Consider the following 72,089-nt stretch of genomic DNA (forward strand, 5'->3'; position numbering starts at 1 on the left):
CAGAGCATGTATCTAGTCCTGGGGTGCGATGGGCCCCTTCTGGCCTCGGGCACCTCCTCCCTAACTAAGAATGTGGTTTCTCTGAGCAAATGGATTTTGCTAAGCGGAGGCATTCCTGCCAGTTTCCCAAGGGTTCCCATAATGTGCTGTGTACGCCTAAAGTCTCCAGTCCATCGAGCATTTTATTATTCTCCTTGGATGTATTGCTTTCTGGTTAGCTCTCAAGAGACAGTTTATTATCTTCTTAACAAGCCTTAATTATTTACAAGCAATCCTGGAGGCTTCAAGCTGTCGGTTCACACCCCGCCCACTTAGGGAGGTTAAATGACCTTTCCCATTTCCATCTGGGACCACTTGCCGACTTGGCATCCCCTCTCTGGGCTCCTTTTGTTCTTAATTTAATATTTTTTTTGACATTTTCTAGCAATGTGTAAGGTAAGTTCTTCAACCAAGTTTCTCTGGTTGCAAATCCTACCCACCTTTTAAACTTAAGTTCTCTAGAACTCATTCAGTTTGCTGTCCAAGAGCACTTATTTGAGCATCTCCTAAGTGTTAGGCAGTTTTCTGAGCCCTGAGGATATGAAAAGGAAGGAAAAACAGTGTGGTAGAGGAGAAGGATGTGACAATATGGAATGCTGGCATAGTTCTTGCTTATGTGCCAGGATGAAGGTCATGCATGCTAAATATGTTTTCATCCAACCCTCACAGCAACGCTGGAGTTAGATAATATTATTATCCTCATTTTATAGTCGAGGAAACTGAGGCACAGAGAAGTTAATTAAGTTGTGCAAGGTTACACAGCTAGGAAAACTAAGAATGAGGATGACAGCCTGGGCAGTTTGGCTCCAGCGTTTGTGCTCTTGGCCACTCTGCCATATGTAATAAACTCTCATGAGAGAGTGCTAGGATGAAGGTACTCGTGGGTGGTACCCATGGCACAAAGGACAGAGTCATCTACTCTGCTTGAGAGCCTTTGGGCATTTTCTCTAGGACAATGTATGTGGTTAAAATTTCTTCCTCAGCAAACCCCTATTGTGCTGTGAGATTTTGATTCCTTCCTTGCAGGTGAGAGCACCTGCTCCTCCAATTTGTATACCCTTGGGAAGGTTAACACATCGCTGGATGTGTTATCAGATGTTATCAGATGGATGGTCTTCATGAATATCAGAAGAAATCAGCCTTGAGAAAAAAAGGAGAGTGGGGAGGGAGCGGGAAAGAAAGAATACCTCTGGAGCACGAGGGACACAGCTCTCGGCAGCAACAGGATGGGAGAGCTGCAACTACTGGGGAGAGGGTGGGTTCCGGCAACTGGAAAGAAGATACCCAATGTAGATCTGTACAAACAAGTAGAAAGGGAGGGTGTTGGAAGACTCTAGGAGCAAACTTCTGCACTTCCTAGTTTTCTGATGGTGGATTAGATGTCCCACCTGGTACTTTTGTCTCATCCACTGAGCGGGATGCAGATTCCACAGAACAGAAAAACGAGGGCCACAGAGCTAATAAACAATAAGCCTATAGAAAGAGGTGAAAGGAACTGGGTTTATTACAGTTTATTACAGAACTGTGGGTGAGAAAGTTGGTGATTGCAAACGTCAGAATCCTCTGAGTTCGTGATGGGAAATTATTGAGAAGTTAAGCCAGATGTCTTTGCTGCCAGTGATGTCAGAAAAAGAGGATACTAACTGAATCAGTGAGAAGGATTTGATTAGCTGTGGAGGATTTCCAGTGATGGCTGTTGGCGTGAAGGTCTTAAACACAGGATAAATTCTCATCTAGGATTATGGAAAATGTAAGTGTGTCTCAGGGCACCAGATCAGCCTTTAAAGATCCTTCTCAGGTTTACAAATAGCATTTAAATAGTGCTCTATACTTGTTCAAGATTTTTTCCTTTTCTTTATGAGTTCTTTCTCATCCGTTCATTTCAATCTCTTCCCTCACAAATTAACATAAAATGACTTTTACTCGCTTTTGTAGTGGTCTCTAAAATTGATCTATTCTTTAGTTATAATCATTAGTAATTATTATTCCTTTACGATAGTTCACCCATGGTGGTGGTAGGTGGTTATCTCTCGTGATTAACTTCTAACTAAGGTTGTGCCTCAACAAAAGACTATGGGATGAGAAGTGGAAGTTATTCGATATGAATATATATAGAGAGAATATATTGAACACACATATACATAATGTAGTCTGTCATATGTTGAGCACTGATTATGGGTCAGGAGTCATTCTAAACAAAGTACACATTTCATGTTATTTAATCTCCAAACAACCCATTTTTCAAGTGAGGACCCTGGCACAGAGAGCTTACGTAAACTGCTCAAGGTTATACATTTAGTAGATAAAGGAACCGGAATTCCAATGGACGCATTCTAGCTCTGGAGCCTGTGCATTTAAACTCAATGCTATGCTACTTCCTGAAATGGCCATAGAGAAGTTGTGGACATTAAATATGGACTGGTACAGGAGTGGCCCAAGATGGCTGCATAGAAAGACGCTGAGCTCACCTCCTCCCACAGACACACCGAATCTATACCTACATATAGAGCAATTCCTCCTGAGGAAAATCTGAGGGCTGATTAAACAGCTACTGCGCATAGAAGGACAACATAGAAATGGGTAGGAAAGACAGAGATGTATCCATGGGAACCCAATCCCCAACACAGCAACCTGCAGTAAGGAGGGATACTGCTGACGGGCCTGAGTATGAAATTGCCCACCCTGGGAAACAGCATAAAAATCAGCAGTTTAAAGGGTATCCAGACTATATAAGAAGGAAATCCATTTACTAGAGCTTCTGCCTAATGGGCGTCACTCACGCTGTAGTCATAGGTCCACCCAGATTCAAGGGACGGACCTCTTGATGGAGGAGAGTCAAAGTCACATGGCAAGAAGAATGTATGTGATGAGAGACACTGATGTGGCCACACTCTTTTTCTCGTCTTTTTTCTGATAAACTTATACAGAATAAATTCCCCTGGGAGAACCCTCTCTCTCTTTACCTTGACTTAATCTTATTCATCAATTTTCTTACCATATTTAAGCGCTCCATAAATATTTGCTAAATAAATGAATAAATCATCATCACAACAAAAAAGACGGTGGGAAATATTTATTGAGAGCGTTCTATGTGCCAGGCATTAAGCAAAGCATTTATACACATTATCTTGTTTAATTCTCCCAAGAGCTCTGAGAATACTAGTGTCCCTTTTTATGGATGAGAACTGAGGCTGACAAAAGTTTACACAGTGTGTAAGAGGTGGGGCTGAGGCGCAGAGCCAGGCTTTTACCCATCACACAACGCAATTAACTTTGTTGAGATGCCGTGGGATGGGGACAGGGTGAACCAAGGTACACGTGTTTGTCTTCACCCCGGGCCTGGTGGAGAACAGCTGGTGCGCCATGGCCGAGATCTCAGTTGCAGTGTGTCTAGCTGTGGCTGGAAGAGCGTCACTGGCCATTCCCTCAGAGATCCGGTGGAGAATGAGTATGAATGCCCATGTCAGTTACTTCCCACTTTTTTTCCAGTCTGGGTGACTGTCCACGCCATCTCTGTGGAAACCCCAAAGGATGTTCTTCGGGCTGCTCGGGGAAAGAGCGTTACCCTTCCATGCACCTACAAAACTTCCTCCCTCAACCGAGATGGGTTTATCCAATGGGACAAGCTTCTAAGGAGTCATACGGTAAGGATCTTTAAAAAGTTGGGAGCGTCATGAGTACCACCTGACCATGACCTCTTGGAGGCTAAGCACTACAAAGCCATTCAATAAATGTTAGGCAGAATAAACCTAGTTAGCGCCCAGGCTGGGATGGGTGGGGAGGGAGCAGTGAATGTTGGACCCAGGGAGGGCCATATTATGCCACCTCTAGTGTGAAAGAGTCACCTTCCCCAAAACATCTTTCTGTTGGTCAGTCTCAAATGACCTAAACTGTATCATTCCTTTTGATTAGCATAGCGCTCTCCCTTGAGGCCAAATTTTATTATAGTTTTTTCCTGTTTGGGTTCTTTTGGGGACTATGGGAAGATTTTATTTTCTATTTTGGAATAGATAGTAATCCCATGGCTCAAAAATTAAAACATCCTGAAAGTGTACATGCAGAAGTCTCATTCCTATCCCTGCCCCTCTTGTCCTATCTACCCAGTTTCCACACCCTAATCCTTCTATCTCTCCGTCCTCCCCAGCAAGGCTAATTTTCACTGGTACTGGTTCTTTGGGGCCAGCATTTAATCTGATTGATTGGTATCACTGCTACAATCATTCAGTATTGTGAATATCACTTTTGGCTAAGATTTAGCTTCTTGTGTATCCTTCCAATGATTCTTTACGCCAATTCAAGAAAATGTAAATGTATAGATTCACACGCATGAAAATACATCTACTTTTGACCCTAGAATCCCAGTCCCCTATTCCCCGCACCAAAGGCAACCACTATTACCAGATTTGGGGATGGACTTCTATAGATGCTCCACATGTATACCATGCACACACAAACATAGACATATATTTACATATACGTATATGAATATGTATGTTTATATAAACTACATGCATACTGTCCTCCACTTGGCTTTTCTTCCTCTTAATATACCTTGGAACTCTTTCCATATGTCAGTACATTTATATCTATCTCATTCTTTTAAAAATATTTTCATTAAGTATCATATTTTATGAATGCTCTATACGTACCAATGATGGACATTTGGTTTGTTTCCTATATTTTGCTGCTACAAATAATGCTGCAATAAACATCCTTATATATATGCCTCTAGGTATATTTTAAATATTATTGTCATTATTTATAAATATATATTTATATATAAGATAATTTATTAAAAATGAACTTCTGGGTCAAAGGCTATGTGAATTTAAAATTTGGATAAATAATGTCAAATTGCTTTCATTGGATGTCAGACCAACCTTCATGTTCACCAACAACAGCGTAGGCACCTATTTCTCTAACAGAGTGGTCTCAAACTATTGGATATTCGCCAACTTGATGAGTGAAAAAGTATCTCATTATTGATTAAATCCACATTTCTTTAACTATAAGAAGGGGAACATCTATTCATAATATATATATATATATTTTTTGGACCACGTGTGCAGCATGTGGGATCTTAGTTCCCCCCAGTGGGATGGAACCCATGCCCCATGCAGTGGAAGCATGGAGTCTTAGCCACTGGACTGCCAGGGAGGTCCCTATTCGTAAGTTTGAAAGTGAGTTCTACTTTTAAAATGCACACATGCCTGGCATTAGATCCCCAACTACTCAGAGTGAAAGCATTTAGCTTTTTCCCTGACAGAAAAGAAACCAGGACACCAAAGTCCTAGAGCAGCAGGGCCGATGAGAAAGGAGAGCAAATCTTGGCCTGAGGCACCTTATTGTCTGTTGCCCAAGGCACCCTGATGGGACAGAGCACATGTCCTATCTGTTTCCAGAACCCCAGGAAAAAACCTAGAGAGGGCAGCCGCTGCCTTTAGCTTGTAGAATCTGAAGACACGTTCTTTCACCGTCACATATATTCAGCAAACAAGACGTTAGGTCTCTGGTAGGCACGCTTCTGAGTGCTGAGATAAACACTAAAGATCTTTTGTTGACTGATGGATCCCTTACTTTCTAAAGGATTTGAGGCAATCCCCTTGAGAGCAAGCAAGGCTGCAGAGCAAGGGATTTAACCTGTGCCCTCAAGGAGATTATTGTGACAGGTCCTAGCAAGGGTTGGGGGGGTGACTTGGGGGAGATCCCAGGAGGGGGAAGCCTTAGGATCGCTGTGATTGGGAGGAGGGTTGGGGCATGAAGAGTCCTTGGCAGAGCCAGTAGGTCAGAAAAGAACTGAGCTGGGAAAGACCAGCATCCACAGACGGGTCCACAGCCCAAGACAGGTCCTCATCTCCCACCTTGTTGCTCCTCCCCTTTCAGCCAAGCTTCCTGAGTTATCCGCCCCTACCAGGGCTGTTGTATGTGGTTGGGCAGATTATGCACTTGGGGACCCAGCCCAGGGCGCCTGACCGCCATTAGCTTGGCAAAGGTGTGTCTGTCCAACAACTAGAGCACCTTTTCCTGATTTGCGTAAAGAGCATGCCCAGGCGTCAGACCTGACACTATGTCTCCACACTCTCTTCCCTACCCGGCATGGTCAGCCTTCCTCCCCTAATGCTCCACCGAAATCACCAGCAGCTTCTCTTTTGTTAAATTCAGCGTGCTGATTCAGTCCTCGTCTTATTTCATTTCTCCCTAGCTTTTCCAGCTATCAACCACTTTTCCTATCTGGGAATCTCCCTCCCTTGGCTTTCTGGTAGCCTCGTCTTGACTTTTGCTCGTATCTCTCTGACCTCTCTCTGACCTTTCCAAATGAAGTAACTTGGGGACTTGCCATTTCTCTACTCATTTACCCGAGGTGGCTTCAGCAAGCCCATGGCTTGATGCTATCTGCTTTGCATATATTATCTACTTTAACTCTCACAAAAATCCTATGATACAAGTGTTATTATCATTATCTCCACTTTGTAGATGAAGAAATGGAGTCATAGAGAGGTCAGCATTTTGCTCAAGGTCATAGAACTAGTAAGTGGCAGAACCGGGATTTGACCTGAGGCAGTCTGGTTCAAAAGTAATGATCTTAGCTAGTACTATGTTCTGTTTGATAAATGATAAGTATATCAATGAATAAACAAATTCCAAAGGCGAGAGTCAAATAAATAAAGGGGGCTTGGAAGCCAAGGATGGCTACCTAGCACAATGCCTGCACGTAGTAGGTGTTCAATAAATATTGGTTGACTGAATGTCTGAGAACAGACAATGAACTAAAATGGAATGGGTAAGAGGTGCCAGAGGTTACAAGAGGTGAAAGCCTCACTTACTCACACGTGCTCCTCTGGTATGAACTGCCTACCTGCCCTGGGCTTTCAATATTTTCACTAAAAACATATAAATACATCATAAGAGGAATCCACAAATGGACACCACGTATAGAGCTCTTTGTTCTGCAGGGTTGGTGTGTCAGTACACCTGGGCCTGGGAATGGTGGATGAGGGTAGTCAGGGCAGGCTGGAGCATCATGCCAGGGCCTTAGGCTGAAGACCAAGTGGTATTTCTTCTTCCTCACAGGAAACGGTGCTCATCTGGACATTTTCGACCCAAACCTACATCTACGGTGAACTTTATCAGAACCGCGCCAATGTATCAGGCAACGTCCAGCAGTCAGATGCCTCCATCACCATTGACCGGTTGACCATGGATGACAACGGCACATACGAGTGCTCTGTCTCACTGCTGAAGGACCTGGGTGGTGTCTCCAAGTCACGCGTCCGCCTCTTGGTGCTGGGTGAGTGTCTCCTTCTCCCTCCTGGGGTGGTAGGAAGAGGGGCGGTGAGAGGAGCCGGGTACCCTGCCGGTAAGGTAAAGCCAGGGAGCAATGCCTGACCAGGAGCTAAGACTCCTCCCCTTGCCCCGTCTGTCTCAGGGGTTGGGGTGCTTCTCCTACCCCTGGAACCAAATACTCTTCTGTCTGGGCAGACAGCTTCCCAGGGCCAAGGTCAGGGCTGATTTGGAGTGGCCCCTGGGGGTCAGCCTTGGAGATTCTGTCCCTGCTCTGTCCACTGCTCTTTCCCTCACACCAGCTCCTCTCTTTCTCATGCCAAACTTACTAAACAGAAGAAAAGGGGAAATCCTAGATCCTACTGTAAAGACTCTCACTGCCCTGCTTTGATGCTGGGGGCCAAATAATGACTCTCTTACAGGTCAGGCATCTTTCCCAGCCCTAAATTCAGCTAATCAGTAGAAGCCCTTCACACCACCATCTCCCCACCCCTCGGCTCCAACACACCATTGATCAGGTTCTACTGCTTCTGAAATATGTCCCATGATAACATTCTTTCTACACAAATAGCTTATTATTGGAGTTTATAGCTTTGGAATAATTGAACAATCACCTACTCTTAGTATCTCCATTTTGCAGATGAGGCCAAGAGAAAGTAGATGCCTGACTCAACGTCAAACAGTTATTGGAAAAACTTTAGGGAGCACCCAGCCTGTGTCCACTCTAAGAAATGGCCCCCACCGTGGAGGTAGCAATACTTTAAACCAGAGCAATGGATCATGTTTCCTTCATTTTGTCCCCTTTACACTACATAGTGGGATTTTATTTTTAATTACATAAGGTGGCTGCCTGGGTTTTTGAATCATTGTAGTGAGTCAAACCATAAAGCCCTGAATAAAGAATAACCATCTCCTCCTTGCACCCTCCTACTAACAAGGTGGCCAAGGCTAGTACTTGTGTGTATTCTTCCACACTCTTTTCCATGTCCTTTCAACACACACACACACACACACACACACACACACTTTCTTTTTGTTTCTTTACTTTTCTTTAAAAAAAAGAGATCACATTATAAAGATTATTCTGTAACTTTTTCTTAATGTTTCATGAACATTTCTCCAGATCAATGTATACAAATCTACCTATTAATAGAATACATTCCCGTGCATGGATTTACTATGATTATTCCAGTGTCCCATACTAATGAGCATTCTCAGGCTGTTGCCATTTTTTTTTGTACCAACAATACTGACTCTCTCTCTCTCTCTCTCTCTCTCTATATATATATATATATACATATATATATGTGTATATATATGTGTGTGTGTATTCTTTCACTGTGTTATATTTGTTTCTATTGGATAGATTCTTAAAAGAAGGATTTCTATTGCTTAACATCATTAGGTATCAAGGAAATACAAATTTAAAAAAGTAGAATTTCTAGGTCAAGGACTATGCCTTCATTAAACGTTACTCCATACCGGCAAATTACTTTTCCCCAAAGCAGCTACTACTGCCATGAGCATTATGTGATCATGTCTGTTTTCCTATATTCTTACCAGGACTGAATATTATCAATCTTTTTCAGTTTTGTTAATTTGCTAGGTGAAAAAAAAGCCAGTTCAGTCCAAGTCAGTATTTTAATTTAACATCCAATAAGCTTCACACCTTTCCTTAACTTTGTGCTGACTCCCTAAATCTTGGGGACCAGCAGTGGAATAAGGGCTGGGTCTGTTTTCTTACTCTCCTTGGTCCACCTCCTCCCACCCCCACTTCTGGCTCCTCTCAGGTCATGGCCAAGGCAGGGAGTGTTAAAGGGAAAAAGGCAAGGCCATGTTCACCTAGCCAGGCCACTTACCATTTTCTCTTGGCTAACCCCAATCATAGCAGACATCCCACTACTGCTTCTTTTGTGGGGTGCATTAGTGGGTTCTTCAGTATCCCCCAGGGATCCACCTGACACAGGCAGTGTGTGCACCCACTGGCCAGACTCTCACATCCACCACCCTTTTCCACCCTCCCCTGCTTATGGCAACTCACTCCTGCTCTCTGCTGTCCACTCTGGGCTCGCATTGATCCAGCAAGCAGCTCTCTGGGACTGAGTCCCTTCAGTATGACAAGAATCAGCCTCCATCATTACCCTTCTAAACCCACCATCGCAGTCTGCTCCAGCCAGCTTCTCTGGGCAAGGGGTACGCACCATAGTCTGACCTCAGATGGGTCCTCAGACACCCAGGGACATCTATAAAGCCCTTCCATCTTCATGCTCCAGGAGTAGCACTGCAGGGACTTACTGATTTCTGTCCCTCAGCAAACCTCAGCCAGGAGTGAGGGATGCCAGCTCTCGACAGTAGACAACCTCATTCTCCATGCGGGATTCTATTGGTTCCTCCCTGGCTGGGCCTGAGTTGAGGGGAAATACCTCCTTCCTTTCACCTAAGAGAAGGGGGGAGATGCTCATGGATCCCTATTCCTGAGAATCCTCTTTAAAGAAATCTCCTCCCGGGCTTCCCTGGTGGCACAGTGGTTGAGAGTCCGCCTGCCGATGCAGGGGACACGGGTTCGTGCCCCGGTCCGGGAGGATCCCACATGCCGCGGAGCGGCTGGGCCCGTGAGCCATGGCCGCTGAGCCTGCGCGTCCGGAGCCTGTGCTCTGCAACGGGAGGCCACAACAGAGAGAGGCTTGCGTACCGCAAAAAAAAAAAAAAAAAAAAGAAAAAAAGAAATCTCCTCTCAGATGAATTTCTAGCCTTCTGGGTGAGGGTAACTGTTAATCATAGGATTTGCTCTTGGGAAGGTCACTGGGATGTTTCTCATGCCTCTCCTCAGTACTGAGGACACTTACCATTCAGAGCCTCAACCTGAAGGTTTTAGTGGAAATTCTGAGACACAGGAGAAGTCCCCTCTGTATCCTGCTGATGCTTTCTGTTATGAATTTAGGGTCTCTTGTCTTGCACAAGGTCTCCCACTACCACCTTTGAGGTCATAAAAATGAACTTAATGTTTTTTCTTATGTCTGTAAGTCTTATTTTTTATCCTTAGATTTTGTTTGGTCTGGAATTTATTTTTGAACATAGGATTCTAGGGGTCTTTGTTTTCTTCCAAATGGATAGCCAATTACATCAGCATCGTTTATTATATCAAAGAAACAACTATTTTCCCACTGGAATCCCAGCTTTGTCACATATTAAGTTCTTACACATACATGGCTGTTTTTTACTCCTTATTTTATTCATTTACCTTTTGATTATTCCTATGCCAAAATCATTTGCTTTTGACTACAGTACGTCTGTTGTCTGTAGTCAGTGTTGAGATACACAGACATACAGACGCACGGACACACAGACACATAACACATTTAGAGTTATCAGTATTTGTGTAGTTGGCTTTTAAGGTCTGGCGCTGGGTAATATCTTCTCTTACTAAACTTTTCCAAAAATTTTTGTCAGTTTTTACACTTTTATTCTTTCATATTAATTTTAAAATCACTTTGCTTAGTTAAAAAAAGTTGGTTGGAATTATATTCAATTTGCATTTTAATTTGCAAAGGAATGACATTTTAAGGATATTAAGGAAGATGGTATATCAGATTTTCTGACCTTCAAAATTGGTGAATCTCTAATGATAGAATTCCAGACTTTCTGTGGCCAAATGAGGATTAAGGTGTTTACTTAGTTGTATAGGAGGAGGGCAGGAAACTGCACCCATTCCATGTAACCAAATACCCAATCTCTCTGTGTCTTCCTGCTCTGAAAACCAGAGGGATCCCTCTTAAATGGAGGGAAAACTACCATCAACTTCCAATGACCTTTGCCTGTATAGAGTTGTTATAGATAACACAAATTCACAATCATAACAGTTATCATTTATTGAGGGCCTGCTATGTGCCAGGCATCTCACTAAGTGCTTTATGGATATGATCTCATTTAACCTTTGCAATACATCTGTGAAAGTGGGTATTAACACTCATATTTAATAGACGGGAACACTGAGACTTGAGAGGTTAAATGACCACTAGAAGGTGTCCAAGCTTTGATGGAAATTAAATCTAAAGCCCTTCACCGTCCCACCCTGTAAGTCTGCCATTCCCAACCAGCAGCCCTTCCAATTCTGGATGAGTCCCAAACTCTTCTAGGCTTACTTATCGGTATACTCTCTCTTTCACTCTATGGCAGATGTAGACTTGCCAATATGTTTTATCATGTCACAGCATTAACTTGTATTTTTCCCTTCTTGAGCCCATGCCAGTGAAAGAAGGTTGAAGGGGCAGAGCAATGCCAGCCCTGGATGTGCCCATTGCCTTCATTTGTCCGCAGGACATACCCATCTTGGAAACATCACTCATTGAAAACTGAGATTCTGTAATTGCTCTTCCACACTGAATGTCTCAGCTTAGGGTCTGGGACACTGAAGCCCTGCCACCCTGTGAGTGCATGGATGTTTATTTCAGGGTTTTCATGGGGAGCTCTGATGCTTTTAGAGCTTTAGGAACATCCTCCCCTAATCTCATGCACAAGGCTGACACCACCACATTTTATCATCTTATAGCATTTTTACAGCTGTGTTTTAGTTGCCCCAGACTAGGTGGAGTGCCATGATGTGTTTTTCTACCGGCTCCATTGAATCAGGGGATTCTACCTATTTGTGGAGGGCTCCTTATGTCAAAATATCTAATGCACAGAAGGTTGTTAGAAAAAGCCTGTTTCTGCTCTGCTGTCCTGTTCTTATTCCCCGGCTACAACAACCTTAGTCCAAACACAAATAAACAAATAGCTGTGTTTGGTGATCCCTTGCCTCTTTAAAAAACTAATTTAAAAAAAGAAGAAGAAACAAGAAAAGAAAGACATTCACCTATATCACTGGGTTTTATATTTCTCCATGTTTTCTTCCAGATCCTATCCACATGCTTATTTATGTACGTAACTGAATTTGTAGCTTAACGACTGGCACTTTTCTCTTTTCATTCCACATCACCTAACACTTCTTGCTATCTTAGCACTTACTGTTCTTTAAGCTTCATGCCACTCCAGCAAGCGGACGCAGAGTCCCTCTGTCCCTGGACTGGACACTCAGGCTGTTTCTAATTTAAGCTATTGTAATTAATGTTGCATCAAACCGTTTTGCGTGCATAGCGGTTAATTTTATTTGCATTAGCTCCTGGGGGAGATAATACCCAGCCAAGAAAATGAGCTATTTTCTCCTGTTTCTCTTCTGTATTCTGCACTGTCCCGTCACCCACCCCACTCCCATCCCTCCCCTTGCCCTGATTCACCCGCAGCTGAGTCCCTCACTTTGACCCACCTGGTCCTTCTCGGGCTAATTCTGTCTCCTTCTGGCTTCCCTTAAATAGCTCCTACTTTCTTCTGGCAGCAAGCTGGTTTCGGAGAAGGCAGCGGGAACCCACTCAGGTGCGAATATCCCGATTTCCCCTCCCCTCTCAGGGCCAGCTGCATTTTAAGAGAGGAATTAGTTAACTCGAAGGGCAAAGGCTACAAATTTAATCTGAAATTATGCAACTCGGTGAAAAGAATGTTTTGCTTTAAAAAAAGATAATTTGGTACTACATGTTAAGAAACCCAGTAAAAATCCTTTTTTTTTAAAGTTTTCTTTCCGAATGGCTTTGCTGCTGGGCTAATTTTAGGGAGAAGGGCTTTAATTATGTGGGTCCACCCACTCGTGCTGCGTGACCTCACAGTAAACTGGCGCGAACACGGAGCTTCCGGACCGAGGCGGGGCGCGCGCCCTCTTGGTCACCGCGGGGAAACCACCTGGCCCGGGTATCGGCGACCTGGCGCCGCCGGGCAGGATAGGTCGTCTCCCCGGCCTCTGGCGCCCCCTGACGTCTGCGGCGGGAGTCGCAGGCTTTGGAGAGGCCTGGGAACCCACAGGGTCCCCGATCCCTCCCTTCACTCCGCCGCCCTCTATAAGTATTCAGGTGGTATCTGCATTCGGTTTTGGGAGATAGGACGCACCAACTGAGAATCCGAGATCCACAAGAGTCCTCGCGGGTCTCACACCCCCCCGCAGCGGGTAGAAGGGCAGTCTGAACTAGATCTGTCTGATTCAAGGTCCTAGCTGTTCTTGACGGTGGGAACTGAGAAGGGGAGCTTCAGGGAGGGGTCTGAACTGAGCGAGGGCTGGGGGTGCCTAGGATGACGTGAGCCGGGAAGGCAGTTTGGGGGCCGAGATTAAGGGCCCTGGGAAAGGACCCTGATACATTCCTCCATAAGGTGGGTCTCTTAGGGGATGGTTGGTCCTTGTTTGCCATTATCTCTACTGCTGCCTCGGAGTGGATTAAGGGTTTGCTTTTAATAATTTTCCCTCAGCAAATGGTGGTATAAGAAAGCTAGTCTTGGGACTTCCCTGGTGGTCCAGCGGCTAAGACTCCGTGCTCCCGATGCAGAGGGCCAGGGTTTGATCCCTGGTCAGGGAACTAGATCCCACAGGCCACAACCGAGTTTGCATGCCGGCAACTAGCATGCCGCAACTGAGACCCCGTGCAGCCAAATAAATAAATAAATATTAAAAACAACACAAAACAAAAAAACCACTGCCTACTGGCAAAGGGCAGCTATTGGCATTAAAAAAAGAAAGCTAGTCTTCGGATATGTTCAGCATGGTTTTCTGTGTTTCTCTAGGTGCTCATTTGCCCCAGTCCCTTCTCTCTCCTTTTTGGCTTGTATTACAAAGAAACCCGGTTGTGGAAAGGCTTGGCTACCAGGCATGCACATTTAGCATGACTCTGAGTCAATGTGAGACTTTGAAGGTGGTATTATATTTGTGGCCAGCTCTCTTTTTGTGGAATAAAGGCTTAGCTTCCTGGTAAAAGCGTACCTGGAAACAAAGGTGACAGTTTTGATCGGTGGGGAGGGATATTCCTGTCCCTCTGGAGAGCTCAAGAGATAAAGCTTGGCTTAGCAACCCTGACCTGGTCCGGGTCTCCTCGGAAGTGATGCTCACTTTCTCTGTCCATCAGGTGCCTGCTTGCTGGGTCAGCAGGGAGGACGGGAGGGCAGCTTGTGAGAGTGGCCTGCGGGTAGCAGCCTCTCCCTTCCCAGGCTGCTTCAGTCCTGTGGGTCTGGGCCTGGATACCTGAGTCCTGTCCTTGAACCTGGGGCCTTTTAAGTTTAGGGACTGTCCGATTGGGGGTGGCAGTAGGAAATGCCTCTGATTTGCCCCATGCTCACCCCATGCCTGGCTGGCCCTCACTAAGATAGCAGGAGACGTGGGGCACACCCAGCCACCACCGCCAGTGTCAGAGAGGAAATATCATGGGCTGTGGCGCTAGAGGGGAGAGATGTGTCCTGGGTAGCTTCTCCTGGCAACTCTGGGCCAAACAGAGATTGGAATTCACCCGCCATGCCCAGTGACCATGCACATGTGCAGTCTAGATTGTAGAAAGGGCAGCGCTATTTACTGGGGCAAGCAAGCCATCCAAGGGGGCACATAAAGAAAGAAGCAGAGGGGACAAGCCTACCACTGGGGAATTCCAGTAATAGTCCTCTCTACCGGGTGTCGTCCTCTTCCCACCCTCAAGGACGTGACCTGAAGTCCCAGGCATACTCGATGCTTCTTTGCACAGGCTGCTCCCTTTGCCTGGAGTGCCCTCCCCTCTCTTTCTCTGCCCGCCCCCCTCCGCCAATCACGTCTACTATTGGCTTTGTGATTGGGTCAGTGTCCCTTGTTGTGCCTGTCCTGTCTCAGCATCCTTGCCTCCTGCCTGGTCCTTGTTTGATTACTTGTCTATTGCCCCCACTGGACTCCTTGAACATGAAAACAGTACTCACTATGTCATCCCCACGCCCAGCAATGACAGGCATACTGTAGGTGCCTGATAGGTTTTGTAGAACAAACCACTCTACACAGCGGTATGTTAACTAACAGTGCTGAGTGAAAGACCCTGGCTTAAGGTCTTCAGGAATTCTGGGAGATCAGGTTAGGCTTGTGAGTTGAGGGCGGTCAGTTGGTTTTGGTAACCTCCTTTCTTTCTTTTTTTGTTAATAAGTTTTATTTTATTTGTTTATGATTTTTGGCTGCGTTGGGTCTTCGTTGCTGTACGTAGGCTTTCTCTAGTTGCGGTGAGCGGGGGCTACTCTTCGTTGGGGTGCGTGGGCTTCTCATTGAGGTATCTTCTCTTGTTGTGGAGCCTGGGCTCCAGTAGTTGTGGCTCACAGTCTCTAGGGCGCAGGCTCAGTAGTTGTGGTGCACGGGCTTGGTTGCTCCGTGGCATATGGGATCTTCCCGGACCAGGGCTTGAACCTGAGTTCCCTGCATTGGCAGGCGGATTCTTAACCACCGCGCCACCAGGGCAGTCCCATAACCTTCTTTCTGTGGGCTTTCCTTTTCTTGTGTCTGCTCCTTCCGGCCCCTCCATCCCCTCAACCCTCATTCTTCACTCTGCACGTAACCCTGCTGCCACCAGGGGTCTCTCCTATCACCCAGTCACTTGTGGCAATTGCATTTTACCAGCAAAGCATGGGAAGACGGTAATGCTTAAGTGAAGGGAACATTCCTAAGAAGTTAGAATTGAAGGGCTTCAGAGAGAGAGGCTTTCATTGAAACCAAGGATAGGCAAACTACAGCCAAATCCAGGCTTCAGACTGTTTTATATGGCCTGTGAGCTAAGAATGGTCTCCACATTTCTCTGCCTGTAAACAAACAAGGCAGTATTTTCGTTTGTGTGTGTGTTTGGGGTGGGGGTGGGGTGGCTATCATCAAGCGCCAACTAATTCATGGCTTCTCTTTGGCCCCTCCCCTACACAGTGCCACCCTCCGAGCCAGACTGCAGCATTGAGGGAGAGACTGTGATTGGGAGCAACATCCAGCTGACCTGCCAATCCAAGGAGGGCTCCCCAGCCCCTCAGTACAGCTGGAAAAGTTATGATGTCCTGCACCAGGAGCGTCAAGTCGCACTAGGTAACGGGGTCAGCAAGGACGGCCAGCCACCCCCCCAACCCCGAAGGCTGCCCCTTTCCCTCCACCCTGCATTTGGCACTGCAATATCTTGGACCATCTCTCTAAGCAGCATTTTCTCTTAATAGCACCTACCTCATAAGTTGTTTTGAGAAATAATAACGTAGTAAATGTTAACTTGTTTTCTTTATTCCCCATAACTGAATTCTCTTGAGTAAGCAAGTATCAATAACCAGTCGGTGCAAAAGCACTAGGTAGGATTTTAGTGTTGGTTATGATTATGTCCTAAAGTATACATTTAAGGCCTCAAGTCTAATTCTATGGCTCCACTTAAGGGTGGGGAATTTCCTATTCCCATCCCCTAGCCAGGCAGGTCCATCTCAGACTCCCCTGGGGATCCCCATCCCCCAAACTCACCCCCATTTTATGGTCCCACCCAACTACAGGACCAGGTCTGCTGTAAGGATCCCACATTCCCAGGGAAGGAAATGGTAGGTCCTGCTATGGTTGTCAGGGGACTGGTTTTGTACAGGGCAGCTTGGTATTTGACCTTTTGGTCAGGAAACAAACTGAAAAAAAAAAAAAAGAAAGAAAGGGAAAAAAAAAAGAGCTGTATAAACATCCCACTGTCATTACCTTGGAGCCAAGTGATGTGGGAAAACCCCGGTGGAATCCCCGGGCCCCTGTGCACACTGGCTGCCTGGCCAGCTGCACTCACCGCTCCTGAAGATCGAGGAAGACAAGGCCTGGAAGGTCCCATTGGATTAACTTCTGGGAGGCCTTTCTGTCCAGTGTGGGTGGAAAGGAAGTGGGAGGCGGAGCGGTGGATGTAGACAACGGTTCTGAGGAGATGGGACAGGAGAGCGAGCCTTGCTGGGTGAATGCACAGACAGGGGCTCCGGTCAAACCAGGGTGAACGTCACCACTCTACTGTTCATTTGTTTGGGGGCAAAACAAGAACTTCTTAAAAGTAAAAAAGGAATTAGTAGAACCCACTCCATTCAATGTAAAGTAGAAGATGTATTGTGGATTTCAACAAGCTTCTGGTTTTGTTTACGTATTTCTGGTTGGCAAGTTTTATTGAATGTGTCAAAACCACGTGGCAGCTCTCCTCTGGCCTGTGAACAGCCCAGGGACTCCAGCAATGGTCGCAGAAGGTCAGCCATGGACACTGGTTGGTCTGACCTTCCAGCAAAGTGTGTACAGGTGGGCCCAAAGCTGAGGGTTGCAAGGTGGTAAATGCTGCAATAGTTTGTATCCAGTGGTGCTGGAACCCAGAGTATGCATAAAGGGGTCAAAGAGGGTTTCTTCAAGGTGGGGGCACTTGAGGTGGCAGGAGATCATGTTGGTTAGGAGCACGGCGTGGGCTTGAATCCTGGCTCTGCCACTTGTTAGCTGTGTGACCTTGGCAAGTTACTTAGCCTCTCTGTGCCTTCCTTTGTACATCTATAAAAGGGGCATGAAACTAGTATTTACTTCATAGGGATGTTGTGAAGATTAAATAAAAGTACATATAAAGTACTGAGACCAGGGCCTGGTAGAATTATTAGCTGTTATCTGGACTGGGTCCTCAAGGATGAGTAGGCCAAGCTTGGAGAACAGTACAGGAACCACACATGTGGGAATGATGGGAGGTACTGCCGTAAGAAAAGCGGCGAAGAGAGATCGCGCAGGGCCTGTGCATCAGGCTAGGGAGGCTGGCCTCTGCCCTGTAGGAAACGGGCACCCCGCTCACAGCTCTCCTGCCTCCATCAGGAAAGACTCCTCTGCTTGTTAGAAACCAAAGCTTAGTTTTTCAGTGATCCAAAAGAGGAGAAACCTGAGGGCATGAAAGTAGGTTAAAGGGAGATGCACTTAGTTACTTTGGAAAACATTTATCTTGCCTCTAGATAAGATTTACTCAGAGTCAGAACTGGGACCTGGGAGTGACCCAGAAAAGCATGGTTAATGGTAATAACAACACAAGCTTGCATCTGGATGGTGCTGTGAGGTGGGCATGGTTCTCAAAGCCTTTGGCTCCACCTACCTCACGGGGCCCTAGAGCATCTGTTGTGTCTTCTTCTTCTGTGGGTCAGTCCAAACCCCTTTCTGACCTTTAAGACATTTTAAAAGTCCACAGTGGGCAATTTGGGGAGCAGAGTTCCTCAACCCTCCTACATCTAAAGACAGAATTCTCAACATTAGAGATTGCTTCCTTTGACTTGGATCAGTGGAGGCAAGCCAGCAGAAAAAAGAACAGGGAATCTGGAATCAGCACACAAGGATTTGAGTCCCGAATTCTCCACTTTGTAGCTTAAGTCACTCACAACCTCTCTGACCCTTAATATCTTCATGTGAAAACCTGGGACTATCATTATACTGCCTTCCCGAAAGGCTATGAAAAGAGTAAGAGGAGATCACATATGTGATAGCTCTGAACTGTCCCAGTCAGCTGAGATTCATGTACTGAAGGAGTAGTAATCTGGATGTCAAGGAAGGAGGGTGGAGGGCAGGAAAGTTAAGTCTTGTCAATTTGACATCAGTGTCTCTGGCAGACCAGGGCTTCTCTGGAGGTAAACTTCTCCCCAGCTGGAGCAGAAGGAATGTGGGAGCCCTATTGTCCTGTGCATTTCCCGTCTTGACCACAAGGTGTCGCCACCGCAGCGGAAACATTCATTGTAGCCAGATTTCAGGAACTATTGGGTCCTTTCCAAAAAGAAAAGGGGCTTGAGAGCCCCAGATCAGAATCAAAGCAGGTCTTGTGGCAATGGGTGTGCAGTGGTTAATCCAAAAGTAGCTTCTAATGTCCATTGTTTGTTTTGAGAAACTGGGGCAGGATAGTGCTGACTCTGGCCTAGGATGACATATGTTCCAACACCCTAAACAAGGCCAGGAGCTCCAAGCTGGGCTCTGATAATTGGGAAGGTCCTGGAGGAGTCTGAGGTCTTCTGCCTTCTATCTGTCTGCAGTGTGCTGTGTACATTTAACACATAGACTGAGTTTCACGTGCTAAAATAGTGGGACTCTGATAAGAGCTATACACCCCTGAAACATTGCCCAGGGTCATAGAACATTTCCCAGAATGCTCTTGTGTTCCTTCAAGATGCCTCTTAAAAATATAAAAATCCAATTGGTTTAGAAAATGAGACCATTAATATCGAAACCCCCTGTTGGAGATGCCCAGTGCTCATTAGCACATCAGAAGCTCTAACTCAATGATTTCTAAACTTGCTTTGGTCGTAGACCACTTTCTCGGTAACGTATATTAACATCACATGTAAGCAGTATTCCAGAAAAATGCACCAAGGTATGGAATTCTAGGATAGAACGAGTAGCATTTTATAGAAAATGAGTATCCAGAGAATAGCATGCTGGGTTTCAAGGGAAGAATCTGAAGAAAGTGTATGTGAAGAAGATTGGAAGAAAATAACTTCAAATCAAAGGGCTGTTATTTACAGCTGGTGATATTACAGATGATTTTTATTTTATTCTCTGCTCTTCATAGAAGCTTTCCCTGACCCTTCAAGTGAGATTAAGATCAAATTGCACTTCCATTTTGAACTCTATAAAACACCCTGTAATCACCATTGTTTCATGTCTGTCTTCTTTTATATACTGGAAACGCCAAGAGGACAGGGATGCTCATCATCTTGTTTTGAGCTGATGTGATGAGAATATAAACATTGGACTGAATTGAAGTAATAGTTTTATGTCATAAATTCTTGTATAATATGTATATATTTTTGTAATGAGTGTAATGTAATACATGTATAAATTCTTGTAATGAGCATCCAGTACTTTTATAATTTTTTTCTTTCCTTTTTAAAAATTTTTATTTTCTATTATAGTTGATTTACAATATTGTGTTAGTTTCAGGTGTACAGCAAAGTGATTCAGTTTTACATATACATATATCTATTCTTTTTCAGATTCTTTTCCCATTTAGGTTATTATAGAATATTGAGTAGAGTTCCCTGTGCTATACAGTAGGTCCTTGTTGATTATCATTTTTATGTATAGTAGTGTGTATATGTTAATCCCAAACTCCTAATTTATCCCTCCCCCCGCCTCCGACCTTTCCCCTTTGGTAACCATAAGTTTTTCTGTCTGTGAGTCTGTTTCTGTTTTGTAAATAAGTTCATTTGTATCATTTTTTTAGATTCCACTTATAAGTGATATCACGTACTATTTGTCTTTGTCTGACTTACTTCACCTAGTATGATAATCTCTAGGTTCATCCATGTTACTACGAATGGCATTATTTCATTCTTTTTTATGGCTGAGCAATATTCCATTGTATATATGTACTACATCTTCTTTATCCATTCATCTGTTGATGGACATTTAGGTTGCTTCCATGTATTGGCTGTTGTAAATAGTGCTGCAGTGGACACTGGGGTGCATGTAAATTTTCAAAGTATGGTTTTCTTCAGATATATGCCCAGGAGTGGTATTGCTGGATCATATGGTAGCTCTATTTTCAGTTTTTTAAGGAACCGCCACACTGTTCTCCCTAGTAGCTGTACCAATTTACATCCCCACAAACAGTGTAGGAGGGTTCCCTTTTCTCCACATCCTCTCCAGCATTTATGGTTTGTAGATTTTTTGATGACGGCCATTCTGACTGGAGTGAGGTGATACCTCATTGTAGCTATGATTTGCATTTCTTTGATAATTAGTGACATGGAGCATCTTTTCATGTGCTTTTTGGCCATCTGTATGTCTTCTTTGGAGAAATGTCTATTTAGATCTTCTGCCAATTTTTTTGATTGGGTTGTTTGTTTTTTTACATAGAGCTGCACGAGCTGTTTGTATATTTTGGAGATTAATCCATCGGTTGCTTCTTTTGCAAATATTTTCTCCCACTCTGTGGGTTGTCTCTTCATTTTGTTTATGGTTCTCTTTGCTGTGCAAAATCTTTTAAGTTTAATTAGGTCCCATTTGTTTATTTTTGGTTTTATTTTCATTACTCTAGGAAGTGGATCCAAAAAGATATTTCTGTGATCTATGTCGAACACAGTTCTGCCTATATTTTCCTCTAAGAGTTTTACAGTGTCCAGTCTTACATTGAGGTCTTTAATCCATTCTGGGTTTATTTTTGTGTATGGTGTTAGAGAATGTTATGATTTCATTCTTTTACATGTGGCTGTCCAGTTTTCCCAGAACCACTTATTGAAGAGATTGTCTTTTCTCCATTGTATATTCTTGCCTCCTTTGTCATAGATTAATTGACCATAGATGAGTGGGTTTATTTCTGGGCTTTGTGTCCTGTTCCATCGATCTAAAAGTCTGTCTTTGTGCCAGTACCATACTATTTTGATTACTGTAGCTTTGTAGTCTAAAGTCAGGGAGCCTGATTCCTCCAGCTCTGTTTTTTATTCTGAGGATTGCTTTGGCTATTTGGGGTCTTTTGTGTTTCCATACAAACTTTAAGATTTTTTGTGCTAGATCTGCAAAAAATGCTATTGGTAATTTGATAGGCTTTACATTGAATCTGTAGATTGCCTTGGGGAGTATAGTTATTTTGACAATACTGATTCTTCCAGTCCAGGAACATGGTATATCTTTCCATCTGTTTGTGTCATCTTCAATTTTTTTATCAGTGTCTTATTGTTTTCAGAATGCAGGTCTTTTGCCTCCTGAGGTAGGTTTATTCCTAGGTATTTTATTCTTTTTGATGCAATGGTAAATGGTACTGCTCCTTAATTTCTCTTTTTGATCTTTCATTGTTAGTGTATAGGAATGCAAGAGATTCCTCTGTGTTAATTTTGTATCCTGCAACTTTTGAATTCATTGGTGAGCTCTAGTAATTTTCTGGTAGCATCTTTAGGATTTTCTTTCTTTCTTTTTTAGCAGCATCTCAAAATTCAAAAGGTTTATTACTCATCTATTAATTCTATTACATTTATTTATTCAGTTTTATTGTTTTAAAATATATCAAAATAAATAGAGAAATTTATACCTATCTTATCTATATATGGAAGAACAGCTGGTACCCAAGGTGGCACCAACAATCCTAGCAGCTCTTACTTTACATATCCGGAGTAGTCAGCAATTTCCATTTCTTTTTCCGTCTCAATGAAAAATTACAGTTTCCCTAAAGAGGTGTATTTGGCAGCATTCTCACGCTCTTGTTGAGCCCGCCTCTTCACGGCCTCCTGCTCTGGCCTCTGCTCTTGTTCAATGGGCTTTTTTTTTTTTTTTTAACATCTTTATTGGGGTATAATTGCTTTACAATGGTGTGTTAGTTTTCTGCTTTATAACAAAGTGAATCAGTTATACATATGCATATGTTCCCATATCTCTTCCCTCTTGCGTCTCCCTCCCTCCCACCCTCCCTATCCCACCCCTCTAGGTGGTCACAAACCACGGAGCTGATCTCCCTGTGCTATGCGTCTGCTTCCCCCTAGTTATCTATTTTACATTTGGTAGTGTATATATGTCCATGCCACGCTCTCACTTTGTCACAGCTTACCCTTCTGCCTCTCCATATCCTCAAGTCCATTTTCTAGTAGGTCTGTGTCTTTATTCCCATCTTACCCATAGGTCCTTCATGACCCTTTTTTTTTTCTTAGATTCCATATATATGTGTTAGCATACAGTATTTGTTTTTCTCTTTCTGACTTACTTCACTCTGTATGACAGACCCTAGGTCCACCCACCTCACTACAAATAACTCAATTTCCTTTCTTTTTATGGCTGAGTAATACTCCATTGTATATATGTGCCACATCTTCTTTATCCATTCATCTGATGATGGGCACTTAGGTTGCTTCCATCTCCGGGCTATTGTAAATAGAGCTGCAATGAACATTTTGGTACATGACTCTTTTTGAATTATGGTTTTCTCAGGGTATATGCCCAGTAGTGGGATTGCTGGGTTGTATGGTATTTCTATTTGTAGTTTTTTAAGGAACCTGCATACTGTTCTCCATAGTGGCTGTATCAATTTACATTCCCACCAGCAGTACAAGAGTGTTCCCTTTTCTCCACACCCTCTCCAGCATTTATTGTTTCTAGATTTTTTTTTTTTTTTTGTGGTACACGGGCCTCTCACTACTGTGGCCTCTCCCGCTGCGGAGCACAGGCTCCAGATGCACAGGCTCAGCGGTCATGGCTCACGGGCCCAGCTGCTCCACGGCATGTGGGATCTTCCTGGACTGGGGCATGAACCCGTGTCCCCTGCATCGGCAGGCGGACTCTCAACCACTGCGCCACCAGGGAAGCCCTCATTGTAGTTTTGATTTGCATTTCTCTAATGATTAATGATGTTGAGCATTCTTTCATGTGTTTGTGGGCAATCTGTATATCTTCTTTGGAGAAATGTCTGTTTAGGTCTTCTGCCCATTTCTGGATTGGGTTGTTTGTTTTTTTGTTGTTATTGAGCTGCCTGAGCTGCTTTTTTGGAGATTAATCCTTTGTCAGTTGCTTCATTTGCAAATATTTTCTCCCATTCTGAGGGTTGTCTTTTGGTCTTGTTTATGGTTTCCTTTTCTGTGCAAAAGCTTTGACGTTTCATTAGGTCCCATTTGTTTATTTTTGTTTTTATTTCCATTTCTCTGGGAGGTGGGTCAAAAAGGATCTTGCTGTCATTTATATCATAGAGTGTTCTGCCTATGTTTTCCTCTAAGAGTTTGATAGTTTCTGGCCTTACATTTAGATCTTTAATCCATTTTGAGCTTATTTTTGTGTATGGTGTTAGGGAGTGATCTAATCTCATACTTTTACATGTACCTGTCCAGTTTTCCCAGCACCATTTATTGAAGAGGCTGTCTTTTCTCCACTGTATATTCTTGCCTCCTTTATCAAAGATAAGGTGTCCATATGTGCGTGGGTTTATCTCTGGGCTTTCTATCCTGTTCCATTGATCTATCTTTCTGTTTTTGTGCCAGTACCATACTGTCTTGATTACTGTAGCTTTGTAGTATAGTCTGAAGTCAGGGAGCCTGATTCCTCCAGCTCCATTTTTCGTTCTCAAGATTGCTTTGGCTATTCGTGGTCTTTTGTGTTTCCATACAAATTGTGAAATTTTTTGTTCTAGTTCTGTGAAAAATGCCAGTGGTAGTTTGATAGAGATTGCATTGAATCTGTAGATTGCTTTGGGTACTAGAGTCATTTTCACAGTGTTGATTCTTCCAATCCAAGAACGTGGTATATCTCTCCATCTATTTGTATCATCTTTAATTTCTTCATCAGTGTCTTATAATTTTCTGCATACAGGTCTTTTGTCTCCTTAGGTAGGTTTATTCCTAGATATTTTATTCTTTTTGTTGCAATGGTAAATGGGAGTGATTTCTTAATTTCATTTTCAGATTTTTCATCATCAGTGTGTAGGAATGCCAGAGATTTCTGTGCATTAATTTTGTATCCTGCTACTTTACCAAATTCATTGATTAGCTCTAGTAGTTTTCTGGTAGCATCTTTAGGATTCTCTATGTATAGTATCATGTCATCTGCAAACAGTGACAGCTTTACTTCTTCTTTTCCAATTTGGATTCTTTTTCTTCTCTGATTACCGTGGCCTCCAAAACTATGTTGAATAAAAGTGGCAAGAGCAGACATCCGTGTCTTGTTCTTGATCTTAGAGGAAATGATTTCAGCTATTCACCATTGAGTATGATGTCAGCTGTGGGTTTATTATATATGGTCTTTATTATGTTGAGGTATGTTTCCTCTATGCCCACTTTCTGGAGTTTTTATCCTGAATAGGTGTTGAATATTGTCAAAAGCTTTTTCTGCATCTATTGGGATGATCATATAGTTTTTATTTTTCAATTTGTCAGTGTGGCGTATCACACTGACTGATTTGTGGATACTGAAAAATCCTTGCATCCCTGGGATAAATCCCACTTGATCATGGTGTATGATCCTTTTAATGTATTATTGGATTTGGTTTGCTAGTATTTTCTTTAGGATTTTTGCACCTATGATCATCAGTGATATTGGCCTGTAATTTTCTTTTTCTGTGGTATCTTTGACTGGTTTTGGTATCAGGGTGATGGTAACCTCATAGAATGAGTTTGGGAGTATTCCTTCCTCTGCCATTTTTTGGAGGAGTTTCGGAAGGATAGGTGTTAACTCTTCTCTAAATGTTTGGTAGAATTCACCTGTGAAGCCCTCTGGTACTGGAATTTTGTTTGTTGAGAGTGTTTTAATCATACTTTCAATTTCAGTCTTGTGATTGGTCTGTTCATATTTTCTATTTCTTTCTGGTTCAGTCTCGGGAGGTTGTGCTTTTCTAAGAATTTGTCCATTTCTTCCAGGTTGTTCATTTCTTCTAGGTTGTCCATTTTATTGGCATATAGCTGCTTGTAGTAATTTCTCATGATCCTTTGTATTTCTGCAGTGTCAGTTGTTACTTCTTTTTCATTTCTAATTTTATTGATTTGAGCCCTCTCCCTTTTTTTTCTTGATGAGTCTGGCTAAAGGTTTATCAATTTTTTAAAATCTTTTCAAAGAACCAGCTTTTAGTTTCACTGTTCTTTTCTATTGTTTTCTTCATCTCTATTTCATTTATTTCTGCTCTAATCTTTATGATTTCTTTCCTTCTACTAAGTTCAGGTTTTTTTCATTCTTCTTTCTCTAGTTGTTTTAGGTGTAAGGTTAGGTGGTTTATCTGAGATTTTTCTTGTTTCCTGAGGTAAGATTGTATTGCTATAAACTTCTCTCTTAGAACTGCTTCTGCTGTGTCCCATAGGTTTTGAAACATCATGTTTTTGTTTTCACTTGTCTCTAGGTATTTTTGATTTCCTCAGTGATCCATTGGCTGTTTAGTAGCATGTTGTTTAGCCTCCATGTGTTTTTGTTCTTTACAGTTTTTTTCTTGTAGTTGATTTCTAATCTCGTAGTGTTGTGGTCAGAAAAGATGCTTGATATGATTTCAATTTTCTTAAATTTACCGAGGCTGTCTTTGTGGCCCAGCATGTGATCTATCCTGGAGAATGTTCCATGTGCACTTGAGAAGAAGGTGTATTCTGTTGCTTTTGGATGGAATGCTCTATAAATATCAATTAAGCATATCTGGTCTAATGTGACATTTGAGGCCTGTGTTTCGTTATTGATTTTCTGTCTGGATGATCTGTCCATTGATGTAAGTATGATGTTAAAGTCCCCTACTATTATTGTGTTACTGTTGATTTCTCCTTTTATGGCTGTTAACATTTGCCTTATGTATTGAGGTGCTCCTATGTTGGGTGGATATATATTTACAATTGTTATAGCTCCTTCTTGGATTGATCCCTTGATCATTATGTAGTGTCCTTTGTCCCTTGTAACAGTCTTTATTTTAAAGTCTATGTTGTCTGATATGAGTATTGCTACTCCAGCTCTCTTTTGATTTCCATTTGCATGGAATATCTTTTTCCATCCCCTCACTTTCAGTCTGTATGTGTCTCTAGATCTGAAGTGTGTCTTTCGTAGACAGCACATATACGGGTCTTGTTTTTGTATCCATTCAGCCAGTCTATGTCTTTTGCTTGGAGCATTTAATCCATATATGTTGAAGGTATTTATTGATATGTATGTTCTCATTGCCATTTTGTTAATTGTTTTGGATTTGTTTTTGTAGGTCTTTTCTTCCTCCTTAGTCTTTTGTTCACTTCTCTTGTGATTTGATAACTCACTTTAGTGTTCTGTTTGGATTCCTTTTTCTTTTTTGTGTGTATATCTATTGTAGATTTTCAATAGATTGTGGTTATCAGGAGGTTATTTTTGTTTTTAAAGATTTTTTTTTTTGATGTGGACCATTTCTAAAGCCTTCATTGAATATGTCTCAACACTGTGTCTATTCTATGCCTTGGCCCTTTGGCCGTGAGGCATGTGCGATCCCAGTTCTCCCACTAGGGACCAAACCCACACCCCCTGCATTGGAAGGCAAAGTCCCAACCACGGGACCACCAGGGAAGTCCCTATCATGAGGTTTTGATATAGCAGACTATACATATACAAGATTGTTTTAAGTTGCTGGTCTTTTGATTTCAAATGTATTTCCAATATCCTGCATTTGTACTCTTCTCTTCTCATGATTAGTGATTTTGATATCATATTTGTGTATGGATGATTTCCTGCCTTTAATCTATGTTTACCTTTACTGGTGAGTTTTTCCATTTGTAATTTTCTTGTTTCTAGTTATGGTCTTTTCTTTTCTGCCCAGAGAAGTTCCTTTAGCTTTGTTGTAAACCTGGTTTGGTGGTGCTGAATTCTCTTAGCTTTTGCTTGTCTGCAAGGCTTTTGATTTCTCTGTCAAATCTGAACAAGAGCCTTGTTGGGTAGAGTATTCTAGTTTATAGGTGTTCCCTTTTTATCACTTTAAATATATTATGCCACTCCCTTCTGGCCTGCGGAGTTTTGGCTAAAAAATCAGCTGAAAACCTTATGGAGATTCCCTTGTATGTTACCTGTTGCTCTTCCCTTGTTGCTTTTAATATTTTCTCTTTGTCTTTAATTTTTGTCAGTTTGATTAATATGCGTCTTGACATGTTCCTTCTTGGGTTTATCCTGTATGGGACTCTCTGCACTTCCTGGACTTGGTTAACTGTTTCCTTTCCCATTTTAGGGTAGTTTTCAGCTATTATCTCTTCAAATAGTTTTTATGGCCCTTTCTCTCTCTCTTCTCCTTCTGGGACCCCTCTAATGCAAATGTTGGTGTTTCTAATGTTGTCCCAGAGGTCTCTTAAACTGTCCTCATTTCTTTTCATTCTTTTTTCTTTATTCTGTTCCATGGCAGAAATTTCCACCATTCTGTCTTCCAGCTCATTTATCTATTCTCTGCCTCAATTATTCTGTTATTAATCCCTTCTAGTGTGTTTTTCATTTCAGTTATTGCATTGTTCATGTCTGTTTGTTTGTTCTGTATATCTTCTAGCTCTTTGTTAATCATTTCTTGTATCTTCTTGGTCTATGCCTCCATTCTTTTTCTGAGATCTTGGATTGTCTTCACTCTCATTATTCTAAGTTCTTTTTCAGGTAGACCTCCTATTTCTACTTTACTTAGTTGTTCTTCTGGGGTTTTATCTTGTTCCTTCATCTGAAACATATTCCTTTGCCATTTCCATTCCCTAGGCTGCGTGGATGTAGTTCCTTTTGCTTCCAGTGTCTGCCCCCTGGTGGGTGAGGATGTTCTAGAGGTTTGTGCAGGCTTCCTGGTGGGAGGGACTGGTTCCTGCCCACTGGTGAGTGGAACTGTGTCTTGTCCCTCTGGTGAGCAAGGCTGTGTCAAGGGGTGTGTTTAGAGGTTGCTGTGGGCTCAGGAAGATTTTAGGAAGCCTGTGCGCTGATGGGTGGAGCTGTGTGCCTGCCCTGTTGGTTGTTTGGCCTGAGGCATCTCAGCACTGGAGCCTACATGCTGTTGGGTGGGGCTGGGTCTTGGTGGCAAAATGGCGACCTCCAGGAGAGCTCATACCAATGAGTACTCCCCAGTACCTCTGCCACCAGTGCTTGTCCCCACAGTGAGCCAGTTCCACCCCCACCTTCCCAGGAGACGCCCCCCCCCACCATCAAGACCAGCAGGTATGTCTGGTCCAGGCTTCTATGAAATCATTGCTTTTTCCCTGGGTCCCAGTTCACACGAGACCTGTGCACACCCTCCAAGAGTGGCATTTCTATCTCCCCCAGTCCTATGGAGTTCCTGCAATCAAACCCCACTGGCCTTCAAAGCCAAGTGCTCTGGGGCCTCCTCCTCCTGATGCCAGACCCCCAGGCTGGGAAGCATGATGTGGGGCTCAGAACTCACTCCTGTGGGAGAACCTCATCTTGTTGTGGCTTCTTCTTTGTCTCTGGTTGTAGAATATCTTTTTTGGTAAGTTCCAGTCTTTTTTGTTGATGGTTATTCAGCAGTTAGTTGTGATTTTGGTGTTTTTGTGAGAGAAGTTGAGCTCAAGTCTGTCTACTCTGCCATCTTGTCTCCAACCAGAAGCCCAATTTTGTTCATACTATAGATGTGGATATGTGGATAAGCACACCTTTGGGTGTGTCTTCTCAGACCAATTCCCATAAAATGTGAGTCTGTACTTGGCAGTTCCACAGGCTCAGCAGTGTAAGATAGGTTTGTTGGTCGCCCCATCAAATATGGAATTTTGTTCACAAAGTTTCTTGGTTAGGGAGCCCTCATCTTGAAAATAAATGATGTGTTTCTGTACGATGCTAGCCTTTAAAATCACACAGCCTGTTCCTGCAGGTGGTGCTGCAGGGCACCTGGATCCACATCCTCTTCTGTGGTGTGCTTTTGGTGACCACAACAGGGCACTTACTCATGAACTGTGTTTCTTCTTCATCTATGATCTGGAAGGTCCTGGAATGTTCTTCTCCTTATCACCCTCTCTGTTCTCTTTCCTATAATGTTTTTAAAGTAAGTTGTCAACTTCTCCAGGGAGTTCTAGACCTCAAATGGAATTTTTGTTACTGTTTTGTCATTTCTTAATTTTGTGACCTTGGGCAAGTCACTTGACTTTTCTAAGCCTCTCCAGTTACCACTATGATATTGGAGATAGAAATATTTGTTCCATCTACCATACAAGATTGTTGGAAGAATCAGAGGACATTGTATTTGAGGAAGCACATCCAGACAAGAAAAATCCACACCGAGATACAATCTTGCAACAGAGTGGAATTGGGCAGGGAAAGGATTGGACACCAGGCGAACTGGCAAGAGGTTAAGCTGGAGTGATTTCCAGGGCCAGATCTGTAATGTCACGTCCATATTAAGAAGCCTGGACTTGTTATTGAAGACGATGGGCTGCCTCTGAAATGTCTGAACAGGGCAGTGGCTGGATCCTATTTTCAGTTTAGAACAGCTCCTCTGGATGAAGTATAACCACCTGTTGATAGTGGGGTAGGCAGGCTCTGCAGCAAATTAGAGGACAAAGGTCTCTAACTCTTCTCTCCAAACAGCAGTTATGACAGAGCATCTTTGAGGACAGGACATAAAAATTTGTCTAAGCATAAAGCTCTCCATTTCAAGGTGAAGAAATCCATAGGATCATAGATTTAGCAGGAAGGTTTCTCAAGAAGACATCTGGACCATTGCCCTGAATTCAGGAGAATCAGGTGCTTTCCCTCCCACTTCCAGATGAGGCAGCTATGGCTCACAGAATTTAAATGGCTTACTTAAATGGTGGAAGAGGAAGAGGAAGAGTCTAGACCGACAGCCTGCCTCCTCCCTGCCTCACCACACACACACACACACACACACCCATACAAATACCACATACACTCACACACAGAAATCCAGAGGTCAGAGTTCTTGAAATTCTAAAGCCTTCTTTCACATGAGTCCAAGCTAAGGAATTCTGTTTCTGAAGATTATAAAAGTGGTTATAATTATGTGGTCTAATTAGAAAGCATTTCCACGCAATGTATAATGTATATTATGTTTCCTGAAGACTTACTATACATCAGCCATTTGGCTGTGGGTTTGTATTTGTTAGTACTTCATTTTATGTTCACAATTACTGTGTGATGCAGGCACTATTATTATTTTATTTATAAATAAAGAAACAGGTTCAATGAAGCTAAGTTCCTTGCCCAAAGTCAATAAGTGGCAGAACCAGGCTTCAAACCCAGGATGCCTGCCTGAATTCTAAGCACTTTAGAATTGTGCAGCCTGCCTGGTTTAATCTTCCTGCAGCCCTAGAGGTAGGTATTTTCTCCATATTACAGATGAGGCTTGGACACGTTCAGTGGCGGTGCTTGTATCTGCCTAGGATTTCCCTAGCCGTTTCGCTCTACTCCGGTGGCCCGTCTCCTCAGCCTGACTCTTCTTCCTTCTCAGTCACAGGACAGATCTTCTCTCTGAAGAACATCTCCACAGAAATGTCGGGCTACTACATCTGCACCTCCAGCAATGATGTAGGGATGGAGTCCTGCAACATCACTGTGGCTGTCAGACCTCGTAAGAGCAGTCTGGGGGGGAAGGGAGGACGAATGCCAGAGGTGACAGGCTGGTGGTCCAGAGTCAGCTGACAGGGACCAACATGGAGGTGAACTGGGCAGCCTCTTTGGGGGTCTCCCATTGGCAGGGTGGCTGAGGTGACGGCCAGATGATCCTGTCCCAGGCTCCCCTCATCTGGAGGCCAGTCTCCAGTTCCCTGGGTTCTTTGGAAATAGTGCCCTAGGCTGGCTTCTGGAGACCTGCTCGGTCCTGCCTGCCCTTAGGGTCGCTCAGGGGGCAAGGGGGAAGTGCCCAGACTGGGCTGCCACAGAGTCAGGACCCCATCCTTTTGGGGTGGGATACCCTGATGATCTTGGGGATGAACTAGAGTAGGAGCTGGCATGACTGACACCCGAGGACTTTTTTGGAGCCCGTTGGCTCCAAATCTGTTGGCCATCTGTCCTTGTCAACGCTTCCATCCTGAAGAGTGTCCCCCTTGTCTGGTCACATTCCCACGAGGCTGTGACTTTCATGGAACGCTACCAGAAGCAGGCAGCGCGGCCACCTGGGCTGGGAGGATGACTGGGGCCGCTCAGAGCCTGGGAGGGACCACCTCCCGCCTCCCAGACGCCTGCTGCTGTGGTTCCTCACCCCCGGCGTGCTCACCACCCGGAGCCTCAGCTCGTGTTGGGGGCTCGCGTTGGGGACTGGGGTTGGGGTTCAGGACGTGCGGCTCTGTTTCTCGCAGCCTCCATGAATGTGGCCCTGTATGCGGGCATCGCGGGGGGCGTGGCCGCGGCACTCATCGTCATCGGCATCATCGTCTACTGCTGCTGCTGCCGGGAGACTGGCAAGGCTGAGGATGCGGACGTCACGCGGCCGTGAGTGTCGGGGGTGGGCAGCCCGTTGGCAAGGGTCTCAGCACATTGGGAAGATGCACCCCAGCTCTTCACAGCCTCTTCCACTCATAACACCCCAGGGGGCAGCTGGTAACAGTAAAAAATAACTTTTATCAGCCCCGTTTTATAGCTGAGAAAAGAGTAAATGATTCACCCAAATCCTAAAGTGGCACTGCAGTCCGGAACTTGACTCCAAGGCCTGTAGTTCTCCAGTCTCTGATCTCAGGGTGGGGCTTCCGGTGGGTGCCCAGGGCAGGGGTAGGGGGGTGCAGAGGCTCTGTAAGAGGCCGCTCCCTGCTCCCCTCGCAGAGCCAGCCTGTTCCCATAATGCCCTCAGCTCAAGTCCGTGCCACCCTGCTTCCACTCTGAGCCCAGCCCTTCAGCCCAGCGTCCCTTTGCCGCTGGACGGGTGGGGATGGGGATCTGATGGCTGTCCCGTGGGGAGCACTGAGCCCAGCTCCCTCAGGTCTGAGTGAGTGAGGGCAAACCCTTCCCCTCTGTCCTCACGGCCTGCAGGAATCGGGCGGGCTACCAGGAGCCACCAGAGCAGCTGACAGAGCTTTCCAGAAGACAGGAAGAGGAGGGCGAGGCTGACTACAGGAATGAAGACCAGAGGGGCCCCAGCCGAGAGTCCCTTGACCAGGCTGGCCGATGACCAGGGCCTGCTGCAGGAGGGGGTCAGGGGGAGCATTAGGGGGTCATCCCCCTGCCTCCATGCCTCCCCTGTCCTTTCCAAGCCCCACTTTTCTGACCCTTGGTCCCAGTCATTGATGGGATGCTTCTTCCCCCATGTCGGCTGCTGGAGGACTTGGCTTGGCCTGGCCAAGGAGATCTCACTTGTGACAGCTTGTCAAGGGTGCTCACCTTCGAAGCTGCCCTCCCATTGCTGCGCCCGGCTCAGGGCCCCACCCTCACCCTGGACTAGGCAGCGGCCTCCACCTCCCCATGGCGCTCCTGTCCCGCTCCGTGGGGGTGACGCCAGCCTCCGGGGGGCCAGAGTTGCCCTCTCCACCTGAGCGCCTAGCACCCAGGGGAACGACTCCTGGCAGAGGTTTTGTGCACAATACATTTTTGTTGAATGAATGAAAGAATAAACGAGTATGTAAAGGAGTCCCTTCATTTGTGCAACTTTGGCGCTTTGGACCCACGTTGGCCTCAAGCTCCCTTTCCAGCCGCATCTCCCGCAACTTTCCTGAACATTCCAGATGCTCCCTGCGAGGGCCACCCCAGCTCCCACTGCACACTCCTTCATGGGGCTTTGCTTTCTCTGTTTGGCTGGGAATGCCTATGCAGCTCCCATCTCTGCCTATCAAATCCTACCTGTCCCTCCAGGCCCATCTCAGATTCCAGCAAATTCTATAACCCCATCCTAATCTCCCACACAGATGGAGACAATCTTGTTACTTTGTCCCACGCCCATCATGGGCCACATGACACAGTTGTCTGAGCATGTCTCTCCCCCTGTGTTACAGTGTGAGCTCCAGGGGGCAGGACATGGGCCTCACTCCCTCTGCTTTCCCCGGAGTCCTTGCAGCCGGCAGCCCTCCTAGCACTCCTAGCGGGTGCTCAATCCAGTTTAATTGGGGAAACTGCTTTGGTAGGTTGGGCCTTCCGCTCTCTGGTCTCCCTGATGGGATTGTGGACACAAATGACTCCCACCCAAACCCACTTGCTAGTTTCATGATTTAAGTGGGAGATAATTTAAATGAACACACACCCATGTGAGCACACACAGAGGAGCTAGTTTGCAGCTGGTCCTGGCTTCTCAGATCATAGTGATTCCTCTCAAGACCAGAGTAACTGACGTGTCCACCTCTGTTTCCTGATACCAAACCCCTGCCCTGACATTGCCCGTTCCTGACTTGGCTGGGCTGCCGCCTCTGCTTTGCTGGCTGGGCTGTCCTGCTGCCCCTTCCACAGCCTCTCCCCTGTTGGTCGATTATTTCTTCTGCTCCTAAGAGCTCAGGCAGTGTCCTGGCTGCTTGGGTCTTGTGACCCAGTGGCTGGTCTTACCCAAATGCAATTTACTAGTAAGTAAACACTGTCATTTTTTCCTGGATGATTATAAAAACAATTCTGTAAATCTGTTGTCCATCTGTGATTTTTTAAAATATATTTTTTATATATTTTGTTAAATTCTTTGCTTCAGTAAAAAATGCCATCAGTAGTAATAAAACTGTCAGTGGAGATTCTTATTTCTTTTTTAAGGTGGGTTTTATTTTTTATTTTTTTTAACATCTTTATTGGAGTATAATTGCTTTACAATGGTGTGTTAGTTTCTGCTTTATACCAAAGTGAATCAGTTATATATATACATATGTCCCCATATCTCTTCCCTCTTGCATCTCCCTCCCTCCCACCCTCCCTAACCCCCCCCCCCAGGTGGTCACAAAGCACCGAGCTGATCTCCCTGTGCTATGCGGCTGCTTCCCACTAGCTATCTATTTTACGTTTGGTAGTGTATATATGTCCATGCCACTCTCTCACTTTGTCCCAGCTTACCCTCCCCCCTCCCTGTGTCCTCAAGTCCATTAAGGTGGGTTTTATTCATACCAAGGTAGAGCTTATGTCTCGTGGGCTTATGTCGACCAACCGTGGGCCTCTTGGGCTTCCTAGGAGAGGTGAGGTGAGGTGACAGAGTCGAGCGAGAGGAATAGAGGGTCAGATTCTGTGGGTCCCATCGACTGTGGCCACTATAGGGTCAGGCAGTGTCGCTAGTGGTTGCCGGGGGCGAGACAGAGCCTGTCTGTTTGTGGAAGAACATTCCGAGTGCCTGGGAGTCAGGCATATGCTTCAAGGAAGATGCTGGGGAGGCCCCTGCCAGTTACACCCCAAATAGCGCCCCTCCTGAGAGAGGGGAGGAAGCAGCGCCACCTCCATCCCGCTCCAGCTGTCAGAGACCTGGTGACTCCTCCCCAAGCAGCTTGCCCCACAGTCAGCGCTCAGCTCTGCCACCCTCTCCTGCCATATGTTCAAGGTCCTCTCCTCCATGTTCTTCCCGTGGTGCCCTGTGCTCCCCCCATCCCAGCACCTGTCCCACGGTACTGTCATAACCACAGTCTGTGTCTGCCTAAGCCTGTGAGATTCATGAGAATAGGAACTGAATCTTACTCATGGCGTGGCACGTTGACACAAAACTTGATACCTGTTTGTTGAGTGAATAGTTTCGTATCCTGCCCAAGGCCATCTCCTCGTCCTCTAGATACTTTGGGTGCCTTCCAGCCCTCCTGGTGCAAGGTTCTACACACATATTCTTGAGGTAGCTGTGGAAGGGAGGCACCCACCTCCCCCCATCCCAGCCTGGCTCACCTCTCTGCCTCTGGAAGGGCTCTGAAGGTTCACCCACCTTAGCTCCAGGCTTAGGCAAGAAAATGAGGGAAATCGGGACCAACTGCATTCATTCAGCTACAAATATTTTGTGAGCACCTACTATGTGCCAAGCACAGTGCTGGCTGCTGGGGATATAAAGGTCACTATGACGTCACTACTCGGAAGGAGCTACATTCCAATGGAGGTGACAGACGGGAACATGATCATGTGAAATGGAGAAGATGCCACAAGAACGCAGTGGCAGGAGGCTGGATTAACTCAGCCGGAGGGGTTCAGGAAAGCTTCAAAGAGGAGGTGATGTGTGGGCTGCATCTTGAAGGAAAACGAGGAGTTTCACAAGTGGAATGGGGGTGGCGCTGACCCTTCTGTCCTCCATTTCAGGTCTCTCTTACTTGGGTCCAAATCACATTATCAGTTGGTGACACTACACTCTCCTGCTGAATTTATTTCAATCTAGAAGCTCAATGAGAATCAGATTATTGTAGGTTCTCTTACAGTCAATATTAGCCCAATAGTACAGCCTCCTTCCCAATACAGGGTTTCCAGCTGACAGTTCAAAGTCTTAACGGTGTTTGAGAAGAGAGTCCAAGGCTGCCATTGTCTGAGGGAAGATTGTTTGCTAGACACTTGTTAAGCACTTGAGACAGTTTTTCATGCAATCCTCACTTGTACTTTCAAATATTAAGGCATATGGCAAGGTCAGGCATGCATATCATTACCCAAAGAAGGACTCTAGCTGCCCAGAGAGTTCCCTGCCAGGCAATATGTACCTTGGTAAATTAGCCGCAGTTCAGGGTCTTGTTCTTAAGTTGCTTTTGTGCACTCTGACAGGGCATTGGCTTTCAAAGGCAGAGTCACATTAACCAGACTCACAGAGCCTGATGTACAATACTAATAGCAAGCACTTAGATAGCAGGTGCTCTGAGCCAGCCACTTGTTTCAAGCACTTTCCATAGAACATCTCATAATCCTCACCACAACTCTATGAGATAAATCCTATTATTGTGCCCATGTTACAAATGAGGAAGCTGAGGTACAGTGAATTTTAGCATTTGGGATAAACACAGAGTGTCAATTTGCTATTTACAGTTGTCAAGTAGAATGGACTTCTGTCCACCTGACCCAGGCATTCTCACCCTATGGGCACCATGTCCTCAGTTGCTTACTGGGCATGGAATCATAACAAGGGAAGTTGGTTGTCTTCAAGGAGCCCTCCCCCACTGTAGCAGTGTGTACACCCAATCATGTCATCTGTGGGGACTCTGAAACCTTCTCTGGCCTTGACCCTATTCCTGGAGGTTCTGGTTTAGGACCCTGGGCATCTGCAGAGGTGATGCCTGGTCCCTACTGGAAAGTGCAGGTCCCAGGAAAGGCCTCTTCATGGACACTTGGCTATTGGCTATTGAGTTTGCTCACCGAGATTACCTCTCCTGTGGCCAGTTTCCAGAAAAGCTTGTCTACTGTCTCTATTTTATGGATGAGGAAACTGAGGCTCAGGGAGATAATGTCATCTGAGTTAACATAGCACGTCAGTATCAGAGTAAGGATTAGATTCAGTTCTGTCTGATTCTGAAGACCACACTCTTCCCATTGACCATATTTCCTCTTGACCCCATGTATATGTACAGGATGACTGAATGGGGAAAAAGTGGGAGTGGAGACGGAGTTAGGGGGTTTTGTTAGTTTGTTTTAAAATTGGCAGTTACCTACTATAATACAGGTATTTCAGATATAACGTTATATGTGCATTTCTAAAAAACCTTGCATTCTGCAAAATCACAAGCTAAAAATAATAGGGCTTAAAAGAAAATTAGTATTAGAAGCACACCAATAAAGCTTTGTAACCTGATCACTTTTATTTTGTTTATTTTTTAAAATTAATTATTTAATTAATTTTATTTATTTGGCTGCGCTGGGTCTTAGTTGCGGCATGAGGGATCTTCGTTGCTGCATGCGGGATCTTTAGTAGCGGCTTGCGGGATCTTTAGATGCAGCATGCAAACTCTTAGTTGTGGCATGTGGGATCTAGTTCCCTGACCAGGGATCAAACCTGGGCCCCCTGCGTTGAGAGCGCAGCATCTTAGCAACTGGACCACCCAGGAAGTCCCCTGATCACTTTTAAACATTAACAATCCTGGTGAAAATACAAGTGGTGTTAAGTCCATGCTGTTAGTATCAAGTTTCATAGTTATCAACCTCAAACCCTCAGGCCCCATGGGTATTCATTTCTGTAGAGACCTACTCATCAAAATTTAAAAATGATCCAGGCAGCCTCACCGTAGTGTTGCTGGTGGTGGTGGGGGGTCTCTCTATTAAAAATTTGATTTTTATCACATGTGTTGGTTTTAGGCTATGTGCATATCTTTGTACCTGAGTTTTCTTGTTAGTACAGTTGAACCTTGAACAACATGGGTTTGAATTGCACAGGTCCACTTGCAGTTTTCTTTCAATAAGTGTATTGGAAAAATTTTTGGAGATCTGCAACAATTTGAAAAACTCGCAGACAAACCGCATAGCCTAGAAATATCAAAAAAATTAAGAAAAAGATAGATATATCGTGAATGCATAAAGTATATGTAGGTACCAATCTATTTTATCATTCACTATCATAAAATATACACAAATATGTTATAAAAAAGATAACATTTATCAAAACTTATGCTCACAAACACAAACCATACATGGTGCCATACCCAGTAGAGGGAAATTTAAACAAGTGTAAAGATACAGTATTAAATCATAATGGCATAAAATTAACTATGGTACATACTGTACTAACGTATATAATCTCATAGCCACCTTCTGCTGCTATTGTGATGAGCGAGTGTCCACCATGCTGTGGGGTGCTAATCATGATGTGAGCAGTTTATCTCTCCAGGAAATTGCATGTCACAGCAAAAAGTGATCTCAAGGTTCTTGTGTATTTTCCATCGTGTTTAGTGCAATACCATAGACCTTGAATAACGCCACGGGACCCATACAAAGTGTCACTAGTGATGCTGGAAGTGCTCCCAAGAAGCAGAGAAAAGTCATGACATTACAAGAAAGTGTTAAATGGCTTGATAGGTACCATAGATTGAGGTCTGCAGCTGCAGTTGCCCACCATTTCAAGATAATAAATCCAGCATAAGGACCATTGTAGAAAAAGAAAAGGAAATTCGTGACGTCATTGTTGCAGCTACTCCAGCAGGCTCGAAAACTTGGCACTTTTTGCAAAACAACTTTTAATCTAGTATTGAAAGTGCAGCTTTTATGTGTGTTCAGGATTGCTATCAGAAAGGCAATACCTGTAGACTCTAATGTGATTCGAGAAAAAGTGAAGTCATTATATGATAACTTAAAGCAAAAGGAAAGTGAAGGATCTAAAGCTGGAGAATTTAATACCAGCAAAGGATGGTGTCTAATTTTAGAAAGAGGCGTGGCTTAAAAAATATCAAGATAAGAGGAGAAGCAGCTTCTGCTGACCAAGAGGCAGCAGACAAGTTCCCAGATGCCATTAAGAAAATCACTGAGGAGAGAGGAAATCTGCCTGAACAGGTTTTTAATGCAGATGGAAGTGCCCTGTTCTGGAAGAAAAATTCCACAAAGGACATTTATTAGAAGGAAGAAAAACAAGCACCAGGATTTAAAGCAGAAAGGGATAGGCTAACTCTACTATTTTGTGCAAATGTAGTGGGATTTATGATCAGGACTGCCCTTATCTATAAAGCTGCTAACCCCCCAGCCTTGACAGGAAAATATAAACACCAGCTGCCAGTCTCTTGGCTGTACAAGAAGAAGACCTGGACAATAAGGACCCTTTTTCTGGATTGGTTCCTTCAATGCTTTGTCCCTGAAATCATGAAGTTCCTTGCCAGTAAGGGACTGCCTTTTAAAGTTCTTTGGATATTGGACAATGCCCCTGGCCACCCAGAACCCATGATTTTAACACAAGGCATCGAAGTGCTCTATGGAAATGATTGCCAATGCTATGGAAGAGAACCCCAGTAGGGAGAACATCATGAAATTCTGGGAGGTCTACACCATTCAAGATGCCATTGTTGTTATAGAAAAAGCCATGAAAGCCATGGAGCCTGAAACAATAAATCCCTGCTGGAGAAGACTGTGTCCAGATGTTGCACGTGACTTCACAGGATTTACAACAGATTCTATCAAGGATGTCATGAAAAAACTGTGGATGTGGAAAAAAAAAAGTTGGGGAGTGAAGGTTTTCAAGATTAAGATCTTGGAGAAATTCAAAAGCTAACAGACTTCACACCAGAGGAATTCAAAGGATTGGCATACCATATAGAAACATTTTTAGAGAAATGAAAAAGCAAAAAAGTCAGACAGAAATTACAGTGTATTTCTATAAAGTTACACCAAATGTGCCTGTCACTCCAGCCTCCGCTTCTATCTCCTCCACCTCTTCTGCCTCTGTCCCCTCAGCCCACTCAATGTGAAGACGATGAGGAGACCTTTATGATGACCCACTTCCCCTTGATGAATAGTAAATAATCATCATGCCCTACTGTTAATAGATTTATCTGTTGTGTTTGTGTGTGTGTCTTCGTGTGAAAATCTAAAAACTGCACAGCAAGAACTGTATGAGAAGTTTTTGTGTCATCATCGTCATCATTGCTTAAGGATTCATCGTGCAGAACATCGTGTGTAAGACTTGTGCTGAAGTGGGTAGCCCATCCTTACATAGGCATAAGGTGAGTGATATTTACAGTAATATAAAATTAATAATGTTTCAGTTTTCTTACTTTGTTTTCAAAGAATTACATTACCATGTAGTATGCCTCTCCCTCTCTCATAATTGGAGAAACTGCCTACTAGCCTATCATCCCAGGTAAGTGTGGGTTTTTTAAAAATGTAACAATGTTTCCAATACGGTACTATGAATTTGACTGTAATATTGGATACCATAAACATTTTTTTTACTTAACCATTTCTCTATTGCGATTTCTTCTTTGTTTTCTCATCAAACTTATATTTTCCTTTTAATCTCTTTTTAAATTTTTTATTTTATATGAGAGTATAGCAGATTAACAATGTTGTGATAATTTCAGGTGCACAGCAAAGTGACTCAGTAGTACATACACGTGTATCCATTCTCCCCCAAACTCCGCTCCCATGCAGGCTGCCACGTAGCACTGAGCAGAGTTCCCTGTGCTCTACAGTAGGTCCTTGTTGGTTATCCGTTTTAAATATAGCAGTGTGTACATGTCATTTTAATGATTCATTCACTAGTGTATAGGTTAGGCTACCATGAAGCACTTGTAAACATTACACTAGCTACAGTAAAGCAATCATATTGCTGCTTCTTCGTTATCAAAACGTGATTCATTATACTTGTAAATAAACATGAATTTCTTTTTCACATTGTCTTTTCATTTTTGATGTTTGGTGTTAGTAACATGTACCTATAACATGTACAGCGTCTGTATCATATAAGATGATATTGATGTAGGTACTGTCAGATGAGTTATCTTGTGAACAGACAATGTAAAGTTATGGTATTAATAAATACAGTACAATACTGTAAATGTATTTTCTCTTCCTTATGATTTCCTTAATAATATTTTCTTTTCTCTAGTTTACTGTGCTGTTATGTTATCGGTAAGGCTTCCAGTCAACAGTAGGCTAATAGTAGTTAAGTTTTTAGGAAGTTAAAAGTTATATACAGATATTTGACTGCACAGGGATTGGACCCCTATCCCCATGCTATTCAAGGGTCAACTGTATATAGATATACCTGCCTTTGCCACTTGTGGGAAAGGGCCACAATATATTGTGGGACCTTTAAAAAGATCCTCTTTTTAAAAATTACGCAAGGGAAGTGTCTTTTGTTCTCAACCAGCTTAAGCCAAGCTATGCTACGGTAACAACATAAAATCTCAGCGGTTCACAATAACAAAGGGTTATTTCTTGCTCATATAACATGTCGTCTCAGGTCAGCTCAGCCTTGTTCCACATCTTCCTCCTTCTGGGACCCAAGCTGAAGATCAACCTGCAACAGGGAAGAAACTTTTTATTCTATTACAAGTTAATCAGTAAAGGGATATTGCCTATAAGCTTAAAATGATACATAAGAGCTCATTTCTGGGAACCCTGCCTCGCAGGTAATGAGCATTAAGCTAAAATACCCTTGTTTAGTTCACAGGAAACATCCTGACCAGTTCCACCTGTGAATGACTGCAGGGAGGAAGAAATTAACACCTCCCCTCCGGAGGCTGACCGGAACAAGGAAATGTTTGACTTCACTTCCTCCACTTTTAGTATAAATGAAGCCTGAGTTCTAACTCAGGCAAGACGGTTCTTTGGGGGACGAGTCTACCGTCTTCTCAGCTTGCTGGCTTTCTGAATAAAGCCATTATTCCTTGGCCCAACGACTCCTCTCTCGATTTATTGGCCTGTCGTGCAGCGAGCAGTTTGAGCTTGGACTTGATAACAAGTTTAGGCCCAGCCCACCAGGAGCCTTGCTGCTCATGGCTGCCCGTTCACGTCAAGCCCTAGCAGCTGCTGGGGCCACTTGTCCTGGGACATCTTCCCTTCAAAATTCCCCGAAGCAGCACCGGCTGCCCCAGCGCTTGGATGTAGGAGCAAGGAATCAGCATTTGGGAGCTGACAGCTCTATACAGTAGGGTAAGTCGCTCCGGTGTGTACCGCTGGAAACTTTATTCCTCTCCATTTGGGGCTTTTTCTCTGGAATAAGCCAATTTGTTTTGCATTTGAGTGGGGTACCCTTTTTGGAGAGAGGAAAGAGTTGTTGGACTTTTACCCGATGTGTGTACTAGTTCATTTGTTTCTTTGGATGTGAAGTTTGTGTTTTGTCTTGAATTTGTCTCTAAAAATGGGGACTGTTTCAGCTATCCCTAAGGCCCTGTGAGGCGCATTTTGGATAAGTGATCTGATTACAGCTATGAACCATGGGTGAGAGAAAGATGATATTTTATTGTAACAACGTGTGGCCACAGTACCTGTTAGGATCTCCACAAGGGGTTTAGCAGGGTTATCTCGGAACCCCATGCACCACGTACTGCTACCCTTGCTGTGTTAATTACGTTATTTATGGCCTCCTGTGTCATTGGTATATGTAAAACCCCCAAGACCCAACTTGAGGGTTCATTTAGAATTTTCTGTTTGTCCTTTGGGTTTTTTCTTTCATTTTGTTTGGTACTGTTTCTCCATTTACAGCCAAATCAGTTCTGTGATATTTAAAACTTTTACTGATGTCAACTGGAAGAAAGGAACAGGAAAAAAAAAGCTGTCTGTTCTTGTCCAAGAGTGGGACATTCCCAGGAAGGAGAGAAAGTTTCCACTTGGTTCCTAAAATCACCAAAAGCTACAAATAAAAGTGTCTTTTCCATAAATATTAGTAAAAAGGGTTTAGTCATCTAGACAGGTGACCTTGATTTGTCCCATGTGCCAGAAATGCAATTCGAATCCAACCTCTTCTGTAACTGTTGGGTTTTATATTGCTGTACCTGATTCATGGCTGAAATTTTGGAATGAGAAGTATGAGGTCTCTGTTTGTGTTTGTACTTGTTATAGATGTGTGGCATTGCCGTAACTAACTTGTAAAAGAACTATTTAATTGGCTTAAGGGAAATTAAGTGCTTATATAAATACTCAAATATAAAAGAAACTGGCCAGAATGAATTTCAGGTTCATGTGATCTAGGAAATATTCAGTATTGAATTAATATCTGGTGTTAAAGTTAACTTAATCTTGTTGCTTTGATTAATACAGACATGTCTTTAGACTCATCAACATTAATTATAGTACTTCTATTGTCCCTAGGTTTACTAGAAATCAAATAAGACGTTATTCCTGTTACAAAGTTTGTCAGCAAGAAAAATAACAATACGACAAAGCTTTTAAGTAAATAAAACAGAGGTAAATGAGGTAAGAGTTTTAGGTAAACTCCGTAGGAATAATTATGCTTTTAGAATGTATATATAAAACAGTGTTTCCAGATTTTCGTAACTTGAAACTAAACTAAGTTAAATGAAGAGAATTTGTTGACTATCTGGGTCATTTCAAATAGGATAGAATATTAATTGCTGGCCAGGTCTAAGTTTACCTACTTTTGCCTTCTTAGGAGAGGAAGACTGAAGCATAAGTTTGTCAATCAGAAAATGCTGATATGACAAACAGTTTACAATTACTTCTTGGTTTTCACTAGAGATTAAGGTTTTAAGGCTAAGAATCATAAGGGAAACATTTCAGTATGCAAAGATGTAGGATGTGTTTTTCAGCACAGAAGGTATGAGGAATGAAAATCCCTTTCGTTAAAGGGAAAAAGGTGACATGATCAGTATTGGCTAAGATAAGAATTGAACTTAATTAAGAAAATGAATGTTAAATGTAAAGTGGTACAAAACCTGAATCGGTTTCCTAAGAGGACAAAGTTTTCTTAAAATATTGAACCGCTTTTAGTAATTGTGAGTTATTTGTTTAAGCGATCTGTATTTGCCATTGAGATCTTATTATCACTGGTTAAAACTTTTTGATATTTTGATAAACTTCCCCCAAATCAAATTCTGGGTGAGGTTCATTTGACCTCTAGCTAACTTTGAAGTTTTCCAAAGGATCCCTGGAACACCTCAAACTACTTGTTTTCTCTCCATCTCAGAGAGAGGAATACTCAACTAATTGGGCTTATTCAGTATGTTGAAATGGGAAGCACTGTCAAATAAGTTGTGATAAAACTCTTTGGACTGTATCATATGGGTAAACATTATTAATGTACATATTCTGGACATTATATGGAACTCCTAAAATTCTGGTGTATCCTGGTGGATGATATCAGTCATAATATTAGTAATTATCTTAAGTTGTTTGTCACAGCAGTAACCAAGTTTCTTTTCAATTGCATTGTAATCCCAGTTGGTTGATGCTGAAGCAAAATGGTTAGGGATAATCAATTGCTAGTTATAGCTTTACAGTGGCTTTTGAATGACTATAGCTATTTTGTGAAGAAGCAGAGAATGATGAAATCCTTTATGTGCAAGCACTTGTGCTCTTACATCAGGGAAAACAAGAAAAGGAAGGGAATGAGAGTGAGGATATGTTGCTTCAAACCTTAACTCCTTCCAGCTGAGCTAGGTGTCCCAGCTGCACTGGCTATTATGCCAACATATCCACCCCTTCCTCCACCTTCCATTCTTTTCCACCTTCCATTCTTTTCCAGCCCCAATTCCTGACCCTGGGGCTCAGGACTTTCCCTCCTTCTAGGGATCAATTAGAAAATCCTGTTAGTTTGTGGGCCACAGGGACTTGGTCTGGTATCACCATCTAAGAACCAAAAGGGCCAGGAGTTTGGGCCAGGAGTTTGGGCCAGGAGCCGCTCCCAGGGCAGGACAATTTCAATTGCTGTTATCTCACATAGGGGGTTAAATGCAAATAACTAGCCAACTGGGTTTATATTTTAATTGGAAAGATCACCACCCTCCTTTATAGGGATAATCCTCTACACCTGAAGCCCACTTGGCAGTACCCACAGACGAACCAAACTGAGATCCCAGTGAGGGAGGAATGCTGGAATTAGAGCAATACTTATTAGTGCATCTTGGCAGGGCTTTGAAAAGGGGAACCAAAGCAAAAGTTTAAACAGAACTCAAGAAATTTGGCAAAAAATAAAAATCCCAGGAAAGGAGACAGAGCTTCCCCCCACACCCTACCCCTTGAAGTCTACGAAAAGTTAAGACCAGAAGTGTGTGCTCACAGCACCCCAGCGAAGGCCAGTAACACATGGCCAATACTAATCCCATCAAGAAGGGATGTCAGGACACCTAATCTAAAGCAATATCCTTTGAGGCAAGAGGATCACTTCTCCCATAGACTGACTTGTCAAGATACCAGCCAGTGTATTCCTTGCATCTGTCCCTCCAGGACATATACAAAATTGGTGGTATTGGTACTGTCCATGCGGGTCCAGTGGAGACTGTTCTCAAATCTGGCATGGTGGTCACCTTTGCTCCAGTCAACATTACAACTGAAGTAAAGTCTGTTGAAATGCACTATGAAGCTTTGAGTAAAGCCCTTCCTGGGAACAATGTGGGCTTCAATGTCAAGAACGTGTCTGTCAAAAATGTTCGTCGTGGCAATGCAGCTGGTGACAGCAAAAATGACCCGCCAATGGAAGCAGCTGGCTTCGCAGCTCAAGGGATTACCTTGAACCATCCAAGCCAAGTCAGTACTGGATATGCACCTGTGCTGGATTGTCACACAGCTCACATTGCTTGCAAGTCTGCTGGGATGAAGGAGAAGATTGATCATCGTTCTGGGAAAAAGCTGGAACATGGCTCCATATTCCTGAAATCTAGTGATGCTGCCATCATTGATATGGTTCCTGGTAAGCCCATGTGTGTTGAGCTTCTCTGACTATCCTCCTCTGGCCCATTTTGCTGTTCATGACATGACAGATGGTTGCTGTGGGTGTCATCAAAGCAGTGGACAAGAAGGGCAGTGGGAACTGGCAAGGTCACCAAGTCTGCCCAGAAAGCTCAGAAGGCTAAATGAATGTTATCCCCAATACCTGCCACCCCAGTCTTAATCAGTGGAAGAATGGTGTCAGAACCGTTTGTCTCAATTGTCTCAATTGGCCATTTAAGTTATAGTAAGACTGGTTAATGATAACAATGCATCGTAAAACCTTCAGAAGGAGAGGAGAAAGTTTTGTGAACCATTTGTTTTGTATGTGGAAGTTCTACGTTTTTAGTTTTTAAAATCGGTAGCTTCTAATTAGTTAAAACCCTCCTTAAGAAAATTATCCCCTGATTTGGATTAAGGCATTGGAACTACATTCATCCTGGAGGCTGCAATCAACAGGAAAAACCAAGAAAATGAATACTAATTTAACTTGGGATAAGGCCTTGCCAGTTGCCCTGCTACAGATCAGTGGCTCCCAGAAGCAGGCTTAAATTAAACCCCTTTGAAGTATTGTATGGTAGGCCACTCCAGGTGCCTGCCCAGGCGAGAGAATCTGTAAATACTTTAAAAGACCTAGCAGTTGCCAATTATGTTAAAACTTTGGACACTTTACCAACCTCTGTTCATGTGTTTGCCTCCAGCAGGTCTTGCCCATCCAACTGAAGTAGATGGTAGTTTCATTGTAGCTGGAGAAGGGTCACCCAATTTGTTTACTTTTGTTCAAATAACTAGCACAGGAATTGAGTATATGTCTTGGGAACTGGAACCAAAATCCCAAGTTCAAGTACAAATTAGACAACAAAGTGTTAAGGGGTTTCACCAGGTTCAAATAGTGGTAGATAAAAAAGGACTGACCAAAGATTCTAAGGAATATTCATCACCTCCAGAAGTAGCCAGAACACTTGTCCCTTTTCCCACAAGATTGTGGGATGGATATTGACAGTGGGGAATTGTAATAGGGAAGAATCTTTGTATTCTATTACAAGCTGATCACTAAAGGGATATTGCCTATAAGCTTAAACGATACATAATGGCCCATCTCTGGGAACCCTGCCTCCCAGGTAATGAGCGTTAAGCTAAAATTCTTTTGTTTAGCTCACAGGAAACATCCTGAACAGTCCCACCTGTGAATGACTGCAGGGAGGAAGAAATTAATATGTCCCCTCTGGAGGCTGACTGGAACCAGGAAATGTTTGACTTTACTCCCTCCGCTAATTCGGGCAAGATGGTTCTTGGGCACACAAGTCCACCATCTTGGTTCACTGGCTTTCTGAATAAAGTCACTATGCCTTGCCCCAACTTGTCTCTTGATTTATCGGCCTATCATACGATAAGTAGTATGAGCTTGAACTCGGTAACAAACTCAGCTCTCAGGACAATTCTGGTCTCACGGCAAAGGAAAAAGAAAAATGAGAGACTCACAAGATGAGTTAGAGGCACTATCCCTTCTGCTCCCATTTCATTGTCCAGAGACAGTCACATGTCATAGGGCAGGGGCTCGTCCTCCTCAGGGAGACACAGTGAAGATACTGAACAATCATACCATCTACTCCACGGTCCCTTCCCTGTACGCAGTTTCCCCATATAGCTTAATATAAAGGAAAGTGAATCAGTTCTTAAAATTACTTAACTTGAAGCTACTTTTGGAAGGAAATGTAGCCACTTGTGCAGAATATTTAGCTTCTTCATTAAGTCCATCACATATTGCTTAGGTTTTGTCTTTCATTGCAGGAAACTAGTTCTTTATTGCTGGGAAAGCCATCACCTCCCCAAGGCCTGAAAGGACCAGGGGAGAGAAGCGGGTGAACCCTTCCAGAACCCAGCAAGAGCTAGAAGCACAGAGGAGGGTTTCCAGCAGCTGGTGGAATCATGGAGAGATGCCGCCACCACCACAGCAGCAGCGCCAGTGCAGTGAGTGGGCAGAGGAGGAAACACCATGGCCCATTTCTCCTCCCACTCTCCCATCCTGCCCACCCCTCGTTGGCTGAACCCAAGTAGAAACTAGATGGCAAGAGATCAGGATGTGCCCTCCTGGAGTACAAAGTAAAGAAGAAAGGGAACGAGAATGGATTTGGGGGAAAGGAGGAAGGTGCAAATGAAGAATAATCAACACAGCTGCCTTCGCCTATAACCAACTGGGAGTATTCTATTTTTACCAGGAACTAGATCTCTTCATCCTCCTCAGTCTCACCCCTGCACCTTCTTAAGGGGGTGGAGAGAGACTCATTCTGCCTTCTAAAAAAGTTATAGCTCATTCAGAGGTGACCCAGTCTATGTTCCAAAAAAAGGAATTTCAGAAATACTCATACTGTATTCTGAAGGCCTAAAGAACAAGCACCATTCGATGTCTTTCCAGTTCCAGAAAATGGGGGATTGATTCCTCATATGGCTGGTCCTGCAACCATGTCGTAGCTGGCTGGGGGAGGCTGTAGGGTAGCACATATGTATATGTCAAACATACACAGGAAGGTGGTGTGATTCTATAGCACCTCTCCACTAGACTTTTTCCCCTTACAATATCTTCCTTGAAATAATATCAAACTTGCAAAAAAATAAGTATTATATAAAAGACTTCTCCTGAATCATTTGAGAATAAGTTGCCTGCACGATGTCCCATCACCCTATATATGTGTGTTTAATATATGTTTTCTTCCCGTAAGGATATTCTCCTGCCTAACTACAGTATAGCCATCAAAATCAGGAAATCAGCATCAGTATCCTCAGACCTCATTCAAGTTTCACCAGTTTCCCCAGGAATATCCATCTGAGGAGAAGACTCTAGTTCAGAAGTACTCATTGCATTTAGATATGTGTATTTCGTCTCCTTCAATCTGGAACAATTCCTCGGTCTTTCCTTGATTTTCATGCTTTTGACACTTCTGATGACTACAGGCCAGTTATTTTGTAGAATGTCTCTCAGTTTGGGTTTGTCTGATGTTTCTTCGTGATTAAATTCTTGCATCTTTGACAAGCATATCACAGAAATGAAGCTGTGTTCTTCTCTTTGCATCCCATTACTTGGCACAGGATTTCAGTTTTCCTGTTATTGGTGATGTTAACTTTGATCACAGGATGAAGGTGGTGTCTGCAAAGTTTCTCCACTCTAAAGTTACTTGTTTTCCCATTGCAATTAAAAAGTGTTTCCTTGAGAGGTTTTTAGAGACTATGGAAACATCCCATTTCTCATTAAACTTTTAGTTTATTCATCAACTTATTAAGTTTTATAGACTCTAGCATTTCTATTTTACCCACCGGGCTAGGACCCATTGCTATCATTATTTATTTTGACATTTAATGGTCCCAGATTTGGCAGTGGGAGCCCCTCTCAGCAGTGAAAAGATATAGTGAATGAAATATATTTATTCCACACACACATTATCCTCTACTTTACCTCTGTATTGATCTATATTCACCTCTCTATACTGAAGACCATTAGTTCACACCAATGCCACCAATTCTAATCCAACACACCACATGGTTCATTCGAGTTTTCTCCCTTTCCATATTGGTATATTCCTCTTCCAGCAGTGAAAATTCAGACTCCAATTTTCTTTCATTTATTTCCTTATTTGATCGATTTCCCTGGCTGTGACCAAACTCCCTTTACTCCACCTATGCTCTCAGCATACACATTTAGATATTTGATTCTTCTCATATTAATATTTGAGTGTGTTATGAGGTAGGGGTTGAAGTTTAAGTTTGTTAAAACGTTTACCCATTTATTGAAAAGACTTTTTCAATAAATTTATTGAAAAGACTTTTCTTTCCCCCTTGCCTTGGTACCTTTGCAAAAAATTAATTGACCATATATGTCTGGGTCCATTTCTGGACTCTGTTCTTTCCTGTCGATCTATTTTTCTGTCTTTATGCCAGTACTACTGTCTTGATTACTATAGGTTTATAGTAAGCCTTGACATCAGAGTCCTCTAACTTAGTTCTTCTTCAAGATTGTTCTGGCTATTCTGGACCCTTTGCCTTTAATAAACTTGAGAGTCAACTTTTACATTTATGAAATAAATAGTTGTAACTCTGATTAGGATTGCACTGAATCAATAAGTTGGGGAGAACTGACATATTAACAATATTGAGTCTTCCAGTGTATGAGCATAGTATATCTCTCCTAATGTTTGCGTCTCTTTAACTCCTCTCAGCACTGTTTTCTTTTTTTTCCCAGAAAATTCTTTTAATATACTTTAAATGAGAAATAATAACACCTAGCTTTCTATTTAATCCTGTTTCTACTTTTTAAAAAAATTTTTTAATTTAATTTTATTTATTTTTTTATACAGCAGGTTCTTATTAGTCATCAATTTTATACACATCAGTGTATACATGTCAATCCCAATCGCCCAATTCATCACACCACCACCGCCACCCCCGCGGCTTTCCCCGCTTGGTGTCCATATGTTTGTTCTCTACATCTGTGTCTCAATTTCTGCCTTGCAAACCGGTTCATCTGTTCATCGGTTCACCATTTTTCTAGGTTCCACATATATGCATTAATATACGATATTTGTTTTTCTCTTTCTGACTTACTTCACTCTGTATGACAGTCTCTAGATCCGTCCACATCTCAACAAATGACCCAGTTTTGTTCCGTTTTATGGCTGAGTAATATTCTATTGTATATATGTACCACATCTTCTTTATCCATCCATCTGTCGATGGACATTTAGGTTGCTTCCATGATCTGGCTATTGTAAATAGTGCTGCAGTGAATATTGGCATGCATGTGTCTTTTTGAATTATGGTTTTCTCTGGGTATATGCCCAGTAGTGGGATTGCTGGGTCATATGGTAGTTCTATTTTTTAGTTTTTTAAGGAACCTCCATACTGTTCTCCATAGTGGCTGTATCAATTTACATTCCCACCAACAGTGCAGGAGGGTTCCATTTTCACCACACCCTCTCCAGCATTTGTTGTTTATAGATTTTCTGATGATGCCCATTCTGACCGGTGTGAAGTGATACCTCATTGTAGTTTTGATTTGCATTTCTCTAATAATTAGTGATGTTGAGCAGCTTTTCATGTGCCTCTTGCCCATCTGTATGTCTTCTTTGGAGAAATGTCTATTTAGGCCTTCTGCCCATTTTTGGATTGGGTTGTTTGTTTTTTTAATATTGATTAATCCTTTTTCCGTTTATTCATTTGCAAATATTTTCTCCCATTCAGAGTGTTGTCTTTTCATCTTGTTTATGGTTTCCTTTTCTGTGCAAAAGCTTTGAAGTTTCATTAGGTCCCGTTTGTTTTTGTTTTTTAATTTCCATTACTCTAGGAAGTGGATCAAAAAAGATCTTGTTGTGACTTATGTCAAAGAGTGTTCTTCCTATGTTTTCCTCTAAGAGTTTTATAGTGTCTGGTCTTACATTTAGGTCTTGAATCCATTTTGAGTTTATTTTTGTGTATGGTGTTAAGGAGCGTTCTAATTTCATTCTTTGACATGTAGCTGTCCAGTTTTCCCAGCACCACTTATTGAAGAGACTGTCTTTTCTCCATTGTATATCCTTGCCTCCTTTGTCATAGATTAGTTGACCATAGGCGCATGGGTTTATCTCTGCGCTTTCTATCTTGTTCCATTGATCTATGTTTCTGTTTTGGTGCCAGTACCATATTGTCTTAATTACTGTAGCTTTATACTATGGTCTGAAGTCAGGGAGTCTGATTCCTCCAGCTCCGTTTTTTTCCCTCAAGACTGCTTTGGCTATTCGGGGTCTTTTGTGTCTCCACACAAATTTTAAGATTTTTTGTTCTAATTCCATAAAAAATGCCATTGGTAATTTGATAGGGATTGCATTGAATCTGTAGATTGCTTTGGGTAGTATAGTCATTTTCACAATATTGATTCTTCCAATCCAAGAACATGGTATATCTCTCCATCTGTTGGTATCATCTTTAACTTCTTTCATCAGTGTCTTACAGTTTTCTGCATACAGGTCTTTTTTCTCCCTAGGTAGTTTATTCCTAGGTATTTTATTCTTTTTGTTGCAGTGGTAAATGGGAGTGTTTCCTTAATTTCTCTTTCAGATTTTTCATCATTAGTGTATAGGAATGCCAGAGATTTCTGTGCATTAATTTTGTATCCTGCATCTTGTAGTTTTCAATGTAGAGATTTTGCAAGTATTTTGTTAAATTTAAACAATACCCTTTTGCTATTTGTTGCCTATTCTGTTTTGTTTAGGTTTTTCTTCTTACAATTCTTTTTTCCTGTCTTCGTTTGGGTTAATGGAATATTTTTAAATATTTCATTTAAATTTCTCTGTTAGATTAGAGATAATGCATATAAAAGTGCCCATAGCATATAGTATGCACTCAACAAATTATTAGTTACACTTTAGTTTTTCTGTTAGGAAAATGGGGTCTGATATATTACTCTCACACTAAGAGCCTGGAGAACATTTGACTGAAAAGGCAGCTGTTGTAGCTCATATAAAAAGCATGTGAAATCTCTTGGCCCTTGGGGTACCCCTGTATAGAAGCTCCTGATGGGAGTGTGGAAACTCATGGGTGAGGGATTTTTCTCTTTCCAGGTGTGAGAGAAGTTTGAAGACAATTTCCCATAGCAAATTCAAGGAAAGCTTGAATTGCTCACTTTCTGGAGAGTTACTATCATAAATGGGTGTTGAATTTTGTCAAAAGCTTTTTCTGCATCTATTGAGATGATTATATGGTTTTTATTCTTCAAGGTGTTAATGTGATTATCACACTGATTGACTTGTGGATATTGAAGAATCCTTGCATCCCTGGGATAAATCCCACTTGAACATGGTGTATGATCCTTTTAATATTTTGTTGGATTCAGTTTGCTACTATTTTGTTGAGGGTTTTTGCGTCTATGATCATCAGTGATATTGGCCTGTTATTTTCTTTTTTTGTGGTGTCTTCTTCTGGTTTTGGTATCAGGGTGATGGTGGCCTCATAGAAAGAGTTTGGGAGTGTTTCTTCCTCTGCCAGTTTTTGGAAGAGTTTCAGACGGATGGGTGTTAACTTTTCTCTAAATGTGTGATAGAATTCGCCTGTGAAGCCCTCTGGTCCTGAACTTTTGTTTGGTGGGAGTTTTTAAATCACAGTTTCAATTTCAGTACTTGTGATTGGTCTGTTCATATTTTCTATTTCTTCCTGGTTCAGTCTTGGAGATTGTATCTTTCTAAGAATTTGTCCATTTCTTCTCAGTTGTCCATTTTATTGGCATATAACTGGTTGTAGTAGTCATTTATTATCCTTTATATTTCTGTGGTGTCTGTGGTAACTTCTCCTTTTTCATTTCTAATTTTATTGATTTGAGCCCTCTCCCTTTTTTTCTTGATAAGTCTGGCTGAAGGTTCATCAATTTTGCTTATCTTTTCAAAGAACAAGCTTTTGGTTTCATTGTCATATCTATTGTTTTCTTCATCTCTAGTTCATTTATTTCTGCTCTGATCTTTATGATTCCTTTCCTTTTACTAACTATGGTTTTTGTTTGTTCTTCTTTTCTTTAGGTGTAAGGCTAGGTTGTTTATTTGAGATTTTTCTTGTTTCCTGAGGTGAGATTATATTGCTATAAACTTCCCTCTTCGAACAGCTTTTGCCGTGTCCCATAGGTTTTAGATCATCCTGTTTTTACTTTCATTTGCCTCTAGGTATTTTTATATTTCTTCTTTGATTTCTTCAGTGATCGTTGTTTAGTAGCATATTATTTAGCCTCCATGTGTTCTTGTTTTTTACATTTTTTTTCTTATAGTTGATTTCTAATTTCCTAGTGTTGTGGTTGGAAAAGATGCTTGATATGATTTCAATTTTCTTAACTTTACCCAAGCTTGCTTTGTGGGCCAGCATGTGATCTCTCCTGGAGAATGTTCCATGTGCACTTGAGAAGAATATGTATTCTGCTGCTTTCAGATGGAATGCTCTATAAATATTAGTTAAATCCATCTGGTCTAATGTTTCATTTAAGGCCTGTGTTTCCTTATTGATTTTTCTGTCTGGATTATCTGTCCATTGATGTAAGTGGGGCGTTGAAATCCCTCACTCTTATTGTGTTACTGTTGATGTCTCCTTTCATGGCTCTTAGTATTTGCCTTATATACTGAGGTGCTCCTATGTTGGGTTCATATATATTTACAATTGTTATAGCTTCTTCTTGGATTGATCCCTTGATCATTATGTAGTGTCCTTCTTTGTCTCTTGTAACAGTCTTTATTTTTTTATTTTTTTTGCGGTACGCAGGCCTCTCACTGCTGTGGCCTCTCCCATTGCGGAGCACGGGCTCCAGATGCACAGGCTCAGTGGCCATGGCCCACGGGCCCAGCCACTCCACGGCATGCAGGATCCTCCCAGACCAGGGCACAAACCCATGTCCCCTGCATCGGCAGGCAGACTCTCAACCACTGCGCCACCAGGGAAGACCTAACAGTCTTTATTTTAAAGTCTATGTTGTCTGATATGAGTAATGTTACTCCAGCTTTATTTTGATTTCCATTTGCATGGAATACTTTTTTTCATTCCCTCACTTTTAGTCTGTATGTGTCCCTAGATCTGAAGTGGGTCTCTTGTAGACAGCATATATATGGGTCTCTTATTTTTGTATCCATTCAGCCAGTCTGTGTCTTTTGGTTGGATCATTTGATTCATCTATACTTAAGGTAATTTTTCATATATATGTTCTTGTTGACATTTTGTTAGCTGTTTTGGATTTTTTTTTTTTTTTTTTTTGGCGGTACGCGGGCCTCTCACTGTTGTGGCCTCTCCTATTGCGGAGCACAGGCTCCGGACGCACAGGCTCAGTGGCCATGGCTCACAGGCCCAGCCGCTCCACGGCATGTGGGATCTTCCCGGACCGGGGCATGAACCCGTGTCCCCTGCATCAGCAGGCGGACTCTCAACCACTGCGCCACCAGGGAAGCCCTGGATTTGCTTTTGTAGGTCTTTTTCTTCCCTTCCTCTTTTGTTCTCTTCTCTTGTGAATTGACAACTAACTTTAGTGTTGTGTTTGGATTCCTTTTTCTTTTTTTTTTTTGTATCCACTGTAGAACTTTGGTTTCTGGTTACCTTGAGGTTTTGATATAGTAGTTTATATATAAACAAGATTGTTTTAAGTTGCTGGTCTTTAATTTCAAATGCATTTCCAATATCCTGCATTTGTGCTCTCCTCTTCTCACAATTGGTAATTTTGATATCATATTTGTGTGTGGATGTTCTCCTACCTTTACTGTATGTTTACCTTTACCAGTGAGCTTTCCCATTTGTAATTTTCTTGTTTCTAGTTGTGGCCTTTTTTTTTTCCGCCTAGAGAAGTTCCTTCTAGAATTCATTGTAAAACTGGTTTGGTGGTGCTGAATTCTCTTAGCTTTTGCTTGTCTGTAACACTTTTGATTTCTCCATCAAATCTGAATGAGAGCCTTGCTGGGTAGAGTATTCTTGGTTATAGGTTTTTCCCTTTCATCACTTTAAATATATCATACCACTCCCTGCTGGCCTGAAGAGTTTCTGCTGAAAAATCAGCTGAAAACCTTATGGGGATTCCCTTGTATGATATTTGTTGTGTTTCCCTTGTCGATTTCAATACTTTCTTTGTGTTTAATTTTTGTCAGTTTGATTACTATGTGTCTCAGCATGTTCCTCCTTGGGTGTATCCTGCCTGGGATTCTCTGCACTTCCTGGCCTTGGTTGACTGTTTCCTTTCCCGTTTTTTTTTTTTAATTAATTTATTTATTTAGGCTGCGTTGGGTCTTCATTTCTGTGTGAGGGCTTTCTCTAGTTGTGGCAAGCGGGGGCCACTCTTCATCGCGGTGCGTGGGCCTCTCATTGTCACGGCCTCTCGTGTTGTGGAACACAAGCTCCAGACGCGCAGGCTCGGTAGCTGTGGCTCATGGGCCCAGTTGCTCCTCAGCACGTGGGATCTTCCCAGACCAGGGCTCGAACCCATGTCCCCTGCATTGGCAGGCAGATTCTCAACCACTGTGCCACCAGGGAAGCCCTCCTTTCCCGTTTTAGGAAAGTTTTCAGCTATTATCACTTCAAATTTTTTCTCTGGCCCTATCTCTTTCTCTTCTCCTTCTGGGACCCCTATAATGTACATGTTGGTGCATTAAATGTTGTCCCAGAAGCTCTTAAACTGTCCTCATTTTTTTTCATTCTTTTTTCTTTATTCTGTTCCATGACAATGATTTCCACTATTCTGTCTTGTCTGTTTTTCTGCCTCGTTTATTCTGTTATTATTTCCTTCTATTGTATTTTTCATTTCAGTTATTTTATTGCTCATCTCTCCTCTGTTCTTTATATCTTCTAGCTCTTTATTAACCATTTCTTGTATCTTCTTGGTCTGTGCTTCCATTCTTTTTCCGAGATTTTGGATCATCCTTACTCTTATTACTCTGAATTCTTTTTTGGGTAGATTGCCTATCTGCACTTCACTTTCTTGTTTTTCTGGGGTTTTGTCTTGTTCCTTCTCCTGAAACATATTCCTTTGCCGTCTCATTTTGTCTAACTTTCTGTGATTGCGGTTTCCATTCTCTAGGCTGCAAGGTTGTAGTTCCTTTTGCTTCTGGTGTCTGTCCCCAGTGGGTGAGGATGTTCTAGAGGCTTGTGCAAGCTTCCTGGTGGGAGGGACTTCTTCCTGCCCACTGGTGAGTGGAACTGTGTCTTGTCCCTCTGGTGAACAAGGCTGTGTCACAGGGTGTGTTTAGAAGTGGCTGTGGGTTCAGGAAGACTTTAGGCAGCTTGTCCGCTGGTGGCTGGGGCCGTGTTCCTGCCCTGTTGGTTGTTTGGTCTGAGGTGTCCCAGCACTGGAGCCTACAGGCTGTTGGGTGGGGCTGGGTCTTGGTGACAAAATGGCAACCTCCAGGAGAACTCACACCAATGATTACTCCCTTGTACCACTGCCACCAGTGCTTGTCCCCACAGGTGACCCATAGCCATGCCCCACCTCCCCAGGAGACCTTCCAAGACCAGCAGTTATGTCTGGCCCAGGCCCCTACGAAGTCACTGGTTTTTCCCTGGGCACTGGTGTACATGAGACTTTGTGTGTGGCATTTCTGTTTTCCCCAGTCCTATGGAGTTCCTGTGATCACACCTCGCTGACTTACAAAGCCAAATGCTCTGGGCACTCCTCCTCCTGATGCCATACCCCCAGGCTGGGTAGCCTGATGTGGGGCTCAGAACTCTCACTCCTGAGGGAGAATCTCTGTGATATAATTATTTTCCAGTTTGTGGGTCGCCCACCCAGCAGGTATGGGATTTGATTATATCATGAATGCACCCCTCCTACCCTCTTGTTGTGGCTTCTTCTTTGTTTTGGATGTAGAATATCTTTTTTGGTAGTTTCCAGTCTTTTTTGTTGATGGTTGTTCAGCCATTACTTGTGATTTTGGTGTTTTCATGAGAGGAGGTGAGCTCAGTTCCTTCTACTCTGCCGGCTTGTCTCCAACCCCTGATAGATTCTTCTTTCAAGTATTTTAAACAAACCCATCATGTTGCTATTTCACATTTTCCTCATTAGATCTACACAAAGTATTCCACAGTTGAACGTCTTAACTGAGCATTGTTTACTCAGTGTGACAATCTTCTATGATTTTTTTTTTTCCTCAATCAGAACAAGGCTACCCATGGAAAGATAAGCCATTCTGTTTCCACCTAAAGTTCACTTCCCAGGCTCCCAGAGGCCTTGACAGACACGTGTCAGCCTGGTCTACTGCCAGGTTAAGGAACCTTTCACACTGTCAGGCTGGCAGCATGCCCCGACTACACGCAGACCTCCCAGGGAGCCAGAACATGGAGCTCAGCAGACACATGCGGCAGAAAGTGATGTCAGCATCTCAGAGAGGCAGAAGTGTATTTCTGTAGAGACACCTGGACTCATAATTTAGGCCACTTTCACTCCCTCCCCCACTTGGCAATCAAAACAGGAGATGCTTTTGAGCTTTCTTTTGTGCTGCCTAGAGAGAAGGTGGGCTCACTCTGTCAAAGGGCAGTTATCTCAAATGGCTCTGAAAAGAGCACACACTGCAGCCGCCTGGGAGCAGGAGCCTTGTGAGGTGGATTCAAAGTGTCCAGAAGCAGGCTTCCAAGACCATGCTGAAATGCTAAGTGAGCCACTTTCTAGAAAAATCCACCTCAGTGAATCACAGCTACTCAGTCTCCCTATCCAAATATCTTGCAGTGTATATACATGTGCTTGAGGGGATGGGGGAAGGGAGCTGATGTATCAGAAGTTCTTGAATAGCCAGTTCAGGAATGGAAGAAGCATTGAATTTTAGAAAGCATATTCAAAGACATGACCCATTTTCATCCTCACATCCACACTCTCAGTCAGACAGCCACACTCTGTTTATAGATAAAGAAACCGAGGCTCAGAAGGTTGATGTGACTTAAGGAGGATTCAGGCAGCTGGTTAGTGACAGAGCTAGAGTCCAAACAGTCTAACTATTTAAGTCCTGGGCTTTATTGCAGAACTTTCTCTTTCAGAGAGATCAAGAACCCCTAAAGAAATGTTAGTTGCTTAAATACAAGTATACATGTCATGAGCTTTACTCCTTCCCTTTGGGAAAAATCTATATGGTTTATCAGTTCAGAGCAGCCTTCCTCCTCTCTCAGCATGTTACTTTTATCTTCCTGCTCCCACTTTTCTCTAACTGGCTTTTATTGTCTCCCTCATGTAATTAAAAACATCCTGCAGTCCCTTTGAACCAGTTCCATGACCCAGGAGAGCTCTATGGCTTGGCACATAAGGGTGGGACATGCTAGGGAACAGCCTGGCAGAAACAATGCCACCACCAAATATTGCCCAGGTCCCCATTAATAGGAATTATTCTCTAGACTAGATGCGGACCAAAGGGTAGGTTGTGTTTGTGTTATTTTTGCTCCTTTAACTTCTCTACAAGGTTGATGCTGTGAAAATAACCTAGTAAGACATAAAAACCAGGGGCCCTGGCGCTGTGTGACTTTGAGGAGTGTTAAGATCTCTGGATCTTTTTTCCTTCATCAATAGAAGAAGCAAATGAGACAAGATGAGGCCGAAGTTCCTCTTCCAGCACTGAAAGTCATCTTTATGGCAGAAACTAGGGATTTTACCACTGATATTTATCCACTAGTGGGGCTGATCCCCAATTTCTTGATACCACAAATGGAAACATGGGGAAAATCACATGAAAGAAGAATATATTCTTTAGGGGTGATATTTCAGCCTGAATCAAGAGAATAATATCATTCTCTCTCCATTAGCTCCCTGGGGTAGGAGAATAAATTCATCATTATATCTCCAGTGCCTGAAACAGTGTTTGGACATAGCATGTGCTCAAGAAATGCCAGCTGAATTAATGAGTAAAGGAAATTAACTTAATTACCTAAGAAATATTGGATTTCTTATTTCATAATATAAAACCTTAACCAATATTTGAAAATATCTGTACTTTTGTCCATATACTTGTACGTCATCTGTGATTCTTCATGGTCCCTATACCACTCTTCAATTGTAGTTACACCAGGACCTGAGGGTTCTTTGGTGTATACTGTTCTTGCTAGAATTTGAGGCTGTTAGCAGAAAGATAAGATAATAATATGAAATATAAGGAAAATCCTGACAAGAACATCGTCAGAGATAAACAGAAAATGCACCGAAAAAACGTGAAAATTACCGTTAACCTGTGAAAAGATGCTCAACATCACTGATAAATGTAAATTAAAATTACACTGAGATACCATTTCCCACCTGTAAGTTCAACAAAAATCCAAAATGTGGACCACATACTCTTTTGGCAAGGCGATGGTGAAACAAGCACCTGAATACATAACTGGTAGGAATGCACAATGGCAGAATAACTCTGATAGAGGGGAAATTGGTAACATTTAGCAAAATTATATATGCATTTATCATTTGACCCAGCAATCACACTGGAAATTTATATTTTAAGAATCTAGATTTTAGAATACTATCCTGAAAACGTACTACAAAAATACGATGAGATGTACAAACAAGGTACTATTACAGCACTATTTGTGATAACAAAAGATTCGCAACAACCTGAATCAACAAGAAAACAGTTAAATAAACAGCTTCAGCTGCACAATGAAATACAATACAGTGAAAAAGGGAAGGCTACAATGCAGTGATCTCTAGGGTATATTGTTTTGTTGTTTTGTTTTCTGTTGAACTTACGTATTTTTTTTATTGACATATAGTTGATTTACAATGCTGTGTTAGTTTCTGCTGTACAGCAAGGTGATTCAGTTATACATACGTGTACATTCTTTTTTTATATTCTTTTCCATTATGGTTTATCATAGGGATTGAATACAGTTCCCTGTGCTATATAGTCAGACCTTGTTGTTCATCCATTCTATATGTAATAGCTTGCATCTGCTAACCCCAAACTCCAAGTCTATCCTCCCCCACCTCTCTCCCCCTTGGCAACCACAAGTCTATTCCATGTCTGCAAATCTGTTTCTCTTTTGTAAATAGGTTCATTTGTGTCATGTTTTAGATTCCACAAATAAGTGATATCATATGGTATTTGTCTTTCTTTTTCTGACTTACTTCACTTAGTATGATAATCTCTAAGTCCATCCACATTGCTGCAAATGGCATTATTTCATTCTTTTTTATTGCTGTGTAGTAGTCCATTGTATATATGTACCACATCTTCTTTATCCACTCCTCTGTCAATGGACATTTGGGTTGTTTCCATGTCTTGGCTCTTGTGAATAGTGCTGCTATGAACATAAGGGTTCATGTATCTTTTTTTTTTAAATGTATCTTTTTGAATTATAGTTTTGTCCAGATACATGCCCAGTAGTGGGATTGCTGGATCATATGATACCTCTATTTTTAGTTTTTTGAGGAACCTCCGTATTGTTTTCCATAGTGGCTGCACCAACTTTCATTCCCACCAACAGTGTAGGAGGGTTCTTTAGGGTATATTGTTAAGTGGAAAAAAACAAGGTGAAGAAAAACACATATAGTATGTTACCATTTCTATAAGAAAGGGAAGATGTGAATATATTTATATATCTATAGCTATATATCTACAGATAGAGATATAGATAATATATAGATATACATGTATGTATTTGCTTAAGTTATAAAAACCAATAAAAGATTAATAAAAAATTTTAAATCATTATATACAAAGGGGAAAGGGGAGGAGCTTTTTTGGAATATCCCAAAGATTTGTCTTTAGAAACATACATATTTTTTTAAATTAAATAAAATGTAATCCCTAAAAAAGCAAAAATAAGTGATTATATCTGTGTATCCAGTTAACAGCATAACTGCACAGAAAGGAACTATCTAAAATGACTGTAAAAACAGTAATTTGATCATATATTTCCACTGGAATTAACCCTAAGGACAAAAACAACAGCAAAAACAAAGCCTTACATTGTTCTCAATAATCATATTGTTGGTGGTAGATTTGGTATTGCTATTCTCAGATTTTTGTATTGTAGGATTAAAGAAATGTGATTATTTGGTATCATTAAGAACCAGATATTTTTGGTGTGGTTTAAAGGAGATATAAATGCAAGATTAGTGAGTTTAAGTAAGAGCCTGTAGACCTGTACTTCATCAGCATGAAATCATGATGTATTTAGATTTTAAAAATACATATTTTCTAGTTCTATCTACTTAAGAGGCCCAGACACAGTTCCCAACTATAGGCAGGGGTCCCCAAAACCAACCTCAGGTTCAATGATTCTCCAAAAGAACTCACAGAACTCAGCAAAGTCGTTATACTCACGATTACAGTTTATTACAATGAAAGGATACAGACTAAAATCAGCAAGGGAAAAAGGCACATAGGGCAGACCAGAGACAAGCCTCCAGTTTTCCCCTCCCAGGGAGTCATACAGACAAACTTAATTTTACCAGCAGTGATGTATAGCAACTTGCACAAAGTATTGCCAACCACAGAAACTTGCTCTAGCATTGATGTCAGGATTTTTACTTTAGAGGTCAGTTATGTAGGCATGTCCTCCAGAGGTCAACTGATGTATATTGTGTGGCCCAAGGCCCCCACCATAAGTCACATTGTTAGCACAGGCTACCTGGTGTGTCCCAAAGTACTCAATAAACAGACATTCTTATCAGGCAGGATATTCCAAGGGATTAGTTAGAGGTTATCTCCTAGGAGTCAGTCAAGAGCCAAACCTTTCCTTGGAATACGTGGGGTTTGGATAACCTAATTCTGCTTAGTTAGTTCTGTACTGCACACTGACCTAGTACCAGTGAGGCACCCTAGTGGTCAGATTGCATCTTTAAATAAATACTGTTGACCACAAAAGAAAATAGGGCTCTTTGGAGAAAGGGCTGTATCCAGGTCTAGGGCACGAAAGGTACAAGGTTAAGTTTAGGACATTTTGTCATACCAGAGAGTAAGGAAGTTATCATAGACCACTGGAATTGTGTTAATAGGATTCAGAAGTCAATCTAAACAAGTTCCCACTGGCCAAAGATAGCACAAGTTGAGCAAAAATAAAGATAATTACTATAATAGATTAAAGCACATAAAAATACTTATATCTGTCGTTCATAACGATGCTAAAATAACCACAACAACTCGTCACCTCTGGAAGATGCTAGGAACAGCTCACATCATTAATTTGAAAATAGGTAAATGAAACATTTGCCCTCTCTTTCCTAAATGATCAGGGAAACCAGATAGTTGATGTGGGGTGAATGTGGAGGAGCTTCTCTTTGTAGAAGTATTTCGGCTAAAAAATGGGGGAGGGAATGATAGAATACAGCTATTTTTCAAACACTACTAACCTGGTAGATTCCTGCAATGATCATCACCCCTTAAAAAGAGAGAAAACAAGAGACTGCTCCTCCTATTTGAAGTACAAACACCACCAGTAAAGCAGACTTGAGAAAAAGAATCAAAATGTGCCAAGTGTCTAAATCTAATTACCAGTTCATAGGTGATACAGGGGACAGAGGAACATGTTAAATGACACCTAGGAATGCAGCCATGCAGTCAGCAAAATCCAGACTATGAGAAACTACAGTACAATTATGGGAAGTGAACTATGGGAAAATACAGAGCTGGCTTTTTCAACCAAAAATTTACAAAAATAAATAAATAAATAAAGAGGGAACGTATAGAATAAAAGAGCCGTATCAACAAATCAGAATGTATGATACTTATTTGTGTCCCAATTCAAACTATCAAAGTGAAAAACAAAATGCAAAAGAGAAAATATTTATAAGACAACTGGGGAAGTATGAACACTGATATTATGAAATTATTAATTTTAGGTGTGATATTGTGTATTTTTTAAAGACCCTATATCTTTCAGAAATACATATTCATATTTACACATTAAAATGATTCGATATTTGGGATTTGCTTCAAAATCATCTCTTGAGAGGTATGGGGAATGGGTGGGGATATAGATAAAATGAAACTGTTCACATTTTATTAATAATTGTTCAATCAGGGTGGGAGTTACATTATATATTCTCTCTACTTTTATATGTTTGAAAATTTCTATAATTAAGAGTAAAAAGACCACAAAAACAATAGCCCTGTATCAAATAGTAAGATGGCCCCATTATTTTGACTGAAAAAAGGGAATAATAGGTAAACTCATTCATTCATTTGTTCATTCAACAAATATTTATTGATCACCTACTCTGTGTCAGGCAACATGAAAACAGTAGTGAACAAAGAGGAAGAAAAATTCCCTGCTCCCTTGGAGCTTACATTCTAACGATGGGAAAAGGCAATCATGAAAAATTGAGTTAGTGAAACAAAGTATGTCAGATGACTTTTTTTTTTTTTTTTGGCCTTGTGCAGCTTGCAGGATCTTAGTTCCCCCATCAGGGATCAAATCTGTGCCCTTGACAGTGAATGCACGGCAGAGTCCTGACCACTGGACCACCAGGGAATTCCCAAAGTATGCCAAATGCTTCTAAATGCAATAGTGAATGGTAATAAATCTGGATGGGGGCTAGGGAATGTGGGGGGACTTTTATTTTGAAGAAGAGGTCGCTGGGAAGATGACATCTGAGCAAACACTTAAAGAAGTTGAGGAGAGAGCTACACAGATTATCTACAGAAGAGCATCGCAGGCAGATGGACCAACAAGGGCGCAGGCCCCATGCAGGAGTGTTCCTGCAGTGCTTACGGAACAGCAAGGAAAAGAGTGAGGCTAGAGCAAAGGTGAGGGTAGAAAGCAAGGTCAAAGAGGTAGTGCAGGGTCTGGGTAGCTAAAGAAAGAATTTTGACTTGTTCGTGACTTGAGATGGAAAGCCCTCAAAGGTTTGTTTGCTTGTTTTTTTTGTTTTTTTGGGTTCTTTTTTGCGATACGCAGGCCTCTCACTGTTGTGGCCTCTCCCGTTGCGGCGCACAGGCTCCGGACTCGCAGGCCCAGCGGCCATGGCTCACGGGCCCAGCTGCTCCGCGGCATGTGGATCTTCCCGGACCGGGGCACGAACCCGTGTCCCCTGCATTGACAGGCGGACTCTCAACCACTGCGCCACCAGGGAAGCCCTGTTTGCTTGTTTTTAAGTAGCTTTATTGAAATATGTATTAATTTCCTAGGGCTGCCATCCAAAATACCACAAACTGGGTGGCTTAAAACAATAGAAATTATTTTCTCGCAGTTCTGGAGTCCAGAAGTTTGAAATCAGGGTGTCAGTGGGGTTGATACTTTCTGGAGGCTGAGCCTCGAGGAAGTGTAAAATTTTGAGGAAGGTGGGTAATGCAGCTAAGACTGAAGAGCAATCAGTAAGACAGGAGAGAACTAAGACAGTGTGGTATCCTGGAAGCCAAGTGAAGAACCTGTTTCAATTGTGTCTAAGACGTGTTGCTGGTTAATTAAGAGGAGGAGGGCTGAGACTTTGACCGTTCAGTTTAGCAGTATGAAAGTCACTGGTGACCTTGATAGGAAAAGTCACTGTTGACTGAGAGGGACAAATGCCTGATTGGGTTCAAGAAACAATGGGAGGAGAGGAATTGAGGCAAGGAAGAAAAGCTTTGCCCTAAAAGGGAGCCACTAATGGAGCAGTAGAGGAGTACAAGGATTGTTTTATATTTTTAATGGGAGAAATAATATCAAGTGTGTACAGTAATGGGTATGATTGACTAGGGTGGGAAGCATTAAGGGTACCAAAGGAAAAAGGAGAATTACAGGTGGAATGCCCTGAGTGAAAGGAACGAGCTGTAGCCTGGAGGAGTGGTGCTGGCCTTAAGGAGGGCCATGAGCAAGTCGTCCACTCAAACAGGCTGGGGTTGGGAGGACACAAGTATGGGACAGATGCCAGTAACTGGGTAGATGTGGCGCAGGGAGCTTGTTGGAGATCTAGGAGTATAAGGCTAGGAGTGAGGATGGGGAAGGGGGTTTGGAGTTTTAAGGAAAGAAGAAAATGTATAGTCATCTAGAACAGTGGGAGAGTGAGGGACTAGGGACATACAGCAACACTAAGGGCCCCCCGGAGGTGGGGGTCATGAATTTAGAGTGAGACTGGGCAGCATGGCTGTGTGTCTTTCTCCTGCCGTATTCAGATGCGTGGGTGTTGACAGAGTAGGCACAGAATTGGGTTTAGCAAAGATTTGAACTGTGCCAAAAAAAAAGAGGAAGAGATGAGCGAAGGAGGTGAGAATGTATGCAAGGGGGTGATTATAACACTTGATTGTGGTCTTTGGTAAAAAGCAAAGTGAAGACAAAGCATGGTAAGAGATGGGGGAAATGGTGACTGAATCAACAGGTTGTAGGTCCCATGTGCAATAGAAGAATTGCTGAACTTGGGGTGCCAGAAGGTGCGAGCTAAAAATGTGAGGTGGTGAGTAGAGCACAGAACGCTTGAAATAAATGGAATGTATGGTAGGGTTGTGTTATTGGGAGTGCTAAGGACTAGGATATGACTAGGAGGGGGGGTAGTTGAAGAGAGATAAAGGACAAGTTCACTGGGGAGAGGATGTCAAAGAACTGAGACATCAGGATTTGAAAAGATCATTTCCGTGGAGACTGAAATCACCTAGAACCATGGCAGAAGTCGCATTGGAGAGCGTGACAGTGAGCCCGGAGCTGAAACTGGCAAGGAATGAGTGGGAGTTCTCCGGTGGGGTAGATGACAGCAGCAAGGAGGGATAGTGAGTGACAATCTATCAACGGGACATTCGAGCCCAGACGTCCTTAGGGTTTAGCTTTTAGGGAGGAGGAAGAGAGTGGGAAAATGGTGTTTAAAGAACAATGAGGAGACAGGGAACGCCCACCTCACCTCTAGGCCTCGGGGTATGAGGAAGGTGGGAGAGAAGCAGCTGGCAGTGGAGGGGACTACAGAGCATGACGGGGACAGAGTGTTCTGAGGAGAGGTGGTGTATATACAGGAGGGTGTGCCCACAACTGCCCTTGAGCTCCAGAGGGCCCAGTGGAAGGGTTTTATGAGATGGGGAGGGCTGAGAGATCAGGTCAGGGAAGAAACGTACAGAGCTGCAGGGGACTTCCGTTGTGCGGGAAGAGGGATGACCTGAGTCTGGTGTTTGGGGCCAGGGTTTGGGGGGAAGGTGGATGTTGCAAACAGGAATAAACAGCACAGTGAGATTCGCCCAATAGTCTCAAGGCAGATGGTGGTAAAGCCACCATGTGCATGGGGGGTGGGGTGGGGTCTTGGGCCATGGTGACATTTCTGCCAACCAGGACGGAGGAGCCTCGGGGGAAGACATCAGAGCATTCAGAGACCCCTGAAGGCCCTGGGGCGTCAAGGTGAGATGGTCTTACCTAGAATTTACATGGTGCCAAGGATTTTCGAAGTACATTAACTCTTTTAATCCTCGTAACAACTCCATAAGGTAGGTGTTATTATCACCACTTTTAGAAGAGAAGCACAGAGTCAAATAATTTGCCCAAGGCCATATGGCCAGTAAGTGGTGGAGCCCGGATGTGAATGGAGACTATCTTCCCAGGGCCCATACTCTTAACCACTAATACTGCACATATTTGACATTCATTGAACATTGACTGGGTGCCATCTATATGCCCACTTCTCTGTGAATTCCCCAAGAGTAAGGACTGCTGTTAATCTTCTTCTCTCCTGCACCTGGCATAATGCCAGGTACTTAGAAGGTGTTCGAATAGTAAATAAATGAATTAATAAGTAGAAAAATGAAATAAAGGGTAGAGGTTGGATTAAAAATGAATAAAACTCTTCCTTTGCCATATCAGATATAAACACTTGTTGTAAAGCTATAATAAATAAAATGGAGCATAAGAACACATGAATAGAGTAGAACAGAAAGTCAGGCATTAGACCTAAATATACATAGGAATTTATGAAAAATCTGTATTTTGAAATTAGTGTGGAAATATGGATTATTTAATAAATGATGCAGGGAAATCAGCTAACCATCTGGAAGAAATACAATCTGAATCCATATCTCACACTGTCACCAGGATACAGTTTAGATTAAAATATAAAACAATGAAATTCTGGAAGTCTGAGAAGTAAGTATGGTGTATATACATTTATTTTTCACCTCAATATGGCGAAGGCATTTCTAAACATAACATAAAGCTCCAAACAAAAAAGACTGATAAATCTGACCAACATAAAAATAAGAATTTCAGCATGGCAAAAACAACAAAAAAGATTTTAAAATATAAGCTGTGGGTTTCCCTGGTGGCGCAGTGGTTGAGAGTCCGCCTGCCAATGCAGGGGACACGGGTTCGTGCCCCGGTCTGGGAAGATCCCACATGCCGCGGAGCAGCTCTGCCCGTGAGCCATGGCCGCTGAGCCTGCGCGTCCGGAGCCTGTGCTCCGCAACGGGAGAGGCCACAGCAGTGAGAGGCCCGCATACCGCAAAAAGAGAAAAAAGAAAAAAATATATAAGCTGTGATAAAATATTTGCAATTTATGTCATAAAGGGCTTCTAAAAATCAAAATCAAACTCAATAGCATAGTGGACAAAGGACAGGAATGCTTAGTTAGCAGAAAAGGAAATATAAATTGCTCTTAAGCATATAAAATATCCTCGGCCTCACTCACATTAAGACAAATGGAACTTAAATTATGCTGCTGTACCATAGTTAAACACAGTTAAACCCTATCACACTGGAGAAAATCAAAGTTTGGGAACATACTATGTGGTGAGTGTGGGGAAACAGGGACTCTTACGTACTTGCATATGTGCAAAATTACATATGTACATACAACGATATTCAATGCAGCTTTTGTGACAGCAAAAGATAAGAAGTGACTTAACTGTACCTGAGTAGGGATAAGCCACGCCATACAGCGGTGTGTTGCTACATACATGTGCAAATACAGGCACCTGTTAAAAAGCATGAAGAAACTCTGTAGAATGATATGGAATGAGTTCACAGATGCACCAGGTAGAAAAAAACAAGATGCAGGACAGTATGCTATCATTTCTATTTTTTGAAAGCGAGTATAAAGAATATATGAATGCATGCACGTTTAGTATGTTTCTGTAAGTGTAAAGTATTTCAGAAGGACACCCAAGAAACTGGCCATATTGGGTGCCCCTGGGGAACAGAATTGGGTACATGGTTACATTGGGCACAAGTGGTGTCACGCACTTCATGCGTGGGGATTACCATGTACCCTTTGTATCTTCTGAATTTGTACGCAAATATAGTACCTATTCCAAATAATAGTAGTGATGATAGCTAAAAAGGATGTCTTTTTGTCCTCAAGTTGAGGAGACAAAATATACATTCACTGCTTTACTACAAGATGGAAAGTGTTTGGTGTCCTAAGAGAGGCAAGGATGAGATTATGTTCTGGCTGGGCTGGAAAGACAGGGCTCGTGGAAATTTAGGCAGGAGCAGCTTGTATTTTATTTAAGTATACTTAAATGGAATTGGAACTAGTGCCCTAATCTCCAAGTTCAAGTCATGTTCAGCAGCATTTTGGCCTCCAATGAGTTTTTTTTCTGGTTAAAAGCAGGTGCCTGAAAATTTGAAGAGTTTCCAAAGAGCCCTGATAGCATCTGGTAAAAGTCAAGGGTCTAATGTTACTAGTTAAAGCCTTTTTAAGCGCTCATCACCCTCCATTGTAATCTGTTCCGGTGTTAAAGTAGCTGTGCTTAACACTATTGTATGCCATCAGGAGACAGAAAATGTATGTTATTTTTAGCAAATTCCAGTGGTAGATGCTCTTTAGACTCTGCTGGCAGACTTGCCTCTCAGCTCCTGGGAAGCCAAATTTATTTAAATTGCCATCCTTGTCTGTCATCGCAAGTGGAGAAATGAACTTTTTAGAGTCCTCAAACTGTGATGTGCTGTGTGAATAAATTCCCAAGGTGGCATCCAACTGCAGCTGGACTGACAGTTTTGAGATTTTTTTTTCCCTAAAGCTAAGTAAGGACACGAAGTTTCAGCTCAGCAGCTGATAAAGACATCTGATTTACTGAGAAGTCTCAGGTAACTCATTAACTCTAGCCCGTTCCATAACAACTAGTGAAAACTGTCTTAAATATTAAGATATCATAATTTGAGAGAAAGTAACTTGCTATTTTACTATTTATTGCTTTAGTCACCAAAAGGCCTCTATTAAAATTGGCTCCTTATTGTCCCTTTAAATGTAATATTTGACACATGCATTCCTCTGCTTTCTCACTCCCATTCCCCAGAGGCAGTTGCTGTCTTGATTCTGTGCTTATAATTTCCAGTTTGTGGCTTGTCTTTTCACATTCTCTGTAGTTTTTTTTTTTTGTAATGAACACAATTTCTTAAATTAATGAAGTCATATTTAGCAATAGTTTCTTTTATAGTCCACTCTTTCTGTATTGTGTGTTCGAACAATCCTTATAACCTCAGATATTATTATACATTTTCTTCTAAAATTTAAAAGATTTCCTTTTCATATTTAAATTCTTAGACCAAGTGGAATTGCTTTTTATGAAAAAGGTGGGGAAGGGTTTCAACTTTTCCCTTTATGCGTTTATCAGTCAATTTTTCCTGGACAATTTTCTAAATAGTCCCATTGGTCAGAAATGTTACCTTGGTCATATACCAGTTTCGTAAATGCATGGGTCTTGTGATTCTGTACCATTCGTTAATTTGGCTATTACTTTAGTATCTCACAACACTAATTATCATTATAATAAGTTTTATAATCAAAGATCTGGCAGAGCAACTCCCATCCCGCTTACCATATTATTCTTCCATAGGTGTGTCCAGGGTTTTCTTCGTCTCTATCTTCCTAGAACTAGCTTGTGAAGTCCCACGAAAACAAGGTTGGGACTTTAATTGAAATTGCATGAATCTACAGATCAGTCTGTATCTTTACAATATTGAGTCTTTCTCAATACAATACAATATTGAGTCTTTCTATAGATAGAAAAACTAGGTCTTGGTTAGTTTTTTGGTCAGATTTATTCTTAGGTACCTCACAGTTTTGTTTTTGTTTTTTTTGCTGCTGTAAATGCTGTCTTTTTCCCCCTTTTTATTTTTTTCCCACATCTTTATTGGAGTATGAACGCTTTACAATGTTGTGTTAGTTTCTGCTGTACAACAAAGTGAATCAACTATATGTATACATATATCCCCATATGCCCTCCCTCTGGAGCCTTCCTCCCACCCTCCCTATCCCACCCCTCTGGGTCGTCACAAAGCACCGAGCTGATCTCCCTGTGCTATGCAGCAACTTCCCACTAGCTATCTATTTTACATTTGGTAGTGTATATACGTCGGTGCTACTCTCTCACTTCATCCCAGCTTCTGCTTCCCCACCCCTGTGCCCTCAAGTCTGTTCTCTATCTCTGCTTTTTTACTCCTGCCCTGCCACTAGGTTCCTCAGTACTGCTTTTTAAAATTCCATATATATGCGTTAGCATATGGTATTTGTTTTTCTCTTTCTGACTTACTTCACTCTGTATGACAGATTCTAGGTCCATCCACCTCACTACAAATAACTCAGTTTCATTTCTTTTCATGGCTGAGTAATAGTCCATTGTATATATGTGTCACATCTTCTTTATCCAGTCATCTGTTGATGGACATTTAGGTTGCTCCCATGTCCTGGAGATTGTAAATAGTGCTGCAGTGAACATTGTGGTTCATGTCTCTTTTTGAATTATGGTTTTCTCAGGGTATATGCCCAGTAGTGGGATTTCTGGGTCGTATGGTAGTTCTATTTTTAGTTTTTTAAGAAACCTCCATACTGTTCTCCATAGGGGCTGTATCAATTTACATTCTCACCAAGAGTGCAGGAGGGTTCCCTTTTCTCCGCACCCTCTCCAGCATTTATTGTTTGTAGATTTATTTATTTATTTATTTTTTGCGGTACTCGGGCCTCTCACTGTTGTGGCCTCTCCCATTGCGGAGCACAGGCTCCGTGGCCATGGCTCACGGGCCCAGCCGCTCTGTGGCATGTGGGATCTTCCTGGACCAGGGCCCGAACCCGTGTTCCCTGCATCAGCAGGCGGACTCTCAACCACTGCACCACCAGGGAAGCCCTGTTTGTAGATTTTTTGATGATGGCCATTCTGAACAGTGTAAGATGATACCTCATTGTGGTTTTGATTTGCACTTCTCTAATGATTAGTGATGTTGAGCATCTTTTCATGCATTTGTATATCTTCTTTGAAGAAATGTCTATAGGTCTTCTGCCCATTTTTGGACTGGGTTGCTTGTTTTTGGGATATTGAGCTGCATGAGCTGCTTGTATATTTTGGAGATCAATCCTTTGTCAGTTGCTTCGTTTGTAAATATTTTACCCCATTGTGAGTATTGTCTTTTCGTCTTGTTTATGGTTTCCTTTGCTGTGCAAAAGCTTTGAAGCTTCACTAGGTCCCATTTGTTTATTTTTGTTTTTATTTCCATTTCTCTAGGAGGTGGGTCAAAAAGGATCTTGCTGTGATTTATGTCATAGAGTGTTCTGCCTATGTTTTCCTCTAAGAGTTTTATAGTGTCTAGCCTTATGTTTAGGTCTTTAATCCATTTTGAGTTTATTTTTGTGTTTGGTGTTAGGGTGTGTTCTAATTTCATTCTTTTACGTGTAGCTGTCCGTTTTTCCCAGCACCACTTATTGAAGAGGCTGTCCTTTCTCCATTATGTATTCTTGCTTCCTTTGTCAAAGATAAGGTGACCATATGTGCATGGGTTTATCTCTGGGCTTTCTATCTTGTACTATTGATCTATATTTCTGTTTTTGTGCCAGTACCATACTGTCTTGATTACTGAAGCTTTGTAGTATAGTCTGATGTCTGGGAGCCTGATTTCTCCAGCTCTGTTTCTCTTTCTCAAGATTGCTTTGCCTATTCGGGGTCTTTTGTGGTTCCATACAAATTGTGAAAGATTTTGTTCTAGTTCTGTGAAAAATGCCATTGGTAGTTTGATAGGGGTTGCACTGAACCTGTAGATTGCTTTGTGTAATATAGTCATTTTCACCATATTGATTCTTCCAATCCAGGAGCATGGTATA

The 72,089-nt window shown here is 42.4% G+C and overlaps 1 protein-coding gene and 1 pseudogene across 1 annotated transcript; both read left to right on the forward strand.

Annotated features, from left to right (window-relative positions):
• The first annotated feature begins 1,207 nt into the window (after nucleotides 1–1,207).
• On the forward strand, nucleotides 1,208–34,140 carry GPA33 (glycoprotein A33). The gene is made up of 6 exons (XM_022560092.3): nucleotides 1,208–3,683; nucleotides 7,111–7,327; nucleotides 16,085–16,237; nucleotides 30,981–31,100; nucleotides 31,828–31,960; nucleotides 32,495–34,140. The coding sequence occupies exons 1-6, from the start codon at nucleotides 3,321–3,323 to the stop codon at nucleotides 32,631–32,633; spliced, it is 1,125 nt and encodes a 374-aa protein (XP_022415800.2). The 5' UTR covers nucleotides 1,208–3,320; the 3' UTR covers nucleotides 32,634–34,140.
• Nucleotides 34,141–45,169: 11,029 nt separating this feature from the next.
• On the forward strand, nucleotides 45,170–46,281 carry LOC111167363 (elongation factor 1-alpha 1 pseudogene; annotated as a pseudogene).
• Nucleotides 46,282–72,089: the final 25,808 nt, after the last annotated feature.

This window comes from Delphinapterus leucas, chromosome 1, assembly GCF_059928025.1.
Source record: "Delphinapterus leucas isolate spDelLeu-1000000601 "Yukka" chromosome 1, BTC_Dleu_Yukka2, whole genome shotgun sequence".
Taxonomy (NCBI): Eukaryota; Metazoa; Chordata; class Mammalia; order Artiodactyla; family Monodontidae; genus Delphinapterus; species Delphinapterus leucas.

Coding starts and splice junctions, on each gene's coding strand:
- GPA33 (XM_022560092.3), top strand. CDS start 3,321: ATGCCGTGGGATGGGGACAGGGTGAACCAAGGTACACGTGTTTGTCTT. Junction 31,101..31,827: donor CACTGTGGCTGTCAGACCTC/GTAAGAGCAGTC, acceptor TGTTTCTCGCAG/CCTCCATGAATGTGGCCCTG. Junction 31,961..32,494: donor GATGCGGACGTCACGCGGCC/GTGAGTGTCGGG, acceptor CACGGCCTGCAG/GAATCGGGCGGGCTACCAGG.